Source organism: Simochromis diagramma, unplaced genomic scaffold, assembly GCF_900408965.1.
Source record: "Simochromis diagramma unplaced genomic scaffold, fSimDia1.1 OVJJ01000321.1, whole genome shotgun sequence".
In the NCBI taxonomy this organism is placed as follows: Eukaryota; Metazoa; Chordata; class Actinopteri; order Cichliformes; family Cichlidae; genus Simochromis; species Simochromis diagramma.
Genome location: NW_024386772.1, coordinates 12,111,564 through 12,183,652, shown reverse-complemented (window position 1 = coordinate 12,183,652; position 72,089 = coordinate 12,111,564). Strand labels below are relative to the sequence as shown.

General features: G+C 40.0%; 1 protein-coding gene across 1 annotated transcript; it reads right to left on the bottom strand.

Annotated features, from left to right (window-relative positions):
- Positions 1-18,677: 18,677 nt before the first annotated feature.
- Positions 18,678-22,611, bottom strand: LOC120744938 (transcription factor Sox-9-like). The gene is made up of 3 exons (XM_040049522.1): positions 21,821-22,611; positions 21,223-21,470; positions 18,678-20,902 (listed from the first exon to the last, which is right to left on the bottom strand). The coding sequence occupies exons 1-3, from the start codon at positions 22,246-22,248 to the stop codon at positions 20,133-20,135; spliced, it is 1,446 nt and encodes a 481-aa protein (XP_039905456.1). The 5' UTR covers positions 22,249-22,611; the 3' UTR covers positions 18,678-20,132.
- Between the last annotated feature and the right edge of the window lie 49,478 nt (positions 22,612-72,089).

The following is a 72,089-nucleotide window of genomic DNA, read 5'->3' as shown; positions in this document are numbered from 1 at the left end:
TGCATGCACTGAACTGGTACTGGAAGGAAAGGGAGATTAGATAGGTAGTAAAAATGTTCACTATCCTCAGTTGCAGCATTGATTTTCTATATTATCATGCATGCATCAACTTAGGTATATATGACTTTAGATATACCATGTGGTCTGAGGTTTACCATTTCTTTTGCCCTGCCTGTAATGCAAAACAGGTGGAGGCAGTGCCACTGAGGCACAGCATAGGTGGCTCCCCAGTTTGAAAGGTGCAGCTCTTGCCCATATATCATTTGCTAATCTATTGGCTATCACCCTGCCTGCAATGTCCCTGCCCTCACCCCTTTTTAGCCAGACCTGGTCTATTAATGACATCCATTTTAGGAGGCAGTGAGCTAGATCCTTTTATGTAGAAGCGATAAAATTGCTTTTTGCCTGTGCTTAGCAATGGTGCTGATCTGACCAGTAGACCATTATGTGAAAGTAAACCTAATTATTTTCTGAGCTGCTGTACTGTGGCCCCCAATCCCCAGCTGCAAACTTAGACTCGTGCTCTGGCCTCAGCTCCGGGGCCTAATGAAGCTCAGCCTTCCCCAGCTCTGTAAAACTAACCCAAAAAAGAAAGAGTGATTCGCTTAGCCAATAACTGTACCAATGCGCTTAACTCTCAAATCATAACCATGATCAGATTCTGTCTACTATAATAATATGTGAAGTGTCCTCTTTCAGTGTATTGACTCCAATCTGATGCAAGATGTTTGTCAAAAAAAGAAAATCAGAGAGAATCTCGTAAATCTTAATCTAATAATTCTCATTTGGGCATGAATGCATATGCAAATGAGCCTGAAGGGGTTGTACAGAAAGGGAAAAATGGTGTAAGTCCTACATGCTACAAACATGAACCACATGTGTTTCTCTCTTTGTCTGTAAATGTAGTCAGATGGCTTTGTTCTTGCAGTACCCCCTAGGAGAGAGTTCTGCTCAGCCCGGGTCCCTTCAAGCAGCCACAAACCTCTCTTGCTTGCTTGAGCCTTGTTTCCCAGAAGATCCTCCTCCCAGTGTCCCCAGCCAGATGAGGATAGTGTGGGTAGTGGCGGTGTTGCAAGAATAATCCTGTGAAATATCTGTGACCAAGCCCAAAAAAACTACATTATAAAAGGGAGGTGGACCGGAGGAGCCAGAAGCCATGAGAAGCCACAGTTAGAGAAGAAAATAGATAGGAAATAGATGTAAATCCACTGCAAGATATTTGCATCTACTCCCAGAAGCTGAAGGTTGGCCGGGTGGTCTGCTGCACCGGCCCAACCATGGAGGAAGTTTCCTTCCCAGTGGGAAATAGGGCTCATTGCTTGGCAGCTCATGTGTACTGCTGGGAATGTGACAATGACCAAAAAGGGCATTGCTTATAAGTCTTAATAATGACAATAATAATCGCTTTGCACTCTGTCTAGACGAGGAACGGTTAAATTGGGTGTGTGAGGGTGTTCGGGCCCTGGAAAGTGGGGGTGTAGCGGAGGGGGGCAGCCACTGCTGGAATGGGTGAGTAAAGTGAGCATTCTATTGAGGTCTTAGTTTGGCTAATCTCCCCCATGTGACAGCACAGCCAGATTTGCTGCCATGGAATGCCACAGGCTGTTGTGCTGAGGACAAAAAGAGACAGAGGCTTAAGCTGCAGGGGTGCAACACTTCGTGGTCCTGGAGAGCAGCACAGCTATGCCAAGAGAGAAAAAAAACGTTCTCAGGGTTTCCTCACACACCCCTTCCTATCCCGCCCTCAACCACCTCCAAATATTCACCTTCAACAGTCATGAGCAGCAGCAGCGCTCACTCACCACCAATCATGATGCATACGCACAGTTTTCACCCACCATCTGAGGTGTTTTGGGAGACTTCTTGCACCCATTTGACCCACCGCTCTGTTTCTGTCTCCCTCCCTCTGTCTCCAGTGCCTACAGTTGTTCCTGTCATGCTATGCAGTCACTTTAGGACCACATCTGGTCTACAGCCTTAGAGACTTCCCATGAATACCAGAACCGTGGCAAGGACAAACAGTACAGATCCTTAGGGTGGATGGCTCCTCTACACAACAGTGAATGTTTTTCTACCTTCTTCCTTTGTAATGCACATTATCTGAATGGGTATAAGCCATCAGCAAATGTCTCTTAATTTCCAACCGCACAAGCATTGCAACAATCAGTTGTTTTTATTTATTTGTTTTCATGAACAGCTCCAGTTCAGCTCAAAGCAATCCCCCTTTGGAAATGCATAGAGTGGTATTAATAAAAATAATATACACACACGTGTACAGACAGGATATGAAACATAATAAGTAAGATATTACCTCACCCGTAAATGCTCAATAGGCATTGTCAGTGCAGGTTATGCATTCTACGTATTGTTGGATGTGTAGTTAGTCAGCTTTTCTTGTAACTGAGTCAAAGATCTTGTTTGAGGTTCAGAAAAATGTATGCCTTCAGGCATTATAAATATATATGAAAACCCTGGGTCACAGACTGAAAGACTCAGCCTCAATCCCCAGCACTTCACACACCAGCTAAACCCCGCCGCCCCCCAAGCCCCAGATATCCAGTCTGGGCCGGACGTGAGAATTCTTGTCTAGTAGGGGTAAGTACATGCAGTTCTATCAGTGTCAACTCCACCCCTTCTCCCCTCTTGCCCCCCTCCAGTGCTTTAATTAAAGAAATAATCAGCATTTGCATCACAATGGTACCCACAGCTCTTACCATTAGTGGCCTGTTTGCCATCTAGTCTAATGAAAATATAACATCACCTAAGCCCTCCTTCACAGATTCTCAGATTAGCCATTGCAGACTGGAAGAGAAAGCTTGGACCTTGAGTTGGTTTAATTCTTTTGTATGATAAGCACCCCCCCCCTCCAAATCCGGCCCAGCCAAATCCTCTCAAGAGGGTCTAAGTGGCAAGGATGAGTGAAGAGAGAAGAGGAAAGAAGAGAAGAGGAGTGGGGAGCACAGGGGAGCAAAGAGGAGAGAGAACAGGAGAGGACAGGAGAGGAGAGAGCATGGAAGCAGAGAGGATAGTTGAGGAGGGCAGGAGTGTAGATGGGAGGAGAGAAAAGGTGGGCCGGTAACCAAAACATCTATACCATGCTCAGGTCTGGCTAGACCTCTCTTCCCTCGCCTGCCTTCGCTCCATTGGCCTCCCCCCTCCCTCAGCTGTCCCGGGCCACAATAGGCTGAGCATCTTTTGTGGCATTAACGGTTTGTAGGAACGGGAGAACAATGTATGAGAAGTGAGGAGCGCAGGGTTCCCACACACAGGGCCGACATGTCCACACACCCCCACCCAGCCACAGCTCAAAGACGGCAACCTGCACACAGCTGATCGCGGTCCCCTGCTGCGACACCCCCCCATCCCCACTCACAACACTTGCACAAAAAAATTTTCCTCCACATGCATGTGTCAACACACACACACGCTTACAAACCCAATGCTCACATGCACTCTACATACATTGCTGGTGGGACACAGATATTTGCTCATGTGTAAGTTTTGTAGTTTTATCATCTTAGTGTACAATGGTTTTATGTAATTGAGTCTTTTGTGAATGTAAAGCCCAACAAGGGACAGCAAGAGCTGAAAATTAGCAACAGCTATAAACTCTGCGTGCAGCGCATCAGTTTCATGCTTCATATTGGATCCATATTAAATTGCGTTGTTCCTTTTAAATAAATGAAATGAAACATTTAATGCATGAATAAAAATTTATGACATGCGATGCCGTTGTTGAATGTTTCATTCATATGTGCACGTACACTCCCACGTGTAATTTATTGCCTGGAGGGGGCCATACAGTGCCAGGGAAAATCTTTTGTTGCATGATGGGTGAGGGTTTGTCTGGGATCGTGATTAATTTGTACTGTCATATGTGGGAGGGGTCCTTCGCCAGGGGTTACGAGGGTGGGAATGCCACTCACCCAACTCACCCAAGTTCTTTTATGTCAAGTTTAAGTTTGCCAGTGCATCAGACTCGTTAAAGAATCACCATTCATCAAAATCAAATAGAAATTTATATACTTGAAAATATTTCGCCTTGTGATTTTTAAGCTGAAGAAGGGAAAGTTCAATTCAAATAGATACTACTCTATTACTCTATGTTACACAATGAGTTTTAATATTGGAGTAATTCAATCATTCAGTAAAAGCTGTTTAAACCACTGGAAAAATAATGGGATGTTTTACAGGGTAAACTTCAATGCACCAGTGTACATTGCACTGTACACTTACTGGTAATAAATAACATGAACCTCTAGCTTGACTAAATTAAATGTTCTAAAACAGCTTATAATGTGTTAGTAACATTAATTAAGCTTTGAAAACTGTTAAGGTAAGGTTACAAACTTAGTTTAAACCTTTTCTGACAGTGGAAAAATGTTTCCCATTGGGGATGAAGTTTATTAAGTTCTTCAAGTTGCTGAAATGACTCAGTCACATCATTTTTGATAATTCTGTGATTATAAGATAATGTATTTTATGTCTGCTTATGATAGATAATGTTTATTTGTAGTTTTTAAAGACTTGTTGCTGTTGCATCTCTTCTTTCACTGACCTGCATCTCTCTTGGCCTGCAGATCCATCTGGTCACATGATTATGCCAAGCAGCAGTGAAGTGGTCAACGTGACACAGTTTTTCATGCACTCAGCTTTGAGTGAAATTTGTGGAATGCCCAACAAGAGTTTGTTTGACAGAAAGTCATTAAGGTTTTGTATGTATGAATACACGAATCCTTGTTATTTGCACTGAACCGGAACATATGCTCAACATATCAGCAGCTGCATTGTTAACTTGAGCAGTGTGATTACTTTGGGAGTGTAATTTATTTACATAAGCTATAGAAATATGCAAAACTTGAATTGCCCAAATGCCAACTGCATCCTTCTTTATTAAGTATACCTTATCGCCCTGTCAGAATGTAATCTATTTAACAAATGAGGGATTCTCTGTTTGAGTGTATGTGCGACAAGGTCTCTCTTTTCTATGGTTCACTGTTTGCTTCAGACTTGGCAAGTGGATAACAGGAACTTGCTGAAGTGGACTGTCAGTCATAAAGTTGTTTGAAAATGCTGTCCTCATATTTTGGTTAAAGGTTATTTTCCATTATAATTTCATAACAGTCAGACTCGCAGCCAAAGAGGTAAATTTGTGACTTGTTAGTAGACCATGAGGGCTGACAAATTTTACTCCAGGTTTCAAAATTTACTACTGTGACCACAACCATCTCCATCCCATTCAGCCAACACACAAATTTGCACCTCGGCAGGAAACCTTCGGAGCTCATTTACTCACTAAAGTTTATTTTAAAGTGAGATTGAATGTAGGAAAAGGTATTAGCGCTTGACGTGTGATGTTCTTTAATAACAATCATCCATCCCACCAAGTATTTATCACCTCAAAGGTTATGTCAGAGAAAAGGAGTTTCCTTTAGTTTGTCATGGGGTGATACAGTAGCTGGCACTGTTGCCTCACAGTTAGAAAGTTCCTGATTTGGACCTCCTGGGTGAAGTTGAGTGACATATTTGTCCTACATTAGTTAATCACGTTAGGGTAAATGGCAATTCAAAGTTGGCTGTAGAATGTATGCATGCGGTTTTGTGCCTTCTGTGATGGACTGGTGAGCAGTACTTTGCCTCTTGTCCCACAACAGCTAGACTCTGTGGTTGCATAAGCTTCTTAGAAAATGGGTGGCTTGCTTGGTTAGCATTAGCTCTGCTCCAAATGCAACAGACACATGCATTCAACCCCATGAGAGTAACTGTGTCCTCAAAGCTGTCTTTTTCAGAACAGCAATGCCGTGCACATGTGTGTGTGTTAGCTCTGCTCTATAGGCTCACTTCAGCCATTGTTGTTAAATGCTATCCTATGTGTGTGATATCAATCTTGATGATGTCATATATCTGGATTGCAGTTCAAGGCTGATGCTGCTGAATCATTTCATTGAAATGCATCATTGAAATGCTGTCATTCCAAATCAGTTGTGTATTTTGCTGACATAACCCATTCTCCCTGCTGCTAATGACTTCAATCATTCACTCATGCTGCAAGACACAGTTTGGAACGAGTATGTTTTAAATGGGACTGCCCTAGTTGCAATAATGTGGAATAATGTTTCTTTTCCCCTCCCTCTCCCCTTGGCTCTTCTTTGCTCTCTTTCCCTCCATCATCCAAATCTGCTGTGTGTGGTACTCAGTGGATTCCCACACTCCACTGCTCTTGTGCTGTCATGCCCAATCAGTGGCCGGATCTGTATTGATTTTCAGCCACCTGTGCCAGGCGCCCTGCTGCTGCGAGGGCTCCCTGCTCCTTTCCTCCTCTGCACTTCTTCGCTACCCTGAGTCTGCCACTGTCTCCTGGGGCAACTGACGCGCAGTGTGCAGTGCAGTCCATTTGTCACCAATTGTCAGCGTTTAGTGGGGCAATGATGTGTGGCAAGATGGGAGGGAGGGGAGGAAGCAGAATAGGAGCTTAGGATGTGGGGGTAGGTTGAAGGGGTGAAAGAGCTCCCTCCTATGGAATGAGAATCACATCCCACCGTGCAGCCCCTTGCACTGAGGCAAATATTTGTGAGGTTGCACATGGTGTCTCCTTCTGGGGTAGCAAACTGCAAAGCCTCCATGTGAAATAGACACATTTCATTTACTCCAAATATTATTTGGCATCAAATTCACATTCCTTCATAGACTAAATGGTGGTCACCATTTCTGAACACTAAAAATTATCATAGCTTCACTTGATTTTTGTGATTAACCCAGGGCAGTATCACACAGAGAGGTGTGTGTCTGATGTCCTTGTTTGTTTTCCTTAATAACCAAAGACTTTTTAAGAATGTCAAGGGTTGGATGTCTGAAGTGAGGTGCGGCTGGTCCCTAGTGAGACTTGGTCTGAGTTCAGCTTACTCATTTCCAGCTCTGAGTCAACAGGGAATGGGCAGTTTTCTGCCATGACATCCCATCCTGTCTAGCCTCTGAAAACAGAAAGGATGGGACACTAACAGAGGTGCCCCAGTAGAAAAGGAGATATCAGTGTAGTCGATCCTCCAGTGGATCTCTTTTCATTACTGAAGAAGTGGTTATTTAAGTAGACTATAGGGAGAGCCCACATTCTCGAAACATCCACGGAGGGGTTTTTAAGCTGATCGTGAAATGATGTATTTCACTAGCTGGGCCCACGTCCTCATTTTAGGCTTGACAGCATTTTAGTAGGTAAAGGTGAATGCTTGGACATTAACTGAGCTGCGGTTTGGGGAAGGCCTCAAAGGGGACTGGCGACAGCTCCTGGGCCTGGCAGATCCCCATGTACTAAATAGGAGCGAAAGAGTTTAAGAATTGGGAACAAGGAGGGAGTGAGGGTGGAGCACGTAAACGAGAATGAACAGCTTGCAGAACTGGGGGAACCTATATAGATGACAACCGGAAGGAGCATGTTTGGAGGCGTGGTCCTGCTCCTGAAATTCAGATACATAATCTCCAATAAATTAAGGCACCGCTATCAGGAAGACAGAGGAGGAAGGCGTGATAACTGTAGGTTGTCCAAATTGCAGATTTTTTCTGTGACTGTGAGATCCCTCAAGTAGTTTTAATATAAATCCTTCAAGCAGTTTAATGTACCTTATTTTGTGTCCAACACTAAATTCCCCAAAAGTACTTACTGCTCAAAGTTTACTCATTTTTTTTAACAGGAAGTTGTAAGTAATTCAGTCAGTCGTACCAGGTCTAATTTCCACACTAGAATTTAGTTTGGCAGCAGAACTTAGGAGACTTTATGGTTACACCTTGTTAACGTGAACTGACACTTTCTTCAGTCCAAGGTTGACAAAGACGCTCATATTCTACCACCTCAATGTGACACCTTCATATTTTCTTCAGTGTTATAAAGCAAACACTGAAGAAAAATTTTTTGATACACTTCTCCACACAAATGGCTCTCTTCATACGTTGCCAGGTAAAATTTGCTGACTTGGCTTTGACTTAAGTAGCCTCCAACAATTATGAAAATATGAAGCGGGGAATCTTTCATAGTGCTTTGCGTGTTTAAGTGCATGGATCAAAGTGCATGGGTGTTTCTTGGTCTGCTTGGTGTCACTGTGAAGACGGCCTTAATGGATCTCCATTAGGGTGCCCTGATTTGCCAGTTGCCTTTGCCAGTTGCAGTGCCAAGTCTCTGGACACATTTTGGGGATCAGCTCATGTAAACACAGACACACTATTCCTGGATCCACATGGAGGAAATCACCCAATAGACAGTAATGTTATGCCTTTTGCAGTGGAACTGTGGGATCACATGCTTTCCATCCCCATTATTTCCCCTAAATATCTACATGGTCCTTTTTCTTGAATAGCTCTTTCAATATGTCAACATGACTTGCAAACTGACAAGAGTACTTCTACATCCCTGAATGAACATCTATCCTCCCTAGATTATATGTTAGATGCAATTAAACTGACTCAAATATACTCAAGATCAAGTACAAAAGGCTGTATACTTGTCCAAATGCTTACAGGTTGGACTGCAAAAAAAGATTACCAAAAGACATCCTCCTCTCTCATGTCCTGAAGCATAGAGGTTAATGACCATCCGTGTAATTACTGTGCAAGGGACCTGTTTCTTCTCATCATGGATGACTGGCTTGGGATTAACTCATTACCCCCTATCCTGACCATGCAATTAGGCCTCGCACCACAATTAAGTCTCTATGTTACGCCTCACTGGTCACTAGACACAGCGATCATTGCCAGGGCACCATTGCTGCTACCTTTTATCTGCGTTCTGTGCATGATTACTGAGTTATGGCTTGTAATTGTAATGACACTTATTGTTTCTACATGTCCTATCTGGTGCATGTTATCGATTAGGGTGGTGTAAGCCACAACTTTTGAAGGTTGTTGACAGACAGGCGCAGTTGCCGGTGTTGTGGGTTGTCTGTGGCTGCTGTCAACAACATTTTGGCTCTCGCCGGGTCCTTCAAATGTCTGTCAGGGTGGCCCAGGAACAATGATGCCCATCTGGAAACAGACCTTCCCAACTCTGGATGATCTGATGGATGGGGAAATTTCTTCAGGATGTCCAGCTGAGCCCACAAACAGAAACTCAATCAATCACCCCACTCTTCTGTCCCTACTGACGAGCACCCACCCAAACCGAGACCCACAGGTCAAGGGTTCTGTCAAGACATCTCCAGTTCCTTACACTCATCCCTTGACCAGAGGCAAATTAATCTGATCACTTTAAGTGTGTCTTCATACACCAAGTGTTCATTGTTCATTTTCTTACTGCCGTCTTATTTAGATACTCAAGTCTTACTTACTGATGTATCACTCTTTGTTTCTGATGTGGTTCATTTTCCTAAACCAACTGATTCAGAGTCGCATGTGGAAAATCCAGGAAACGACTATGTACTCGGATAAATGTGGCATTCTTCAGCCTACAAAGTTGACAATTTCCACTACTCTAATGAAAGCCATAAAAGAGATTTTCTCTTAATAGCAGCATTTACAGTAGCTGCAGTCTGGAAAATCTTAGGCTTGCAATCAATATGTGTCCTCAGTCAAGTATTTGTGACAACTTCACAATGTATTATCATGTCAGGATCTTAAAGTAGTTGATGAAAAGCACTTTTTTCATCCAATCTCCTTTTCTGTGATTGATGAGGTTTCAGGCAGATTTTCCATTGCTCCGGAGACTCCGTATGTCAAGAAGCTTCTCAGGTTCCTGGCAATAGTAATCCGGTGCAGTTTCAGAGATGTTTTCAGACCTAGTTTAAAATATGGGAATGCAAAGATTGAGAGATGATGACAATATTTGTCACATTTTTACATTTGACAGCATTGGTACTGATGCCAGGAAACAGTATTGGAGGCATTTTAGCTTTTTCATTTCTTCTGTCATTGTGCACTTAGGCATTGAGATGGGCAGTGAGGCAGATAAGTGATAGAACTTTGTATTGATAGGCGAAGCTAGTGACACAGCTAGGAGGTCAGAGGGAGACCCTTCCTCCTCCTGGCTGGCCCAGCTCGGCATTTATCAGTCATAATGACAAATGACAGCGTTTGATGAAACAGAGGGGTTACATCATCACTTCCCTAATGAGGGAGCTCACAGCAGGAGGGGGAAAGATGGAGCAAGACAAGCAGTATGGAGGGAGAGATGGATAAAAGGAAGATAGACCACTTTATAGTTGCCAAATACCGACGGTTGCCCAGAGATTGTCTATGTTTATCAAGGAATACATTTTAGGATTGCTCTGGAATACTAGACCTATAAAACTATAATCAGTTACATAAAGGAAGTTTTTCTTAAATGATTGCTTTTGCTTTTGTTTCCAGCTTAATTTGACATTTAAGTGTCCTTTTGATCTCATCGAATAGACGTCTTAGGACAGATACTTGAACCACGCCACTGTACTGAAAGGATTAGAGTTATTTGGAAAGCCATGTGGAAAGAAACAGAGACAGTGTACATTTAAACAGTAGCTCTTAGTTATGAGGCCAGTAGGGACGTAGCTAAAGGAGTTTGCTGAAATATATCCTTTTCATTCATGATATTATCTGTCATAGCATTTGGTGTGACAATAGAATAGCAGCTTCGGAGGCAGCCAGGCCAAAGGACATTCCCTGTATGCCCGTGTCTCTCTGTGTCTTTATGGTTGGCTTTGGACTTGGCGCTGGAGTCCGAGGGGGAGATTATCTGGCCTGTCTGCCTTCAGGAGCTCTCGGGGTTTGTGTCTTTGTGCAGCATTAGAGCAGGCTGGGAGTGCGCCCACCGCGAGAGGGGAAATGTGTTTGACATACGCTCAGCGCACACGGTCGGGGAGACTGGAACAGCAGGATACGATTAATGACCACAGAATCAGATTGTTACAATATGGCTTCCCTCACCCCCACCTTCTTCACCATGGGGCTGTCATATTTCACAGACTTGCCTGCCTGTGTGTGTCTGTGGCGTGCTTGTGTGTGTGCCTCAGTAAGGAAGGGGCCCTTTTCTCCTCTGTATTTTGTTGTCTCTCCCTCTGTCTTTCATTCTCCCTCCTGCACTCTCACTCTGTCTCTCTCTCTCGCTCTCTGTCTTTCTGTGTTGTTGTGGGTCATTTATATGCAACAGTGCATTCTTGGATCTTACAGGAGAGTCTGTTCTCATGGGTTTTGTGGTGTAGTTTGGCTGGTTAGACACATGGAAGCAGGTTCCTGGGTCCATGTTATCATATACATATAGCCTGCAGCAGACCCATCAATTTCTATTTGTAAAATTGGACACACTCATACAAATATTTATATAGCTTCTATATATATCTATCCATCTGTTCATTTTCTTAACCACATATCCACCACATATAATACATGCATATACATGTTATTTGTATTTTCATATAATTATTTCCAATCAAATTTGATTTAAAGTCGTAGAAAAACAAGTTTGTTTTCCACTTTTATAGTTTATGCTGATGAGGCTGCGTTTGATATGTATCGTTGTTAGGCTCATAGCTGTAAAAATATGTCCAGCAAAACCATTGTCAAACATAATAAAGAACAGTTTTAGATTAGGGTTCAGGGAAAAACAAAAAACAAAAAAAATCTGGAAGCCAAATGTTCCAAGATTGTTAGGAGGCTCCTTTAAGGGGACTTCAGGGCTTTGAGGTCAATGACCAAAGATCAAAAGGTCACACTGAGCATGGATGTGCAGAGGTAGAGAATGCGCGAGGAAGAAGAGGAAAACCTTGACAAGGTGTTAAACAGGCACGTTGGATCTGCGCACATAAGCACACGCATAACTAGACCTGCGCTGTGATGTTTGTTGACACGTCTGGGAGAGAAATTCGGAGTGTTCACAGGTATCATAAATCAGGAAGGGGCATGATTTTTCCCAGGGCTTCATGTCACTCTCTGCTGGTCAGTGACGCCGGGCTGCGTTACCACAGAAGCAAATTATGAGAGCGTCAGAAGAAACAGTGTTCTGTAGTATAGTTTCAATGCCAGGGGTTAAACAACAAGAAATTAAAATTATTCGTTCAATTCATGCATTTTTTTTTCTTTTCTGTTCTTGAAAAACAAATGTGTCCCTACTGATTCTTTACTTCCTGACGTCTACTTGGAATTTCACAGCAAGTTACAGAAAGTGAGAAGGGCAGAGAAAGAAAGAGAGAGCTGGATGTACTGTCTGGCACTTTTGGCTCTGTACCTGGGCACAGCACTCACCCATTTATTGAAATCCCACTCTGTGATCCTGCTATAAAGCGAGCGATTCAAATTTCTCCTTCATCTAGCCCACGTCAAAAGAAAAAAAGAAGCAGAAGAAAAAAAACACCCAGTCTCTTCTAGTTTTAATTCTTTTCCCACTGTCTGTTTTTTTCCAGATGTACTGGCTACTTTCTTCTACTCTTATAATCTGACAGAGACACAAAAACATGGCTCCCGTTGAGGTTAAGTTATATTTTTCTTTCTCTTTCACTATTGCACTGTTTAAGTTGCCTTTTTGTGTTTTATGCATCTAACTTGCTGCAGACCTCATTACCCTTCACCATGTGCTCACTACAAACACCTGTTCCCTGCAGCTGCTGCAGCTTCATTGCACTCTAGGACATCCAAATTGCATGTTTTCCAAACCTCTTGTGGGGAAAAAACACTAGAAATGGTTTTTAGAAACGTTTTCTTTTCTTGGAAATACATTTGACACCTAATGAAGAGTTTTAAATGACAGGGTGCGATTGTGCCGGACAATCACCAGCAAAGGGAGGGGGCCATCGAAGTATCTGTAAAACAAAAGAATCGGAGCTGCAGAACAGCTAACATCAGCGTGCTCTCCTGCACCTTGCTTTAAAGTATTCCCTTCTGCTCGCAATGACGCTAAAATTGCTGATCCTTCAGAGGTAGTTGGAAAGCATTAAACTACCTGTGGAGAAAATAATAGAGGCACACAGCTGAATCATACCAAGCCCTTTCCGATCGCCATCCCAGTACTGCTACCAATTAATGCTCTTAAGAGGCTGCCTGCATGGATACATTATTTTTCTTTGACAGACCTATAAAATTATATGATAAAATGTTATAATTACCAGAGCCCTGCTTTTGTCTGTAGACTTTGCTTACACCCTGTTGTCAGCCAGTTTTGTAAAAAGTCAGATTTCCTGCAGCTATAATCTGTTGGCAAACAATGAGCACCAAATCACAAGACACAAGTCAGAGACTAGCTTCTAAACTAAAACCAGGCTACTGATTATTTTGGTCGCAGTGAAATGATAATGATAAAAGTGATTTAAGCAAGTTCTGATGGTAAATATGCTGTTGGCTCTAGTTAGTAATACTCCTGGCCTTCTGCTGATATTCAAAAGCTCCACTCTCAAAGGAAAAGAGACAGCTCATATCTTAACACATGCAGGCCACTGGGTTCAGCAAAAGAAAGAGCTGTACAGAAGGAAAGGAGGAAAAAAGTAGGACACATATAAATGCTAAAAACAAATAAATACACATGAGCATGCAAAATTTCTTTCATTTCTTCCTTTAGTACAAACTGGCTGCTGGTTTGGTTGTCACTTTCTGTTGCTGTGACAAAGAGTCTCTCTGTGTTTGATTAATTGGTTTACTGCCAGGTTAGGTACTGGCTGTTTCTCTGGAATCTGCATTTGGCCATGAACTTTACTTTTACATGTTGGTTGAGGTATTAACTTATTTAGACTGGGGATTAAGGCTTACTGGTTGTCCTGTAGATGGAATGGACAAACATAAGGGAGGTATGTTTGAGATACCGGGGTCTGTCAGTAAAGAACAGGCTGCTGAACGGCTAATAATGCTCTGCAGCTTGTGTCACAGCAGTGGCTTTGCAGACAACCAACAAAGATATAAGAAACACAAACAGTGCACTCCCATTTCATGTAAAAATTCTCCCAGCCTGTGCCCCAGGAAGAGAATTAGATAACTCGATAGTTAAGAAGTCGTCGTTTTTATGCAATAACAGAAACGGACAATTATGATCTAAGAAAAAAAGCAACCTAATATTTCTCCTGTTTCTAATTTATGAGCTAAAAAGTCTTATTAAAAAGATGAATGCAATAGTAATTCCACTCTATTTATTTTATAAATAGGTGTGGTTTAACACTGAAACAAAACAGGAACTAGGTTTCATGCCTGACTTACATGCCACATAGTTTCTCCATGTACATGACAGCTTCGGCTTTGTCTCAAGGATCAGCTAGCAGAGCTTGGCTTATTTCAAGTCCTCATGCCCTGCGAGAATGGCATCAGTTTTACCGACATGTCAGTTTGACTTTTCTCAAACAATCTGTCCCAAATAAGCAAATATGGACAGTTAAATGATATGTTCTGTCAAGACTTGTCAGGTACAGAGTCGCAGTAAGAGACAAATTACTATATCTGTGGCTGGTTCGTCAACAAAACTTTAAGTGTCTTAACTGGAAACAAATGGAAACATGGATGGAAAATCTCATCTCTATTACTGGAGAGAATCCTTCTTTGAACAATGAGGGATAATAGAGATAAGGATGAGAAACCTTGATTAAATAAAGCTTATAGACAAACCCAGTTGATCCATGTTCTTGTTTAGGCCCCTGGATTCAATTATGGAAGACTGTCTTGCTAATACATGTTTTTTTTCTGTAATACACTGTTTTTTGTTTGTATTTTTGTATTTTTATTTTTTTTGCATTTTACGTACCACATACTCATATAAAACACATGCTTTAGGCATGTTTTTGACTGACACCAAGATTTTACTCATTTATTTATCTTTGACTGATCTTTGACTTCTTAAAAATAAAAAAAATAAAAAACATATATAAATGCCTAAACTGCCAGTCTCATCTTATTCATTGGCTGTGCACTTTAGCACAAACCACCCACTGCCAGACCTCACCTACCTTCCTCCCAGACTGAGCTGGGGCTCATGAGGCCTCAGACACACTTAATGGGATTATGGTAATATAATTTTGTGCCGCTGACCTCGGGCTGGTGCCAGGTTTCTTCCACATCCTCAGACAAAGGCACAAAACTCACCAAGGGTTCTAGCAGGCTGGCCCGGCTCGGCCTCTTGGCACAGGCCGCTCTCCTCCTAGGGCCTGTGGAAGATGGATGGCTTTGGGGCAAAGTCTTACTTCCTAAGTCTGCTCCAACAGTAACAAAGCAAAACTGAGCAGTGACGGTTGTGAAATTTTATTGTAAATATAATCTCACAATAGAAAGAAGACTATTGTTGCTCATGTAATCACATTGCGATTTCGGCTATACACCACCTAATGCAGTTCAGGACGGAGGAAATGTGCCCTTTATTTGCTCCCCATTTACTCCCACAGTAGTTCTTCAGCTGAGGGTGTAGCCTCCATGGAAACAGCCTTGTAGTCAGCTTGTCTTGCCATGTGATTTAGCGTAGTTCATCTGGATGTGTCTTAATAGTTTCAGAAGCAACTTTATGGACTGGATGAGCAATTTAAATTCTTTATACAGGACATTGAAACAATCCTGTCATCAATAAACTAAATATCATCCATAATTTTTGGTTTCATTGAACATCTGCAGTATTTGTTTTAACTGATGTTCCAAGCAAAAGAAAGCGCACTCACAAAGTCCATCAGCGTACGGTGTGCTTCCAGTATGTTGTTGAGATCGACTTTTGGTTTGTTTCGTTTTACTTTATTGTGTATCTTATTGTCGTCCACTCACCGTGGGTGTATCACCAGATTTTTTTCAGCTTTTCTTTTCTTTTCCTCTTCCTTTTGCCTTTAGAAAGACCACCCATAGGGTTCGGAGGGGGCAGACGTCTCTGCGGAATAATAATGGAGTCGTCCTGGGAAAATTGCCCATGGAAAGGCCTGTCTGAAAAAGAAAGAAAGAAAGAAAGAAAAATTTGGTCTTGTTTCCGATCCTTCTCGGAAACATTCATCAGGGCACTCCTGCTGTTTGGTGGGCAGCCCCATTTCAGCCCCAATCCACTCACTAGCTCGGCAGGCTGGGACGCTTGGTTTAGAAAGATGCTTTTCTTGTTTCTTTTTTCTTTTTTTTGCTGTGCCCAGATTTGTTTTTAATATAGATCCCCAGTAATGATAGGCTGTGACTGTATATGTCGTTTCCTGAATATCTGATGTTGTGCAGTTGCTTTGAATTGTTAACAGAAGTTATAATCAGGGAAAACGTTATTATCATTTCTTGTGGCAATTTTTTGGGATGAATTACATTAAATTTAACATTACTTTTGACTCGCCTCTGGCCAAGACCGCCTGTGCCTGCAGAAAAGCCTGAGAAATGAATCACTGTGGTCTCACACAGGGAAAACCTCAGTACTGATGTCATTTCCTGGCGTGGTGCTACCATTTGACAACACTACATGACACATCATTCTGATGAAATACGATGAAAGTCGCTATCATCATGTTCTCTATTATCCACGTTATCTGTTTTTTCTTTTTTCTACTGAAGTCAGAGAAATTCAAACATGTCCTATCCAGACTCTCTGTAAATAATAAAAGATAAACATTCAAACACCTTTCCTCGGTAACAGAGTGACTTAGACTCACTTGATTCACCCTGAATCAATCAAGTGAGTTTAACTCGCATAGAAGGAACAACAGAAACTATACTCAGAGAAAGGATCAATTAAAAGAAATGATCAAAAATATACTTTTTAGAAATATTAAAGCAAAAAAGGCAGGCTAATATTTTACCAGAAGTGTTAATATGATCACCTCATGTGTTCTGAATTGATCTGGATTGATTTCGGGGGGAGCTGGACTTGCAAGTGTAAACACTTAACATTTTCCCATGCACTAACACTGCCAACAACCTGAGAGTGAAACAATTTAGCAAAAATGTTTTGGTCATTTCCTATAACTAGCGAACCTGTGTTTACTAAAGTTGACTTTTTTTCTTTGTTTACTGAACAGAAATGTTGGCCCCAGTTTAACTTTCAGGCAGCAGTTTTCATGAGGAGCCAATCATGTCCTTAGCACTGAGTCACGCCTGCTGGAGCAAGCTCAGGCAGCATCAAGACATTTTAGGTCAGGTAACATTTTATTTTCATTAAGAACTCGTGCTTAACAACTCTTGATGGATTTTTTTCCCTGAGATTTTCTGACAATCAGTGCTTTTAATGATAAAAGGGGCGCTTTTCTTTAATGTTCTTCTGTCCTTTTCTCATGAACGCCCACATCACCGTTCTGCCCTGCTCTGAATCAGCGGTAACTGCCTTCCTTTTGCCCTGCTAAGCCCTGAGGCCCTGCTGCCCTGTTGCCTAGCTCCACGTTTGAGCCACTGGAGGTTCAGTGATGGATGTGCCTCAGGGGCTCTCTGTGGGAGGTAGGTTCAGGGCCTCACATGCCCCGCATGCTCCTCACCGTTAGAGGGGAAGTTTACTACCTTTGTATTTAACCAGAGACACCAAAGTCAAGCCTTAGGACAGTGTTGTGTCCTCAACACAATAAACCTTAAGTGACCGCATATCAGTTTCTGAACGCTTTACCAGAAGCCACAGAAAATCCCAGACCAGATGAACGAAGTAAAGCTGGCGTTATGATGTCACAAAGCATTACTTTTATATTTTTTTATTACTCTGATCATAAAACTAAATGTTAAACAGCCACTAGACATTTTTCTCTCAGAATAGCAAACAGTTTAGATTATCTAATAAATAAATTAGTCTGATGGACATATTTTTAGAGAAGCAATTTCTCTTTCCCCCTCTTTACATAAGAGTGCAAAATATGGTTAAAAAAGAAAAGAAAAGGAAGAAAAAAACTTTGGGAGAAAGTCACTCAGACCGATTCCAGTCTGCATTACAATGAGGTGTTGAAATGGTTGATGGGTCTAGTTAATATATCTGGCTCTCTATCCATAATACAGGTTTTGTGTACCTTAGTATGATGTCTAATAAGTAGCTACAGAACAAGGTAAAAAAATGTCCAGTCATCACAATGAAATGAAGTGCAGCAGTGGATGGCAGGAAAAAGAAAAAAAAAAGATTTTAGTCCAGTTGACGTGAGGAAAGAGACGTCATCTGTGAATGTGCCTCAAATTTCAACACAAACCTATAGTACCTGATTGTGTTTACACTGTCACTGATTTATTAAGGTCAGCCGTGCTCCAATGTTACGAGGCCAGTAATGACTAAAAAATATTCAGTGTTTAGTTTGTTTCTTTAAGCCGTTGAGTATACAGGCGAGGGGGGCTGGGGGTGGACATACATCTTGGCAGTAGTCCATGGTAATAATGGACCTGTGACCTCACGGTCTGAGAAGGGAGAAGTGTCGATGTGCAGTGTTACCAAACTACTGCTGTTGGTGGATGACAAGCTGGTTCCAAGGAATGCAGAAATTAAATTATCTGTGCAATCTATTATCCCCCCCCCCTTTTCTGTTCCAAGGTAATTCAGACTCATCCAGTGGCATTGCCAATCTGCTGATCTCATGTCAGCACCTTTTTGTAACTGGTTTGATGGGGATGTCTCTCCTCACATCAACTGAACTAAATCCTTTTTTTAAAAATACCACCTATTGTTGTTCTCCATCTCCAGTGATGACTAGATGCCTTTTTCCATAACTACTTATTGCACACCGTATTAAGGTACCCGTACTGCCAGAGTGCCCCCGAAACTCTCAGATGTGTTGGTGAGAAATAGTGACAGACGGAAACCACGAGCAGCGCTGCACAAAAACACAGGACGAGACAAGACGGCCACATATTTCTCTGTTTTGCTTTTATTGCAAACAAATATAATACAAAAGATAAGCTTTTAAGAAAATGCCATGTTTACCTAGGGAAACTGCATTAAGAAGATGACAAAATGGGAACTAATGAGACAGAATATAAAATGGGGAACACAATGTTTTTGATAAACAAACAAACAAAAAACATGTTGATTCCAGCAAATTCTTTACAAAACGGCTGCTTTTATATTCATTTAGACATTTGTTAGAAATAGAGTGACAAAAGGAAAGACTTCCAGTTTTTCTTTTTACTTACTCGTGTAATTATAAGTATTCTGTACATAACTAGATCAGGAATAAAAGAAACTTTTATAAGGAAAACATTTACAAATGATAAATAAACAAATTTGTACCACATATGACAGCAACCTATTTCTCCTCAGCTAGCTGCTGCAGAATTAAAACGACAATTGCAAATAGTTATTTTCAAATAAAATTAATGCTAAAGAATAAATTAAGACAAGGGTTAGGAAAAGAAAGTTGAGGCAGAAGGCTTGATAGAAACACACCGGACTCAGACTTGATGGTTGCTGAGAATAATGGGGTCAAAGGTCACTTCTTGTATCTCATCAAGCAGGAAGTCAGAACTATGCTGTAGTTTTCACACTGCAATTCAAAGTGGACGAAGCCTCACTGCCGTAGCTCTTGAGGCACCAATGGTTTCAAGGCAAAAAAAAAACAAAACAAAACCAAAACAAAGCAAGCATTGCTGTTACAGCTAGCAACACAGTAAGGCCCTTAGGAGAGTTACATGGCACCTGCTATAGCGTTTCCAACACAATAAACTTGAGCTAAAGCAAACAAGAAGTAGAATATTTGACTAATTCACTGATGACACGGTCATATCATGGCCAAAAATTCTAATCTATTTCAAACGTGCGTCGCTCAATCCTTGCATCTCATTGGAATTACATTAAAATATGTACAGTACAAAAGTTCAAAGCAGAATATAGGCTATTATGAGACGGCAGTGTCAGTAAACGGTTTCTTACTTCCTGTACAAAAATACATTAGTCAGAAGTAAGGCCACTGAAGGGTGTTTTTACCCGGCATTCCTGCTCTGTTACGTTTGTTAAACCTTCAAATCGTGACGACGAGGGTGCTGATGACACTGAATATGATAGTAATGACAAGAGCAGAACACATACACAGTACATACTAATATATTTATAGCCAGTATGTCCTCACAGAGGATTTAACTTTTTTTAAAACATTATATCTAAAAAAATATAATCACAATTCAAACCAATACAAAAGGCACTGTTGTGAGCCAATCCAAAGATGTGTTTTTTCAGAACCTTAAAAAAAAAGTTCTTGTCATGTTTTTCTGTTGGCAATGAAAGGTGTGTGACGTAACGGTGCAAAGGCCACCGAGCAGAAAGAAGTCTGGGATATATGTGTTATATAGTCAGTGCTCAGACTGCCTCCTCAGGGCCTGGAAAGTTGTGTGTAAATGGGCTGCTCCCAGTGCTGCGGACTGTGGGTCTGCGGCACAGAGGGCACCCCGGTGGTGTCAGCAATTGGGGTGTACATCGGCCTCTGGCTGGGGCTCATGTAGCTAAAGGTGGAGTACAAGCTTGAGCCTTGGCCAGCTGCGTGACTGTAGTAGGAGTTGGCACCACTTTGGTGGTCTGAATAGTCATATTGTGATCTGGTGATGGAGGGGTAAGAATTGGTGCTGTAGTGCTGGAGGTTGAAGGACCCATAGGTGACATGCTGTGGGGAGCCCTGCTGCTCACTGTAGTGGCTGGGGCTCAGCTGCTCCGTCTTAATCTGGGTGGTTCTCTGTTGACCCTGCTGGCTTTGCTCTCCTCCTCCACCCAGAGTGGTCAGAGAGAGCTGCTGTTGCTGCTGCTGCTGCTGCTTGGACATCCAGGCGTGGGCTCCAACACTGGCTGGCTGGCCGACAGAGGAGCTGTTGATAGGGTAGCCGCTGCTGTAGCCAGCCTGCGCTGCACCATTCACCCCAGCATGGCTGTGTGGTGGCAGGTACTGATCAAACTCATCAACATCGAAGCTTCCTATATTGGAGATGACATCAGTGCTCAGCTCACCGATGTCCACAGCTCCAAAATCAATGTTGAGCTGGCGGCTAGTGCCCTCCTGCATGGGCCGCCCCTCACGTTTCAGATCAGCTTTGCTGGAGGGAAGGTCTGTCTTCGGGGTGGTTGGGGGTGTTGGTGGACCCTGTGACTGACCTAGTGAGACAAAGGCAAAGTTAGACATTTGTTTAGCATAACATTTTTATTAAAAAAGTTTGAATTTAAGAACATGTTTCCCACATGAGATATAAAAGCTTAACTGTACATGCCTCCAGGAGAGGTTTATTGTAACTACAGGCAGGTGTATTTGCATGATGGCTTGTAAAACCTAATAATCATTAACTACTAATCATTAACAGTTCCCCAGTTAAGGCCCTGAGGGCTTCTAAAAATATATTTTTAATCCAAACCGGAACTTTTGAAAAAACATAAACATTACAGAAAATATATTTGCTTTTTATTTCTTGTTCCCTCACCTGAGTGCTCTCCCGGAGAGTGCACCTCGCCCATACTTGAAGCCGGAGAGTCGGCCTGCTGCAACGCCTTGAAAATGGCATTTGGAGAGATATGAGTTTGGTCGTTGTCCTCCGGTTCGCTTTGCCCGTTCTTGACAGACTTTCTCCGCCTTGGCTGATATTTGTAGTCGGGGTGATCCTTCTTATGTTGCACTCGCAAACGCTCAGCCTCCTCCACAAACGGGCGCTTCTCTACCTCATTGAGCAATCTGAAAATAGCACACGGAATTGTACAAACTTGTTAAACTGCGCTTGGTAAACAGTTGCAGAAGCTAAGCACACTGATTCAATCTGTGCAGTTGGTAATTAGCATTGATCATTACAAAAAAAGAAGAAAAAAAAGTTAGCATCGTAATTCTTTAGAAGTCATTGTATGCATAACAATGAACTTAAAATACTCATAAAATCAAAAGCATAGGTGAGTAAAAGCATTCAAACCAAAATACTGCAAAGCTAAACTTGAAAGAGCAGGAATCTATACGTTAATAAATAATGTGCCGCGCACAGCGGCGCGTAAAAGTGCATTGTAAAAGTGAACGATAAACTAAAGCGAGCCTACCTCCAAAGTTTGCCCAGGGTTTTGCTGAGTTCTGCGTTGTGCAGGTGTGGGTATTGATCGGCCAACTTTCTCCGTGCAGCTTGAGCCCACACCATGAACGCGTTCATGGGTCTTTTGACGTGGGGTTTGCTTTTACTCGAGCCGTTGACGCGCACCGGCATAGGCACGAGCGTCCAGTCGTAACCCTTCAACACCTGAGACACCGCGTCTCTGATACACACGGGAAACTTTTCCTCTTCGGTTTCCTTCTTATAGTCTTGACCCATGAGGAGGTGGTTGTCGGACGGACGAGTGTTTTCAGTGTCCGAACCCGACCCGGACGGACAAGGCGAGCCCGCGGAATCCTCAGACATGCTTGGGCTGGGAGCGTCAGAGTGACACTTCTCCTGTTCTTCTGTCATCTTCAGGTAAGGGTCGAGGAGATTCATGCGAAAAAATTAAAGAACAGCTTCTCGCAGTTAAAAAAAAATAATTAAAAAAATAGGAGGAAAAATCCTTCTTTCTATATCCAGGTGATATGCCCCAAAGCTGCAGTGTCAGCTTGCCGGGGGCAAACTTTAAAATGAAAAAATAAAAATAAACAAAAAAATAAGAAAAAATAAGTAAATATGGAAATATTTCTGTTCCGCTGAATGCTCACAATTTCGCAGAGAAGAAAACCATCTGTAAGTGGTCGCTTTCGAATACTTAGCTTCGAAACTGTGACTTTGAAGACAAACGTGAGAGAACTGCTGTTGCAGGATTGCTGAAGAGTCTATAGACACGGGAGGCGATGCCTGGATTTATGTTTTAACGGCAAGGAAATGATTGGGGGAAACTTTTTAGTAGGCGGGGACGTAATTTGACTCTGCTCCAGAGAAGTCTTGCAGTCAACAACTGAAAACTCAGCTCAAGTTAGGAAAACGTGTTTTTCCCCTCTTATTGTCTTTCATTTCATTTCAACTTTGTAACTTTGTAACTTTTAAAAGAGCATGCTTATGATATAAACTGATTTAGTTACTCGTACATTAAAATCAGATATGATGAACTTCCTTTTTATGGTAACAGGCACAAAACCCGCCCCATCTTTAATATAGGTATGATTGTCATTAAAACTCTTGTATTTTTCTTTTTTTAAAACTTGATTATAAAATCAAGTTTGTTTTTGTTTCCTTACTGAAGTCATACTTACTAATCTTCAACTTTTCTTTAACTTCTTCTTCTTAGATTTATTTTAATACATATGTTGGTGGAATGTAGATTTGGGATGTTGCAGTTTTAATCCTTTGCTTTACCAACCAAGTTTATCCTTGTGTTTCTGCTATTTTTCTATGATAAATATTCAGCGGTGTGAGTAATTTACAGGAAATAAGTAAAACATTTTATTTATTTATATTTTATAAATACAGGGTCAGTTACGTTAAATCAGAGCTGAGGAACCGATGAAGAGTAGAGCTGATGTTTATGGGTCTTTGAATACAGGGAGGCTGTTATTGTCAAAAACTAGTGCTGCACAGAGACAGCTCTGCCAGTGAGTCCCTGCAGAGCTGCTCCGGAGCGGCAGCCTTCAGTCATCTCAGCTCCCTGCACAGTGCACATTGACCAACAGGGGGAGACAGCAGTCCAGAAACTTGAGAGGAAGCCGTGGATTTGTGGCGGTGCTGCAATGATTAAAACAAATCAGGAGGGTATTTAATTTTTCTTTTCTTTTAATAATTTAAATGTAATCGCCAGTTAAAAATTGTAGCTTCCTATCTTTGGACAATTAGTGGTCCAAACAGGTTGACCGCTCACCCTCATGTTTTCCCCTAAACAAACTCAACAAGTGACATCACTGGTGGTTATTTCTAACGTCATTTAGACAGACTTTCAGTATTATTTGAGTGAGGTAGGTTAGCTTTGGATTTAGAATTGGACGGGTGATTTGTCTTAAGAACTTACACACAGGTTATATTTAAAAAAAGGTTTTGTCACTCTCTACATATTTAGACTCTAACTTCTACTAATAGTAGATGTACTGTCTTTAAAAAAATAATCAGAATGCATAAAACATTCATTGATTTTGTTTATACATTTCACAGATTCAAAGTGAGGGCAACTTATTTTTTATAAAAAGAGTGCATGAAAAACATGTCACAATGGCAAAATCTACTTTTCTGGATTTCCTCCAACACTTGTTTTCCTGTGGACAAAGGACACTTTGTTCAGAGTTCAGTCCCTCTAATCCATGTATTCAATTTTAGAAATGAAATCCAACTGTAAGTTATGAGATCACATGGAGCCACAGAAAGGGACTGAAAGCTTCCCATTTTTATCAAAACTTTATGATTTGGATTTCTATTAGTGAACATTTACAAATGCCACTGTGAGAAGTCTCAAAATCTTTGCTGTTAATACATGTTGATATAGCTTTAATGTTGCTTAAATAGAGAATATTTGTCATGGTATGGTGTAGTCAAAATATGTGTTTTAAACATGTACATAAACTATTTTACACATGTTGATTAATCTCTAAATATTTTAAAGAACTCCTTTTCCCCCATTTAAGTGTTCTCTTTTAAAGGTAAAGGTCTATTGTTTCCTGTCTTGTTCCCATGATTTTCATTACATTTATTTTAATTCCCTTCTCATTGTGCTCCTTGCCTTTTTGGTCGACCAGATGTTGTGGCAGACGGCCCTTACAGCTTCCCTTCATATAACTAGATGACATAGATTCAAATGTAAAAAAGGCTGTTGGAGAGAAATACAAGCAGTAGAGGAACATAGTAGAGGTTTGTTGTTTTTCCTTTAATACATAATCTCATTAGAAACTGAATATTTGATCTAATTTACAGAATTTTCAGCTTTTAAACAGACATGGGAAGTGCAAAGAGAGCTGCTGCCTTTTCAGTTTGCGAGGCAGCTCGTCTCGACACACTGAGGAGTAAACCCTGTGATGGCTAACACAGAGGCATCAGAGGAGTGGGACATGTTCGCACCCTCACAGTGCTGACTGCTAAGAGTTTGAGGTGCCCTACACAGTGGCGTACGCTCGATCAAGGGGACACACATCCTCAGGGGCCGGGCTCAGCGCTTTCGCAGAACACCCACCTGCAGGCTGAGCAGGTCTTGGGAAACTTCTCAGCTTGACTTCGAGCCATGGCGTCAAAATGTTGAGGCAAACACTGGGGGTAAACTGCCAAATCATGTCTTCCACCTCTCCTAGCACTCTCAGATTCCACTGCAACCGTCTGAACAGACCGCCCCTCATTTTTTTTCCTTCTTTTTTTCCCCCCTTTCATTTGTGTGTGGATGTGTTAGTTTAGTGGGTGTGCAAATCTTTGTGGTGTTCCCATTGAAGTGTGTGAAAGAAATAGAAATTATAGTTTTTATGAGGAGAATTGGTATTGGCATTGATCTTTTGTTTTCCATATTCTTGTTCTTTAAAAAAAAAGATTTTATCCAAATATCTAAAATAAAATAAATAAATAAAAACAAAAAATCCCCCCAGAAGTGGCTTCAAGTACTCACAACTGACATCACATCTGTTTGAGACGTACCACAACTAGCACATAATTCACTAGAAATGCAAAAGACCACAAGAGGGAAAACTAACAAAATCCTTTTTGGCAAAACAAATCAAGTGTCCTTCCGGGTACTTCCTCAGTTTCTCTGTAACTGATTCTTAAACAAGTTATGTCTGAAACAGACCACACTGGTTGCGGTACCCACTGTCAATGGCATTCTCATACAGATGGGCTTCCTCAGTGTTTGCCATTCCAGGTCAGAGTGCTTCGGCACTGCTTTGGCATTTTGCGGTGAGTAAAATTTAAGAGGGACTTTTTAAGAATTTGCCAGCCTTTTACTCCCTGCTCTGACTCTCTTGCACCTCCCTGATATCCCATTCAGAACCACAACAGCTCCACTTCATCAGAAAGACAGAGGAGACAAAAACAGAGCCTAACGGCTTTCCGCCCAAAACACTGCAGATACATTTAGAGGTCAATATTTCAGGAAAATTCTGATTTATAATTAACATAATTTTTGAAAAGCTGATTTAAAATGATACTAAAGTGCACCATGCAGTCACCTCACTCATGAGGTCAAATCAGATTATAGCTTATCTATGTCACTAAGGAAATACCTTCCAACTGAGAAGCAGATGTATTCTGGCCTTCACCCCTGTACAGGTTCAGCTGTGTGTACTAGTCACTGCTGTGCACTTTCTTGCATATTTTCTTCTTGCTTTGACCTCCCCTGGAGATAGTGCAGCAGTAATCTCAGTCTTATCTGCTCTTGGCTTCTAGGAAACTGAAACATTGAAGGTACCTATTGATAGTGTATCTGTAAGGAAGGAAACACACTCTGATTTGGGAAGACAGTGGAACCAATGGTACTTGGTAAACATAAGCTGTTTGGATAGGTGAAACTGCCAAGCATCAGTTTTTAAACAATATTTTAAATTATTTTTTTCCTGGAAGCACACCTGAAAAGAAAATCCAATATTGAACTCAGCTGAGTGACTTTCAGGTACCTTTCATGCCTGCAGGTGAAGTGGCCTCAGACTCAGTTTGAATGACAATGAAATGCTAATGAAAGCTGAGTGTGATATCTGTAGGTCACTGGCCTCCATTTCCAATGACAGGCCTTGACCTATAATTATGTCTGAATGACAATAGCTCATTCGGAAGGTGTTGACAAAATGTTATGACATTACCCGAGTCTTTGCAGAGGTCGCTAAGGTGATTGCACTCTCAACAGGGGACCTCTGGAACGAGAGCAGGTGACAGTCACAAAGCATTACTTGAACAACATTAATGAGCTGCTGCTTTTCTTTTGACGTCTAGAGTTTTATTTTTTAAAGAAACACAGTAGATAAGTTTTGAAAGGCTACATAAAGAAAGTAGAAAGTTGAAAATCATACTCAATAAGCTGTACTCTTGTTCAGTGTAATATACAGTCAAACAACCATAAAAAACCTCATCGCCAAGATAAAAATGTCACAGTGACAATTTGCATAACAAACACTAATAAATTGCAGTTTTTCTTTTTTGTTGCCAGTGAAATACTTTGCCCCCCAAGCGCCGGGCCTTCTTGTTTAGGTTATTTTGAGCAGAATGCAGGCAGAGTTGTGAAACTCGTCTCTGTCATGGATTTTTGCACGTTTGTGTCTAGAGTGTAGCGCTGACTCAGACTGGCTGACAGTGCTAGCAGCTTCCTGGCACCACTACACATAAAAGCTCCCATCCACGACTCCGGGTGATGTCAGACCAGCGCCTACCCACAGAGACGCTTTTCACGTTGAACCTGTATGCGCCTGGGTCTGGTCTACGAAATGGAATATCATACTCCCTCCCTCCACCTGTTTCAGCGATCAGGTGAAATGGAGACTTTTGTTGTCGCCCGTACTGTCGCAACCTAAAAATAAACTTTAATGTGTTTCCCCTACTTCCCCTTCTTGTCTACGTCACCTGCGCCTGTTTAGATCCCCATTTGTTTATTTCTCAGTACAGCGTTTGTTTATGTGCTGGCTGATATTTGCTTATTCTCAGTGACATTAGAGTGTTTACACTGTTATACACGTGGGTTTAAATACTAAGTAGAAATTACCCACACTGCACCTATTTACTCCTCTGTCAGCTTTCTCCCCCCTTTTCTCTTGTTTCATTATCCTCCCAACTTAACCTGGCTCTTTCAGCACGGCTCATTTTCTGGGAGCACCGATGAAAAGGGGCCATTCTTTCCACACGGTCATGGAGATACTAGAAATACCAAGTTAATGAAGGAGTGATGATATCTAATCACCTTCCAGAGCATAGCACCTGCATCAGAGCCAGTGCCCCAACCTTTGCAGAAATCTCGCAAACGGATGCTCTACAGATGCACTTCCTCTTAGCTGCTCACCATGTGCCTTTGATACCGCTTGTTGCAGGAGAAGCAGGAATATCTTGTGTGGTCAGAAAAAAACTAGTCTTCTTAGGTGTTCAGGGATTTCAGCATTAGACCGTGGCAATAAGATTATTACATTCAGAAAGGGCAGAGGTGAAATGAACAATGACATACTTCAAGGGCTTTAAAACAGTGTCTTATTACAGTGGGGTGGGGTGGGTGTGTGTGTGTGGGGGGGGGGGAAGCCAAGTCTATTCTTGTTAAAACTTATTTCAGAGAAAAGGAAAAAGAGAAGGTGAACAAATTGCTTTTAGTGACTGTAACCTGTGGAGACGGGGTTAAATTTGAATTTTGACAACTGACAGCGAGATTCTGGCTCCAGACAGTTTGGATTTTATTTCCACAAAATATGATGCTTTTACTGTTATCATTTATGTGCAGTGGAAAAGAAAGACCTTTTAAAACATAGTTAAAACTTGTTTTACATAGTGGGTTAAGTGTAATAATACAACGTTTTAAAACTCAGTAAATTACAAATTACCTAATTGGGTTTAAAAAAAGGAGCAATCAATATCACCTTTACTATTTTCTTTACTGTTCCTACACCATGCAGTCCAATAATTTCATACACAGAAAGCATGAAAACTGTTCTTAAATATGAGAGGCTTTCTCCTCACATTAGTCTTTTGAGTTTTCATCTTTTTATTTTGCTAAACTTTTTGGAGTTGTCTAATGATCACTTTGCAGCATGACACGCAGCGTATGTAGCCTGTGAGAGACATAAGGTGATACGTGCCAAACATAACACAGCTCTCACGCCTGTGTGTATGTATGTCTCCCTTCTCTCATTCCTCTATTTCTTCCTTCCAGCTCCCTTTGGGTGCTTCTGTGTTCTGGCTGGGTCAGACACAGCAGGGAAGCTCCATCTAATTGGAGCAGCCCAGCGGTGCTGGCCCTGAACCTCCGGGAGCCAGGCTCATGCATTCTAATGTTACTCTGAAAGGAAATTGTTCTCCACTATTTCCTGATATCCAATATTTGAGCAGTTTGGTTACCTTTCTTAGTAGGAGTAAGAAAACTCTAACTGATTTACTGGATTTGCTGCACAGTTGAGTACCATCTTGTTTGCTGTAGCTTGCTGTGTCCGGGCATCAGTTTCTGGGCTATCTGATTATTGGCCCTATATTTTAAAGAGGAGTTTACACTATTAGAAAGAACTACTGGAACTACTGGAGCACAAAGCAAAGCACTGCTCCTGCTCACGAATAATTAACTATAGCAGAATTGGATCATTTAGCTTTAACCTTTAAATGAGTGTCTGAACGTGTCAGTTTGGGAAACTGCAAGCATGCATGTAAAAGTGAAAACAAGGAGGCAATAGTCAAATGCATAAATATGTTCTCTATATTAGCTGAAGTAAAAAATAAAGCAACAGGTAAATATAATCCACTGTGGTAAAGCTTCAAAGAAACTCTTGCAAACAAGAGATGGTGAAGTGAGGCGGGTGCAGCAGAGGAGCAGATCAGATGACTTTAATGATGGGACATGCAGGCAAGAAAACATCATTAAATTTAGCCACAAACAAGCTTTTTTTTTTTTATTACTGAATGACTGAATGAATGAAACCCAAAACAAGAGAAGCAAGCAGATGGTGACTCTTGCTTTGATTTTAGAAGAAGTTGAGAGATAACTCCATCTGGACAGAGAAGAGGAACATTTGAATCATGAAAAAGAGTATTAGGAAGCTATGACCCTCTTATTTCACTGCCACGGACACACTGTAATTAACCATCTAGAGTTACACAGCACCTACACCTCAGCGCACTCCTGTGACCTGAAACTGTGGCTCCAGCGCACTTTGGTTTGGTTGAAGTTGCTCACTGAAGCTTAACTCTTTTTTTTTTTAACAATAGTATCTATGTAGAAGAACATGCAGGTGGCAGACCCTGAGAAGGAGCTGATGAAAACCAGTGGATGTATACAGTGTTGATGAGCATGTGGGGAGTGGAAGGTCTGGATGGTAAACCCAATCCACGTCTCTTGGGATGGTGCTTAAAGTAGTGCACGGAGCAGGGAGAAAATGGAATACCTCCGCATGTTTCCCACCAGCCCAAAGATCACAAGTGCAAGGGAGGGAGAGCTTGCAACAGAGACTGCGTGCAGTCCCACAGGGGGTAAAATGGGCAGTAGTGCTGGCTAACAGCAAGTAAAAAACAACAACATAAGGAAAAAAGGAGAATATGAGGTGAATGGGAAAGAACGCAATGTTACTTGGCAGTTTTAGTTTAGTTTATATAAGAATTTTGTTTATGAATTTTGCCATCTGGCTTTGACTTAAAGATATAAGAGAGAAAACAGAAAGCATATACATATACAACTATTTGTTTATTTTAAGAAACAGCTGTGAAATCCTTCATTCATATTGCATGGCACACATTTGGCCACTTTCATATTAGTATGAACCAAAAGCCAAATGTGAAAATGGAGATGTAAATCCTCTTTTTAGGCGTGACTAGGAAGAGTTTTGTCCATGGCGGTGACAGGACATACTGTACTCGGGCGCCTCCTCAGCAGGCGCCAGCTGATTTTTATCTGTGTTGAAAACTGTCTCCGCTTCCCCAACTTCTCCGCTCTCTGGGGTTCTGCATACATTTCTCACTGGCATGATTGAAATCAGGTATTTCTTTATCAGACCGGTCCAAAATCTACCATCTTTTGGCTTGATCATGAAGCAGTTATTACTTCTACTTACTCTACTACTTAACCCATCATTAAGCAAATCTAGCAGAGTAAAATGGATTTTCCAGTCTGTTGATACTATTCTGTTTTGTTTTTGTTTGCATAGCTTGTTTTGCTTTCATCCTCGCATTAAGGCAATCCATTTTTGAACTGTGCCGTGCATCAGCGTTTATGTAAGATACATAGGTCTTTGGTGACTGAATGTTGCTGATATATTTGTTATGGATACTGTTTTGCTTATGAATATTTAGCAGCTGAAGGTTAAAGTAATCCCTTTGTTGCATCTGGGTGAGTGCTGAGTGAAACCTGGATTCCTGTGTATGGAATTAAAGAAAATCCTCTGGGTTTCTTCTTTTTCTTCTTTTGTTTTTGGAGGACTTCTGGTCTTAATTAGCCAGTGAGGTGCTCTTTGCCTGAAGGTTGGCAGGGTGGCTGTCTCAAATACGGTGGATCTCAGTGCTCTGCATTACCATTACAGTTTCAGTGAAACTATAATGGTGGAGCCAATTGCATAAATAATGTTCTCATCCATCTGTAGTGGAGACTAGAGAGGATTAGCATCCCTCTAATGTAAATTGCTTAATGGGTAGACACAATGCTAACAGAGTTTTGCCTCCATCTGTATTATTTGGATCAGTTTTTTACTATGAACAGCAGAATTATTAATTTATCTTTTTCAGTAAAACATTCTGTGACATCAATGTTATCATCATTATCATCACCACTATCTATAAAATCCACAGTTTGATTACTGAGGCAGCCTGAAAAGTCACATTACTTGGGGAAAAAAGCATCAGCATTGCTGGATTCATCACTTCACTTCGATGCTCAGTGGTATTAAGTTTTTTTTTCTACTCAGGCAGTTTACTATGCAATTGATGAAGCGTCACTCCCAAATCAAAACCATAAAGGAATGTCCTTGCCTGCAATTCCCTAAACCGTCTCTTCCCTGTTCTTCCTCTACTCCTCTCCCAAAAAAACAAAAAATAAAAAATCTCCCTGCTTTACCCTTCAATGAAAATCCAGATTACTAAACCTCACAGCCATTCACTCAGACAGACTAATGGAGGCCAGATACGCCTTACAGTCTGTCATAAGATTTCTGCAACACTCAGAGCCTGATCACCGTTTAACAGTTGTCTCACCAATTATTGCTTATGCTCTGCAAAATGTTACCTATTGCATATGAAAAGGTAGAATACGGTGAAACCAACAACAGATGTGTGATCACCGCCTGCCTGAAAGAAAAAGGCCAACAAAGTTACCACAGGACACATGAGCAGGACCGCTGCCAAAAAAGCATGCATTTAGGTTTGAAAGAAATGCATCAATAAGCTGATTAGCCACTCGGTGGCATTAGGAGTTCCAGCTTTAGCGATTAACCTGCATTTTCAGATGTAGCTCTGTTGCCGTATTAATATTGCACATGACAATTATGATATGCATACAAAAATTTTACAGCAAGAAACCAATGTTGATAGTTAGGGTCCAACAACAGTTTATCACTTTTTTTTTCTGTGCAGTTTGCAACATTAGTTTTTGTGGTTATAACATCATTGGACAGGAAACACGAGTTGTCTGATGATAAAGTTTTTAATTATGAAACCATTAGCAGATTAGATAACACCAGTATTTGAAGTCAAAACATCAGCATTGCTTTAATGTTTCTATTGCAATTCGTACTCTTGTAGGGAATTGATGAGTGAATTATAGAAACCAAGTAACAACTGCAACTTTTTTTCAGAGGGAGGTTTGTGATCAAAAACCGCTTGTTTTTGCTGATGTTGTTGAGTTGTGAGAGTTTACCCTTGAATTTGGTATAAAGTGGGAGGATAGCCAACGTCCTCTCTGCCTTACTTCCTGAAGGGCACGAGGTGTTCCACCCCGAATCTTTAAATCCTAGGGGCTGGCTATAGCACCTCCATTTTCATTACTGTAGCACAATTTGTGATTTGCCTCAAGCAAATAATGTTATGGTTTTTAATTGTATGGCATATTTACAATCATTAGTAATAATTTATTTTACAGAAGACAAGAAAAGGAAATGCTTGTAGCCTTGTATTTAAGTACATGTCAAAATTGTCACGTTAGCTACTATTAATATTTAAAGGCAAATGTTCCTGAGATCATTTCATTTGGAGAAGATTTTTATGATATTTCCATAGCCATTCCAAAGCTGTTCTATCTGTTACATCTTCTTCCACTTTTAACCTTTCCTCAGCTACTAATCGTAACTATATTTTGTCATTACCACAAACGTTAGCCATGCTTGAATCCTTGAAAACACAGACACACCAAAAAAGAAAACACCACTCTGTAAGGGGTACATCGATTTGGTCGTAAAAGCCACTTGTAAAATAAATGTATCCCTTAAAAGTAGTGAAATGAATATTTATTAGATCTTTGTGTATTCGATGACTTTATTTTAAAGGGGGTTTTTTTACGCTTCCTCGGGGTGACTATAACCTTTACCTTTATTTTAGGGTAGTTTTTATTTGTATTTGTGGAGGCTTTCTCGAAAATCATCTAACAGTCATATACTTTAAAAACCATTTGCCATATTGTTTTCAACTCCTTTTTCGAATGTATTTTGCAGAATCAGCACGGAAAGAGAGACAGAAAGACATTTCTGCTGTGCAGCCTTTACACTTTCTCAGCTAATTTTCAGCCTTGCAGGCATTCTCCTGCGCTGAGGTTTGAGCTGTAACGCATGTGCTTGGCAGTCATCTCATTTCTCTGTTTGAGTCCAGATGTTGCTTTGGCTGATGCACAGCACACTTGTCAAATGAAACCTAGTGATGTTTAAGTGGCAATTAGTCTCTTTGTGCTCAAGTGTATCTACACACTTGAATGTGCACAGACACACATACTCAAGCAGAAATCTGCCAACAAATCTGCATTTGCCAGGAGGTAATCATTTCCATGTTGCGCTATAAGAACTCAGCAGCTTTTTCTTTGCAAGTGTCTGCAAACATATGCAAATTGAAGCAATATTGCAAAGGTTGCAATTTAAAAGACCTGTAGTAGGACTGTTTGGTATAAAACCCTATCTTGGAATCTTGGAAGGAAACACAGCAGACTTTGCACCTGGTATGTGGTTAAATTACTTGTGCTATAAGTCCAATTTTTATTTCATCTCATAACATTTGATCAGTCGATCAATAGTTTTGCTTTTCTTTTAAAAATAATGCCAGCAGTTGCTAAAACTTGAATTTTGTTGGCAATCCTGTGGAAAAGTTTGGGAGGGAAAGGAGTGGCAAAAGGAAAAGGGTGGAAACACTGGGTAGGAGGGGTGGTGCAGTGGCTGGGAGGGGCTGCTGGAGCTGACATTCCAAGTCCTCAGCCCTATTTAGGCTTGTAATATTTTCTTCATGTCCACACGGACACTGGTCATAAAATTGTCTTTTGACTTATTGCTTTATTACTGGGATATTTTTCATACTCAGATCAGGTAACTGCAGATCAGGCGAGCTTGATTCTGACCCTCACTAGTGAATAATCACTGCTTTTCCTGCTTATACTGGAAATTACTCACGTTGAAACAAAGCATCCACTGTGGTTATTTTTCTCCATCTGTGGTCTGACCTCTGATCTTCAGCAAATAAATCAGCTCTTATTAATCCCCAATTGAAAGAATCATGTCCAAAATATTGCCACAGCATGTTTATGTATGAATTGTCTATTTGTCACAACACTGAGAACACGTGGAGAAAAAAAGAGTGATCCCTGGGGCACTTTTATGGCTCCTGGTTTTATAAGACAAGGGTGGAATGGTAGAGGTGAGGGGGAGTCAATGAGCTTTAACAGGCACTTGGGGTTTGATAGCTGCTGAGGAGCTACTTGAGGAGTTGTGTCATTTTACAGCTTGTGTTATAGAGGCGCACGGCTAAGTTGCGTCCAAGACCTCAGCTGTGTAACAGAATGGCTGGGCTGTGAGTCACGCAAGTGATGCTTTTCTCCTGTTATATGGGGAAAAGTGGGAGCTGGGTGGTGGATATAGTGTGAGTGTGAAAACCTAAATGAACCCACTGTAGGTTTCAGGAAGGGAAATACTACAAACACCTGTGTGAAGTGCCAAAAACCAATTAGATAGAAATTAGGAAATGGGAATTTGAGTATTCCCCTGTAAACTCTGGGAATCATCTTTTTATAGAGGGAAAAAAATCTATGAATGTAATCTTTGGAAAGCTATGAGCTATGAGTGACCATAACTGATAAAGGAAGCAAATCTTTCTCTGTCGTTACATCAAAGGGTGAAAAAGAGTAAAAAAAAAACACTTGATGTGAGAGAAGCTTAAAGGTTTGATGATTACTCTCTTGATTACCTAACAAAATGCAACACTTTCACTTAGCACTTACTTGTCTGAGTAGTAAATCTGTTTGTTTGTTCCGAGTACACGTCTGAGGCTTGAAAACAAATCTTCCCCTCATTTGATTTCATCTATTTGGAGAAGCTCTTTTAGTCTTGTTAGCCTTGTTAATATGAGTGCATTAAGATTGTATGACAGGTGAATGATCGCTGATCCCAGTACACAAACCAGATGTCCTAAATGTAAGTTTAAGGTCAGAGGTTAATGTACTGCTAGAGGCAATACAAGACAGCGTTCTATATGTGGGATTTTATAGGATTGCCACTGGATCCCAGGAACAGAAATTTATCAGATGATTTGTCTCAGTTTCCTGACAGAGAACAGTGGATTTATATCCTCAAAATGTTATTTAGATCTAATAATTAAGATGCCACATGGATCAACAGCTTATTCATACATCAATTATGATGTTTATCTAAAAGTTTGCTAGGAAACTATTCCAGCGGTAAAAAAAAAATCCTTTTAAAATCTCAGTTATTAGATTGATTGTGTTTGACTAACGCCTCATATTAAAATAAAAATAAAGACATATACAAATAAAGGGCAAGCATCTGTTGGTAATTACTGACCATGTAGCAGTGGCCTTGATGAGAAAGAACACTTTTCTCACTGCCTCTAAAGAAAAGTCAACGTATGCCAGAGAAAATTATCAGTGGCTGTGTCCCTTGAGTTCTGCAGCTCTACATGCAGACCACCTGAATAGCTGTGAAATGCTGACCTGATCAGGCCTTCCTGTTTCCCTTTGTGTGAGCATGCATGGCTCAGTGCAAAGCAAGCACAGAGATGCTACGTGTTGGGCTTGCTTCAAGTCCTGCAGTCAACCAACTGTGTTGAGACAGATTGGACTTTTGTTTGGAACTGACATGTCGGGCCGTCTGCGTCTTGCCAAGTAGCCTTCAGAGACGAGGAGGGAAAGGAACTGCTCAGTAAGCCTGTCTCATCTCAGCATCCACCCGCTCAGCCCCACTTTCCGGCCGGGGCTTTTAATTGTGTCTCTAGGTGAAGTGGTAGCGGCCCAGCAGTGGGGAGCTGACACCTATGTGTGATGTGAATAGGACCACACACCGCAATTACATGCTTTCAAACACACACACACATTCACACAAATACTAATATGTATGCAGTACAATCACAGTTATAGGGATTAGACATGACTAATTTGGGATATTTAATGTCCACAGAAGTCCCTGGCACATACTAAGCTTCACCTAATCATGACACTTACACGGAGGCAGATACCGCTCCAATCCAAAATGATGTCATTGCTCAGATATTTTGAGACTACTTCAACGTTTCATGTTTAGGATAGTGTGTATATAAGCAGAGCCAGAAATACTCAAGTTGCCTCCACCTTCAGAAGGCTATCCCATAACAGTGATGTCACCAAGTCTTCCTCACACCAATCTGAAAATTGTCTCTTTTTTTCCAGTACTGACTCAGGCTGACCACAGTCTGGCCAGCTTCCTGTCTGACCATCAGCAAACACAGAGAGACGGGTAGTAAACATAGGGGCATCCACCTGTTAACAGTGCCAAATCACACAGCCAAAAACAGCAGGGGAGACAGGATCAGCTCCTAATGGAGATATGTGCATGTTATAGGGTTCAGGCTGAACTGTATTTTTACACCATGATAGAAAACCTTTGTTCCAGTTTCACGCTTCTCTTTCTGTAATGTCAATGACAACCATTTAACCATGGAATACAGTTGTGGTGAATAAAATTACTAATAGTAGCCTCTCCAAAACACACAAAGATTGGCACAGCTCGCAGTTTTTTTTAGCATTAGGCTCAAACTCACGATCTTTGAGCCCGTCTCCAGTTGTCAGCTGTGTTACGTGACGTTCGACCACCTAGGTAAATTTATCTTATGCGTGTGCATGCAGCCGACCGGCCATCGTGTTTATGTAGCAGTAATTTGTAGACAGGTGGGATGAAGGCCTGTTGTTTTGCTTAACCTCCTCTGTGGTAATTCAGAACCCAGCTAACTAGACCTTACTTAACCCCCTGACTTTAGCCCCAATCAACACATGGATATTAGCCGCCATGTACCCCTACTTTTGTGTATCTGAGAACTGGTTTGTAGTAAAAACCTGTCAAAATATCCCACTGTCATTTCTCTTCAGCAACAGCAACAAGAGCTCTACAGTAATTTCCAGAAATCTGTCGAAATTGCTTAAGTCTTAAATTATGTATAATTGGTCCCTGCATTAGGTTACTGGGGGTAGCCCCCAATCATGTGGTTGTAAGCAAAAAGGGCTCTAGTCACTTCCAGCTGGTTAATAGCCAAGTGACTGCTTACTAGCATCTCGCCAGTTGCTGAAGGTTAGCATAGATGAGTATTAGCTTGATGTAAAGTAAATTTACCTAAATGGCAGTGGCCCTTAAACCCAGCTCTGGTGAGTGGCTCTCGTCGACTGTGAACAATTTCAGTCATTGTATAATCCTGACTTGTGCTACTTCTCAGTTTCTCTTCTGTGACAGCTTCCTCCTTCATCTTTCCTCGGCGAATTAACTTGCTTGAATTTCTTCTTTGCTAGAGAACGTTTTGTGGATGTTCTTACTACTTCCTCCTAACTGAACCCCCCCCTGCCCACATAAGCAGCATACGCTATGTCAGTATTATCTTTTTAGTACCTGGCTCACCTGTAACCTGAACTCACTAAAAAGCAGTGATAACAGGCTTCTCTGCATGGGGTCACACCGCATTAGGGTGAAACAGACTCTTTCTTTGTGCTTTACCAGTGAAGTTTAGGACCACGGCTAATCATGGGGGTGAAAGCGTACACCGTGCCAAATCAGCTCCAGCCAGGCCAGCTAAATTTATCTCAAACTTATTAACTTTGCTCAAGGCACAAATTGAAACCAGCTCGGGTGCTCACGCTCCAGAGGTGCCGAGTGTGAGAAGTGACAGTATGATTTACAGGGGGAGCCCTGCCACAGATGCTGCAGAAAGGGGGAAGGAGGGGTGAAGTGAGGCGTTTTATATCAGAAAACTCTGGAGTGATCACTGATCAGGGAAAACCCAAAGCTGAATTAAACTCATTTTGATGGCATCATTGTGAACACCAAGAGGTGATGCCGCCATATGAATATTACTACTTAAATCTGCATTAGCAGGAAACCACCGGGCATCATCACATGAAATGAAATGCCAATTAAAATGACACCTATATCTTTTGAAGCCCTTTAATCAATTTTCTAATTTACTTTTCAATTTATCAAATTATCAAATTATCATGGCTGTTCTCCTTTCGCTTTATTCAGAATTCAGAGTGTTTTCATGGTGAAGTTGTATTGGCAATGATGATGACAATAATTAATATACATACATGTAAAAGTTGTGATTATCATAAATGCTCTTATTGTCCTCTTATTTTTAGTATTACTTCTACTGAGACTTCACGCTATATGTCTGATGGCGTCAATAGGAAATCCTTTTAAATCCCCTCTTGTTCAAATGATTTAGTTGAAGTCAGATAGCGTCTGTGAGTGTGTGGTTCTGTGGATGCATGCCTGCCTGCATGCTCATCCCTCCCCTTTTTCTGGGCTTTGTTAGGCCAGGTGTGCCTGTTCTCAGTGCAGTGCCCGGGGAGCCGTGAGAACGCAATCGCTGGGCCTTCTCTCCCTCCTCTATCTGATTTATTTCAGCCTCTATGGCATTTCAGCAAACAAAAGTCCCGCTCAGTATTGATCTGGATCTTTCCCATTTCCCCACTCTGCTCCCTTTGTTTTGCTCAGGTCTAGGATGGCTGCTTTAAATCAGACCCTCTTGACGTTTGCTTAATGTCTAATTAGCCATGGGTGGGCATGGCCTTTGATTATAGGAAGTGCCTGGGGGTGGGGCTGCAAAGACGGCTGAATTTTGACAAAACACTACAGACTGATCAATCATGCCCTGACACATTGTTTTGTCTTTAATTTTAGAGTGCTTGGTTTAGGGATATGTCCTCCTGGTCACCCTCTCCTGATTTCCTCTCACCAGCCCATGTGCCACTTTTCTTGGACCATGATGCGTGTCTCAAGATCCACTTACACTGACTCCAGGCTGTGCTGTGACTGACTCATCAATCTAAAATTCACTCAGTTGATACTGATAACTAAACCTCATTATTAGTATCACAGTTGTTTATATCTGATCTTAGGCAAATATGTCCCCCATCATAAATGCTACTGAAGGACATTATTTCTGTAGCTGGTGTATTGTGATAAGGACAAAAGCAAGTTTAATTTATTCAATACAGCACCAAATCACAACAGACCTACCATGCATTTTGTTTTGCTAAGAGGTTTGGATTGGGAGTATTAAAAATACAGCTTTCTCACTCAGGCTCCACAAGCCTTCAAGGCTTTCCCCTCTATCCCAAACACTGGCCAGATGGCCGGAAAGTTGACTTTATTTAAATCTGGTAATTCCGGCTCCTTCCCTACCCCTCCCCACCCCCCACAACACTCCACTCCCACCGCTCCTCCACTCCTTTGCCTTTCTATCTTCTCTCTGAAGATCACAGCAGTGGTGTGTCAGTGGGTAGCAGCTTCAGCTTAGCGTGGACATGCGAGAATGACACGGCGATGATATGGATTACGGTTTAATTCACACACAGAGAGAGCGCTGAAAGGAGCGCAACAATAAAATTAAAGTCAGTTTAACAGAGAAATGTACTAAAATAATTATCTCAGGATGCACAAATGTTTAATTTGACCTATTTTGCTCATTATGCTGTGGATACTGAAGAGATAAAAAACAGCATTTTTTTTAAAAAAGTGGGCAAAACATTGTAAACGGTGTCAAATTTGCATCTATTATAATGTGCATACTGTACATAGCAAATACTTTTTGGCATGGACACCTCCCACTTTGGCAACTGTCACACTTTGTCTGTTAGATATCATTACTGCACCTGCCTCTCATTGTCTGTTTAAACTGTCATCCCACCTGCAGTCCTCACTACAGTGGCTACCTGTCATCTAGCTTTTCACCTTTGACCGAGATGCCACGCTGACAGAGTAATGGCACTTATTACAGCCTTCATTAAACTGAAGGTCATAGGTCAACAAGCAGGCCACGGGACATCAGGCTGTCATTAAGGCTAATTGCTTGCTTGTGATCGTCCTCTGTCCCACAAAAGATTCTGTTTGGTCTTCATGACTATATTGTTTCATTACATTTCCATCAGAATCAAATTATAAATGACTGCTACAGAAATATTTGAAAAGATCAGATCTGTGGAACATAAAGTAATCATAAAGATCTATGTCACTCTTTCATTACTCCCTACCAAAGCAGGTCTGCCTTTAAGCAGCCCATTTTCTGAAAAGAGAGTACTCCACTCCACCAGTCCTCTACTGTGTGTCCATCTGAGAAGGAAACTGAATATAAATCCCCAACAATGGGCAGAGTGCCGGGGGAATAGGTCGAAACGGCCATTTAACAGGTGCACCTTCGTGGCCTCCGAACAGTTCCCACACATATCACCGAGACTGGTGGCCTGCCCTAGAGAGTACCCCTGAATCACCATCCAAGATCAAGTAGCGATCAATTAATGGGAGAACAAGGTATCCGCTGGGGGGATGTCCAGTGTCCCACCCACCCCTGCTTTGACTCATAGAAGTGCCCATTTGCAACCCTATCTGTGTGGTTGCTCCATGTCAATGAGTGTGTGGCTGGAAGGACGGAGATATTATCGGGGTGACTGTGAGAACCGACACTGGCATTTTCACCGGGCTGACCTTTGTTTGCGTGAGCGAGGGCTGATTGGCGAAACTGTGATGAGGTCACCTGGCACAGCAGCTGGGGGTCCCATATCTATTGTTTACCTGAAACACAGGGATGAGAACTAGGGAGGGGTGACAAATAGACTCCCTGGCTTTGTGAGCACACATTAGACAGGCGACTTCACAAAGGTTTGTGGCCATTGTAGCCAGACTACATGGGAAATTGTATTTTTCTCTTACATAACATCAGTTGAACACTTGCAGTCAACTATTTGGAGTTTTAATTGTATTTGACATTCCTTTCCTATCTGTTTAAAGTAAAAAAAAAAACTGTGTTTGCTCATGAGCTGTTACCGATAGGCCAGCATTGATCAGTGAATGTGACTGTGCTAATTGCATTCTTGTTCCTGAGCAAATATACTTAATCCCAGTCGCTGATAAAGTCATGAAAGCAAGTCTTACGCTGAAAACACAAAATGAAGGCAGTGACAATACACGAGGAAGCCTATAACTCCTATTGAAGACTCGATAACCTTGATAATACACGACGGGTACAGAGCACCTCCTTATTCCTAGAATCTTCTTGTTATGTAAACATATACCTGTGTTCATACCTGTAGATTTTTCAGTTCACTCCCAGAATCCAAGTTTATATCCATATTGTGGCTTTTCTTTTTAAGGCTGGGAATGTGGTAAAAAAGTTATTCATAGCTTTTCCAACCTTAGCAGCTCCCAGGTGGCAGCACAGCCACCTCTGAAAGCCCAGGCAGTGAATAAAGCTGTAAGTTATAAACAGCCTTATATAACTTCACACCCTCAAATATCACTGGAACATTTTTCTTTTTTTAACTTTTGGGTAACCAGTGAGCCTCATTAATGCAATGATTGATGGCTAAACTGTTCTCTCAAATAACCTTTAAAAAAGGGAGTAAAATCACAGTATTTATGCTAACACTGTTATATATAAGGACGCACAGTAAATATATCGCCTGTTCTGTATAAAATATCCTATATGATATTTATAAGATGCATCAGTCCTGTTTCAATATTGTAGTTATTTGAATTCACATCATTGTGAAGAGTCCCCATGCAATATGAGTCTGCTTTCCCCCTCTGATTAAATGGATCCTATACTTCCCAGCACTCTGCATTTTCCTTTCTTTTCACCACCAACAGACCACGGAGTGACTGACAACTAACCTGCAATTACTGTAACCAGACAACCTCAGCAAACTAGCTTATAATCACTAGTATCAGGCAAAGTAGGAAGATGGAACAGCCGACAGAGGAACACCCCCTAACACACACACACACACACATATCTGATTTGTCCATTGCCCTATAAGACCAAAGGAGAATTGCACAAGGTATTAGTAAACAAGGGAGGTCTCCAGATTCTTAGGGGTTTCCTTTTGTGTTCCCTAGACAAATTAATTTAGCACCTCTGTTACAAAGCCGTTACTATGGCAGTTATCATAACTGCTACGTTATCACAACTGGAGGATGTCCAAAAAACCCCAAGAGTTACATGTTAGGCTCTGCAGGCCACAGCTAGAAAGTTACATATTAAAGTTCATGGCAGCAGTTTGAAAAAAAAAAAGAAGAAGACTGAACAACTGAACAACCCTTTTTGGTTAGAAGGGTTGCAACAAACAAATTCCGGAATAATGTACTTTGAATAGACAGGAACAAAGTGGAGATGTTTAGCCATAACACATAGTGACACATTTGGCGAAAACCAGACGCAGCATATCAACACAAACAGCTCATATCAGCTGTCAAGTACGGCGGTGGAGGCGTGGTGATTTGGGCTTGTTTTACAGCCACAGATCATGGACTAAATTTGGTTGTGCAAGAGGACTAAGACACTCGTAAATCTATAACAAATGGCTGAAAAAAATAACCAAGGTGTTAGTGTTAGGCTCAATCAAGGTCCAGAGCTCAAATAAAATGATTTGGGGAGGACCTTAAGAAGGCCGTGCAAAAATGAATCCCTGCAACCCTCAATGAACTGAAGCAACATTGTTAAGAACAGTGGGCTAAGATTCCTCTATTGAGGGAGAGACTGATCAGTATACATAAAACAGTTACTTCAGGTTAGTGCTGCTAAGAGTGTTTCTACATGACTCTAAATCATGGAGTTTTGTATACATATATATATATATGTGTGTGTGTGTGTGTGTGTGTGTGTGTGTGTGTGTGTGTGTGTGTGTGTGTGTGTGTGTGTGTGTGTGTGTGTGTGAAACAGAATCAGTATTCTCAACAGTTCAGCCCAGGTTTGATGCAAACGCCTGTGGAACCTTTTATGCAACCAGGCGTCCAGGACTTATAAAAATATTTTGCTTTCCACCCTTTTGAGCCTTTTAGCCCTTGCTAGAGGAAAAGTCTTAGCTCCAAAATACCCACACCGAAGAATCAAAAATCCACAGGGTCAAATGTCCTGAGTAGGCCATTTACCAAGTTTGTTCCACAAGCAGGATGCTCACACACAGACTGGCTCCATCCTCCCAGTCCTGCAGAAACATATGAAAACAGGAACAAATCCCAGCACGAAGGCTAGCACCAGTGGTCCGGAATATAAGAGGGTGTTTTAGTGTAGGGACACTGTAGATCACCCAAGTAGATTAGCGTCAGTGCTACAGGGCCTTGTGAAAATCTCTCTTTAATTGGCAAGGGAATTTAATGTGACTCATGCACTGTGAGAGACCAGTGCTCATTATTGCTGCCCAGTTAAAGCATAAACAGAGGTCTCAGCTGGTCTGCACTAAGTGGTACCAATGATCAGATAGCAGCCCCTTGGTTTGAGAGGCTGTATTAGGCTAAATAAGTCACAATAATGCACATTCATTTGAAAGCTGCCATTGTAAAATGTGATGAAAGTGAGAGCAAGTATAAGTTTAAATGTAAATAATTTCAAATATAGAGTTTGACTGAATCATTAATGATCAGATATAAATGTAAAAAAACATCCTGAGTGGCTTCCTCCCAGTTTTAACCTGAAAGAATGTTATCAGCAGGATGAGGGGGAGTGCATTTGTTTCTGTCTGTCCACCTGCAGTGGGAAAAACCGATCCCTCAGTGCTCCCAGTGTGACTTTAAGTACTTTCAATGAACAAGAGTTAAGATTGGTTACTAATTTGACAAAATTGAGGCCAGTGAGCAGCATGACACAGCAGGCTCTGACCCTGTGGTTAGTAGCAATCATGCTGAGTTTGCCCACAGGCAGATGAAAGGGTCACAAGGGAAGATGTAGGTTGCTTCTGGAGACTGTGGCGGAGCCAGCCACCCACCCTTGGGCCCCGTAGGGGTGGAGGAATGAAGGCCCAATAATCCAGGATCCATTAAAGTGTGACTGATGCCATTCTTTTTGGATCTTATGACTGGATATCTTGCCTGTGGCAGGCTTGACATGGGACAGACAGACCCACAGCAGGCTGCGAGCAATCCAGATTATAGCTGTCAGACACTGACTTCACTGTGGAATCTACTTCGCAGCCAAATTAATTTTTCCATTTCACTAATGGGTGATCTCAGTTTATACCAGTAACATATTTAATATGACAGCTTGTAAGAACTGCAAATGAAAGTCAAACTTGGAAGCTCAAACTAAATATCGACACACCCTGCTATGAGCTAAAAGGCATTTTTTGTATGATTTTGTTCTGTGTGTGTGTCTGGGTGTGCGTATATTACATTCCTACATTCCTATATTACATTTATTTGGAATAGCCGTCGAATGAAACAATGTGCAATACATTTTAAAAGCGTAAAACATTCTTGAGCTTTTGCTTGTGATATGATTAAAGCTGTAACAGTGGGCCAGGTGACCTCAGGTTTGGCCTAAATTAAGAAATGACGGACTCATATTAAAGTTAATCACAAGTTTGTACAAGAACTGGAATGAAGCCACTTAAAGTGGATGAAAATGAAGGCCTATTATTGCTTTTTTCTTTCTGTAGCTTGAGTTAATTTTTGTCTGTTTGTGAAATGAAATAAGAGATTCAATATATTCATGGGTCCACAGTGATATTTTTCAATTATTATTCAGCACGACTGCAAATCTTTGTTTCTACTTGGTAGTTTGACCCACATAATCACATAACAGACTATTATTTTATTATGTCTCCACTTTTAAGAGAGCACAGAACTTGGGGATCTCTTTAAGTAGCTCTACAGTTTCATCCTTGTAAGCCATGATAAAGGGGTTTTCACTCCCCAAATCCTGTTTAAGCCAAACTGTGCTAACTTGCCCTGAAGATCACTTCAAGCAGTGAGGCCGCAGGGTCCACTTTATCCCCAGACACTCAGTAGACATGTCTTCTTAATGGTTAATGTCTCCACCTGTGGTGCTCCTGACTGTTGCTCAGATCCTGGTTATATTGATTGGTGGCAACTGGGGAGAGCTCCTCCAGGCTATGGCATTTACTTGGGGTTGTGACACCTTTTACCAGAGGTGTGGTAACCCACTGCTCTGAGGTTAACCCACTGTGAACTGCAAAGCGTAGACTCTAATTTGCTGACTATAGAATACAGTCAGCCACATTAGTATTTTAAGCAAGCGTATTGTGACGACATACATAATGAGTACAACAGGCTATGACATACAAGAGAAAAGTCTCTTAGATAGTTTTAACACTTGAAGGCAAAACTCTTGTATTCTGATCACGACATTAGGTGGTGACCCCTGTGACCCCAGACCCTGGGAGATCTAGCTGTAACCAAGGGAACTGACGAAATGATGAGAACCTTAGAGAAACCCAGTCTGAGAGTTGAAGCCAGTGGTGTAGATAATGCTAATTAACAGTCATGCAGTGAAACAAAATGGCTTAATTGTACTGGATTCATCTCGTGCTGAGCCACAAAGGCTAGGGGGAGGTTACGCTTCTAAACGTAGATTATTGTAATCCCCCAGTAATTACTGAGCCACATCTTCTCATGGGAGCAGTGGGGCACACAAGGGGAGTGGACTTTGCATTTTTATTCATTATGGCAGCCAATGATGATGACAAACTGATACAAGTAAAAGTTTCCCAAGAAGCTGCACAAAATTCATTGCATGTCACTAAAATCATGCATATTTATGTGGTCCATACAGAGCTGCCTGAGGCGGCAGACAACTATGAAAGTCCATGTCAACAGAGCTGAAAGCTTTGACTGGTTTATGAGACCTTGTTGTATCTCAGAAAGAGCTATAATGTGTTTTATAAGGCTTCCCCATGCCACAATGGCCTTCGTTTTTTAGCCTTTTCAGAGCCTTGAAAATGTTACGCTTCTATTCTCCCTCTGAAGCCACAGAAAGCACACTTGGCCAAGCTGGCCCTTTCTGGCTTTTGACAGGAAGCTCATGATTTTAAATGTACGGCTCATGCATAATGAATAAGCCTAAACAGGATGTGAGGGCAGTGCATCGAGAGAGCACCTGGGCCAAACAAAGATGCCCTTTCTGCCATGGGATTTGTGCCCTGGTACCCGCTGTCACCAGCACCCTGCTCACACCCAGCTGCGAAGCATTCAAGCTCACCATGCACATTCATCTCGTCAAAGTTGACTCCAAAAAGTGACACTGTCCACTCAGACATAAAGACCTCTTTATGGGGTTATTAATGATAGGCTGAAAGCTGCAGACAAATGTTTTGGAAACAAGTTTGCTACTGTGTGTGGGTTTTGCTTTGTTTTAATGCACGATGCCCTGGTAAGGATGCATTTTAGTGGTATGGAGGAGCAATATTGTGGGTGTTGAATTTTTAAACGGTTAGGCGGCACATCAAATTGTCATACTGTGTCTAAAGTCCGGGATCTGCCTCGATACAGAAGTATTCACCCAACCTTACATCAACAACTGCAGGGATATCTTGCAATTATTCCAGACCTTTACTGACAAGAGATTGACAAAATTAATCTTGGACTTGACCCCTGCACATGACACAATCTTGTCTGGTCTTGTTCTGTAGACAATGCAAATGAGGCTGAAAGGAATAATTAGCATCGTCTGGGATTTCATTTACCCTCAGTCTGAACAGATGATAAATGCTTAATATATTCCATCTAAAAGACAAAAAAAAAGTCCTGGTAGCTATAAACATGACCACACAACAACAAATTATCTGTGAGCATGTGTGCGTCTGTGTGCATTTGTGTGTGTATGTGCAGGGCCAGCCGACTTGGCATAGAATGACTCAGTGGCATTGTTGCAGTGTGTGCAGCCTCAAGCATGGCAAGATTTATGCCGACGGGGGTGTGTTGGAATCCAGGCTCTCTCATCCAGCCCAGCTGCATAGAGAACAAAACCAAAGGCCCAGCTGCAGATATTAGCATGGGCAGCCTCTCTCTCCCTGCCTTTGTCTCCCTCTCTCTCTCTTTCTCTCTCTCTCTCTGTCTCTCTCTCTGTCTCTCTCTTGCTTTTGCAGTCCATGTGTCCCCGTCCCACAAGTCTGTCACATGCCCACAGGGCTTTTGTGCCTGACTGTTGTTATGGTAATGTTTCAGCCCACAAGGGATGAAGAAAAAGGAGAGATGTTAAAAGTTGATTGCAGACAAAATTGAAAGAGAGAAAACCAATAGGAAACAAAGAGAGGACAAAATATAAAAGAATTCTTAATTAATTATTGAGTTCCTCTCAGAAAGTCAAGTCAGTCTTTCCAAACAAAAGAGCTAGCACACTAGCATTAATGCTCACATGCACGCACATACACACAGCCACAGTCCCATATGGAATGCAAACAACCCTGTCTTGTTTAACTTACATGAGGACTGGCTGGGCTTGTTTAAGGGTAAATATAATTTAATTTGAATACATTATGTAGTTGTCCAGAGTTCCCTGATCTTTTATGTTGCAAGCCTCCTGTGTGGTTTATATATGCAGAGTTTAATTACAAAAGAAAATTATTAATTGAAAATAATCACAATAATAATAATTTATTCAGTGTTTCCCTTTGACTTGGAGACAGGAGTACCCGGCAGAATCATGCTCATGGAGAGTGGCTATCTCCCTTAACCTGGTAAAAAATAAGAGAAAGTGATAACGGAAAAGAAGCGCATGGAGAAAGTTTAAACAAAATCACGATGAACATTTGACAGATTACTGGATTCAGTAACTGGAGATGAGCAACAAGTGGCTCAGGTGGACATATTGAGAAAGGTACATGGAAAGAGAGTAAAGGAAAGAGGGTAGAGCAGATATTTGTATAAGGAATGCAACAGTGGCATACGTATCAGATAGCACTAGCTAAGAGATCTAGAGAAAAGTTGTCTAAATACAAACCAAGTAGCAAAGATACATGACAGGCTGTGATGACCTTTTCCCTACTGAAACCTAAACATTACCAGTAGAAAAAAAAAGAGGAGAATGGAAACATAACTGTATTTTATTTTCTTACATTTCATAGCTTTGTGACAGAGTCCAGCATGTGCGATTAAAGCACAGAAATTGTAAAAAGGCCTGAAAAGGTTAGCGTCAGCCAGAATTGTACAAAGTAAAGAAATGCACAGCAGCTATTATTATCATTCCCACCTTTCCAGGGTGTTTTCATATAGCGTCAAATACCATGATTGCAGTGGAACTTCACACGATATGTGTGTGCGTGCATATTTGAGGGTCTCCTTCAGGTCTGGAAGCTCTCATTGCAGTTCCCCAAAGTCTGTAGCCTAACCGTTGCGTTCAGCAATGCTGAAGAGCAAGAGAATCTTAGATAGACAAGCTATCTAGCAGTTAAAGCAATACAGTTCAAACAGAATAACTGCTACTGTTATAGAGCTGTAGGTTTGACAGCTCAGTTGTCTACCTTGCAAAGATTAGACAGATGGTTGAGCATGTCCCCTAAAAAATAAATAAATACATAAACTAACCAAATAACCAACACTATATAAAATGCTGAATTATTTATATTTAGTTTAAAAACTTCAATTATAGAACATGAAACAAGCAGCTTACCATCAACTCCAGCACTTCTGTCAACACCAGTGTGCAAAAGTATGTGGTGCAATAAACACGCTCAAGCTGAGATATGTTCTTTTTTTGTTTTTCAAACAGAAAAGAATTGATTCAGACTGTTCTACATTAATTAATACTTCTGTGGATGCATATATTCTGACTGTTTTTTTTCTAGCTAACCACTTTGCCCTAGTGTACAGTAGTCAGATATTTAAACCTGAGGAAGACAATTAGATTAAGTAATTGTGTGTGTCACTCACTGGCTGTTTATTGACCTTAGATAAGCCACAGGGACAGCGTGAAATTCATGTTTTAAAAGCATACATTTGCTGAAATCCATCTCCTAATTCAGAGGTATTTATCTGTTGGCGTCAGCGAGGGACACTTAAGTCTTGTGGGGCAACGTTTGTCAAAATAAATTTTTCCACGCTTGGCTAGTGGAGAGTGACAAGTGTGTATTTAATAAACTCTGATTTGTTTACCAGCTGAGCACTTACACTGACAGGCTCACAGAGCAATGACAACTTGAACAGTGAAATGCATGTTGAGATGCATCGTTACTCTCAGTGTTTACCCAGGATGTCCATTATAGTCTGTGGCGTGGGCCGAATTTTGACTTTCACGGTATAGCATGTGCCGTGTTTTCGTTGTTACAAAAAAAAATAATGAATTGAAATTAATTAATTTTACTTTTTACTTTTCTTAAAAGTATCAAAGTACATTACATAATTGCTCATCTGAGAGCGCGACTTTTCTTTAGTTTTTAAATATTAACACAAAAACCAGGCCAAACAGACTGTGCTGTAGGAACATGTACAGGTAGAATTGGAGGCAACAATGGCAAAAGCCTGACAGCTCATCACTGCCTTTGTTTCACGTTGAAGATCAGCTGGAGCGGCATGAACTCCGGGTTCTTCTCTGTTGTCTGTGCAAATGTTTACAAAGAGTCGATATTGTGTTAGCTGTATGATGTAGTTGTTTCTGTCCTGGATGCAGTTTTTGCACTTTACCATCGCCCTGTTGTTCTTTGGGTCAATAAAAATAAAAGTAATGCCCATGTCTCAGCTATTCACAAACTGCAAGTGCGTCTAAAACGACACGTTTAATGCTTCTTTTTTTTTTTTTTTGCTCTATCGGCCGATCATGCAGATAACTTAAGAACCTTTGTAACGCAAGATTTAATGACATAATTGTAACTGCAAAGTGATTACTAAATTTAGAACAACTAGATTTAGGACAATAAAACATCAGATTACTGTGTTACAGAAAAATGTAATGTGATTATAGTAAACTATTACACTCAACACTGCTCACCTCATCAGTCAAGCAAGCTGCATGAAACTAATGCAATACCTAGCTTATCTGACATAGTGCTGGAAGTTGGTTTTATATTAATAGTATCCTCCCTTCTCCTTTGGTGCTCGGTGATATAATCCTGATGTTGGACTTTGCTCTTACTGCTGGTCTTTAGACTCTTAGCCCATAACAGGAATCTCTTTAAGTGGTGCACAGAACTGATAAGAAATCAGGCAATAGTGGTCTCCCATCACTAATGACTCTGTGGAATAACACCTGAAACTTTGAGGGCAAACCATTTTTGGTGTCTATGATAAGCCACCATGATATAGGCAATATATATATATCAATGTAGATATATCATACATATTGCAATGCAAGTTGTAATTCTTTTAAATCTTTGATTTAATTGGTCTATTTTCTCCTCTTTGCCACTGAAGTGAGTCCAGTAGTTGCCGGAGAAAGTGGGGAAATGTTCCTCCAGCCTCTTCCCAGTACTGCTCATCAATGGTTTTTGTTTTGTATATACCTAATGAAGAAACAGTTTAACCTTATATGCAAAGAGAAGGGGATTTTTTACATCCACGTGTAGGAAGCCATTGTGTATGTTTTGGTGTTGATTTTGTTGCTTGGTAACAATTGTGAAGGAACCTGTATTACATTAGATAGCACAGTCTCACTGTGTAAAAGGTCATTTTTGTCAAAGCCATCAAAAGTAGTTTCAGTGAATATGCATAGCTTTGTGGTGCATACGACAATAAATTAGGAATCAGGATTATAGGGATTCAAACTTGAACTAAATTCTTTTTTTATCAACAAAGGTAGATTAAATGAAAATAAAAATAACATCTCAATGATGACAAATGCAAGTTTGACCTACAAAGCATAGCTCAAAACAAATAAAATCCAAAACCATATGGAGGAGTGACCATTAAAATGCCCTTTCACTCAGGAGGACAGTCAAACAGGAGGAGATTTACTGCTCTAATCAAAGCCCTGCCGGCTGCTGGAAATCGACCGTGAATGACGTCATCAACCTGTCCTCACACTGATGGTTTGATTTATAAAGTATGTGGGATGCTTGGGCATGGAAAAAAAGAAAAGCGCTTTCACAGTCATAAACAGAATGTGCAGCGTGAAATCTTTGGCCCTTTGTCTTTGTGTTTGTCCTGCTTTCCATCAGTCTTTGTGAGTTTCAGACAAAGTTAGAAGCTCCTTCAGCGATTACTTCTCTCAGATAAAGACCATTCATAAAGTTGTTTTGTGTATTGCGAACAGGGAACACAGATGTAGGTCAACTTCACTGAACCTCATTAAATTGCTCTTGTTAATTAGAGCTAGAGCCAAAGTCTTTGCAATAAAGCACAACTTAAGAAGTCCTGCCTTTGAAAAAAGTCACATTGGCTACAGGGCTTTTGGTTCCACATGGTCCCTTCTTGTACCACAACACGAAGCATTAAGTTTCCATGTTGGTAAGTATCACATTTGACAAAAGGCCTCAGTATGTAATAACCAGTGTTATCTTTACTGTGATCATCAGGAAAGGAGTTTATGTTGAGATGTGTTGCTAACAATTATATGTCAAAGCATTTCAGCTGATTTTGTGGAGTAACTTAAAAGTAATGGGAAATATATTGACTCAAATATTCTTCTTCATGAAGTAAGTGAAGTGATGTATTAGATTTTACAAAAGTAATAAGAAGTATTGGATACATCCAGTAGCGACCGGAACACTGGTGACGATCGTGCCCGTGCATCATTAAACACAGTCTTAACACCTTTGTGTCATAATATATAGTGTGTGGTTAGTTTGCAAAAACAGTCAAGCTCTCAGTTTTAATAAACAGCTTCGTTCCTGGAGGATAGTCCTGACAAATTCTTGACCCTGCCTTTTTGCCAAATTACCTTTTGGAAATTCATTTTTCAGATGTCAAATAAAGCTAAGCCTCCCGTTTCAACTAATGAGAAAACTTGTGCGAGGCATATAATATCCTCAAATTTAAAGTGCTTTTTCAAACATTCGGCGCACAAATCTAACATGTCTGGAAATATCCTGATGCGATGTTGAATGGAATGTAAACAGATAACCTTTTTTATGGGATTGTGCACTGGATTGAGAACAAGCTAAACGTTAGCCAGTTTTTCCCTCATAGAAATATTTTCATTGCTATCCATGATATTTAGAAACTCTGAGCAGACATTATTTAGATTTTAGGCTGCTTAATGTGGCAATATGGAAAGGGTTCAAAACATGAAATCATGTCAAATCTAATCCAGTCAGTTTGAGCTGATGTCTTTGGCTCTGTGTGATACTGTGTAATAACAGTATCAAACAGAACATTAATAACAACAATAGGACAATAAATTAATGAATGAAACATATCATCACATAAAATTATATAGAGATGAATACTGAGATAAAATCTCTCGCTGCTTCTTGTAATTTTGTTGCAGGATGAGTCTAATTATGACAAATATGATATTATGAATCGCATTGTTTCATGTAAAAAGATACTTCAAATGTCTACAGAAGTGTAAAACACTGAGGCAAGAAAAACTTGCCTTGATGTGTGATTGGGTTCTCAACAATGATTGTGCTCTGAATGGCTTCACAAAGCCCAGAGCCGGTTTGTTTAAACCAAATTAATCCAAGCGTGGAGGCAGGACACTGAAATTGCAGGCCTCCTGAAAGGTGATCTGGCAGCAGAACCACAGTCTAAGTACTGAAGTTTACATAGAATAAATAAAAATAATGAAGAACAAAATAACAGTGCTGAGTGCCAAATAACCATGCATTTATCTTGTTCAGTCATGAGAGATTTTTTATTTCTTTTTCTTTTTTTTTCATTATAAATTTATCACATGTGTGCGTTACCATTTTTTTTAAAAATTTTAAGTAGAAAACTTTTCTAACATTTCTAAAATAAGCCTTGAAAGAAAGAAAGAAACAAGTAAATAATTCAACAGATCAAATATAAGTGCTGTAAACATAAAAAAAATAAGACAGAGTAAAATATATACTTGAAAACAAAAAAAGAAAAGAAAACGCAAGATTTTTTTTTATTATTGGTGTGACTTCACTCTTTGTTCATTAGACGATTAGGCATGACAACCTTGTCCTACACGTCTGCAACAGCGGTGTGGTAATCAGCAATGTCTGTGCACACCACAGTATGGATTTCAGACCTGGACTGCTGAGGACTTCCATGACTCACATGTGGTGCAGAACACCTCTGCCAGGCCTGTCAGATCCTGTTCCAGACAACTGCTGCTTAAATGAATCCTGATTGGCTATTTGGACAGGGAAGTGTGCAAAAGGTTGACGTGTGAGAGATTGAATCACTGTCGCGCCCCTATTTCACACTGTGAAGAGAAACACTAAGGGAAAAAAATACAATCCATAAGCTACATGAAATCCAATATTTCTGTGGTAATCTTTTTTTGATCAGCACATAAATTCAATATTAATCTTTGTTTCTATCAAGAATTATTATGACATTTTGATATGATCTATGCTACTGAAGGCCTGGAAATTGGCCTGGTATGAATGTTTTAACTATTAGGTCTGGTGCATGATTTATCACTTTTGACATAATGACTTCATCTCAGTTTTCCCAGAGTTTTTTGTCTACTAGGTGTCAGTCAACAAACCACATATATTCAGGAGCAGTTTGTGTAAATACATTCTGAAAATAACAACAATTTCTCAGTTTCAGAATCAGAAAGAATTTATTTATCCCCAAGAGGCAAATAAGATACAACAGAGCAGCATGACGTTGAAGATAAGGACGGGCATAAACAGGCAATAAGAATGAGATAATAAATACACAGAATACACAGTTTTAAAATTACACTATAAAACTGTAAGAGCAGTTTTATAGCATGGCAAATGTAGGGGATAAATGAATCTGACTTATTTAGCTTGAAGTTGAGGATAATAAACCTGAGCTGTTCTCTTTCAGATTGCTGTCAGTTCAACAGTTTTGCATAGTAGCCATAAGAAAAATGACCTTCTAGCCAGGTCTTGAAATTTGCTAAATAGGACCAGAGATAGACAACAACACATGACATTTTAAAATGTGTTCCTATTTAATTGTGAAACACAATGATTCAACACATAGCAGAACCACTTTTAGCTGCAATAACATTCTGTTCTGTTCTTTCGGTCTTACATTCTTGGACCAAGTGTAACCACATAATTTCCTCAGTGATTAATAAAGTATTCTGATTTATTTTGTTCTAGATTCCCTGGTGTTCTTGAAATCCTTGTCCTGTTGCATGAATGTAATTTCGACCAAGCTTTCACTGTTGGCCAGATTTGACCCCAGAAAATTTTGGTGTACACTTAAGTTCCGCAAAATGCCGCAGTCCCGTGGCAGCAGTCCAAACCCAAATCCCCCCACTGTGCTTGATAGTTGGTGTGAAGTGTTTGTGATGATTTCACCAAACGTGGCTCTTTTGCATTATTCTCACCAAAGAACATTCCTCTTGAAGTCTTGCAGTTTGTTCAGATGAAACTTGCTTTCAAACTTAGCCATACTTCCATGTTCCTTTTATATAGAAGAAGCTTCCTTCCGGCAAACTTTACAAACATAGTTGTTCAGTCTTTTAATGCAAATGTCAAAGTTCTAATGCATTTAACATGCTGAGGTTCATGGAGTCTGAGATGTACCACTTGGATTTTTTTTCTGAGTATTGCATGGTCTGACCTTTGCCTGAAATTTACCAAATCTGCTTGTGAATATCTTTTGTTGCTGTTGGGCACCAACAGTTACATCTGTAACATCATTGCATTTGCCTCTTTTCCTTGGCATTGTGTTAATCACCTAATTATGAGTTAACCTTACTGTCGTGTTCAGGTCAAGTGATTATCAGGAACTAGGTGCTCTAACTAACTTTTTCACACAGTGCTTCTGCATTCCAGCTTAATTCTTATTAAATAAATAATGACACAGTGTAATATGTCAGGTTTTGTTATTTGCGGTAGTTGTCAAATTCTAAGACCTGATAAGGAGTCGATTTTTTTTATTATGTCTTGACATTTAAAAACTACAATAAACCTTCATTAAATATAATCTACGGGATCTGAGGCTAACTAAATATGAATTGAATGGCATAACTCTTGGCATTTAGTTTCCCATGCCATGCCCATGCCTAGACTCTGGCTGGCTAAAAATCCTAAGATACTTCAACTAGGCAGTTGCCTAGTCACAGCAGGAAACAATAGTCCAGACCTTGATGACACAAAGAGAGAACAAAAATGTCCACACCCTGAGAGCCCTTGTTTTTTGCAGAGAGCATTATGTTTGACTCTGCAGAATTAGACAACGTAACTATGAGCTTGCTGAGTAAGAACTGTCTAATCTGTATGATGGAAACAATTACGCAGTTGCAGTCCCTCCTGAGTTTTTTCTCTGTTAGGAATGCTTGCCATTGTTCAACTTCATCCACATACTTAGGTTGTGTGCTTGGTCATGTTTGCATGAGCCACATGGAAGACAATAGTGCTGCAAAATCTCGACCTGAAAGGCTAGTTTTTCTTGTTGCAGCGGATGGAATGTAGAAATCTTTGTGAATGTGATCTTGTTACCAGGATATATTGAATTAGGATTTCCCAGGGTCAGTTCAGTTTTGTTCATAAAGCACCAACTCATAAAACACCAATAGGCACCGAACATATATTAGTAATGTCCAGATCTTTATAGAGAGAAATAAGGGAGTAAAAGTTAGTTTTAAGCTTTAGGCTTTTGTGCATGGGGTCCATAAGTGGATCGTCCAAATATGGTGTACAGCCAGGAGAAAGGGTTGGATGGTAAAGCGTTCTGAGTATAAAGTGTAAATAATGTAAGAACGATAATCAGTTTCTCCCAAATGGATGTCATTCTCAGTATTTTCTTTCAGTTTAACTAGACACCAGCTCCAGGGCAGATGGTATGCCACCTACCGTGGACGTGACTCAGTTGTTAGGGAAAATGTCAGAGCTCAGTTCTCTAATCACAAGGAAGAACCAGTTCAACACTATTAACTTTTGTTTTGTGGATTGCACAGTCTTTTTCATCAGTGACATTTACTCCATGGAACTCTGTTCTTTTACAAACCTTTAAATCAGTAGCAAGTTTTTCTGCTCTTTCTATTTTTAACTGTCATAAGCAGGGTTCTTGAACTTGAGCAGCTTTTTTGAAATTAAAAGTAGCATCCTTGCTGTTACCATTTGGAAGGTCAAGGCAGTGACACAGAATCATCAGGAAAGTGAAACAATATTTCCATGACGTCAAAAAAACGAAATAGAGAAAAGCCTGAATACTGCAAATGTTTCTGTCAATTTGACTCATTTCAAGAATGCTTGTCCATAATTACTGTTCCAAATGTCTATTATCAGTATTTAATTTTTCATGTTTCGTAAAGTGTTTTTTCCAAGTCTTTGCACAGTATCTGTACAGAAAGTGGTTTCTGGGATAACTCCACATTAATCAGGACACATGTTAATTCATTTGTGTATTTACATTAAGCAAACCATTAAGGTGCCCCATGTTAATTAGCCACTTACAACAACATGGGTTTTTAATGAAGCATGCATCCACCAGTCTTCTTCAGACTGCCGTTGATCTTATTTGTCACTGTGATGTTTACACCAGCCAAAGCCAGAAAATGGGTTTTTGATTTGTTTCAACAGCGCTCACTGTAAAGTAAACAATATTTTTCCAGCCATTGGTTTCACTGGGTCATTATTACTTTTTCCTGTAATTATAGTGAAAAAAAATGCTCATTTATGCCATTTACTCTTACTGTCACTGTGCTGCTGATGAAGAAATTAGTGTGACCTAATGCAGTCAGAGGAAATATGTAGATTAATACTAAATCGAAATTAAACTGGGGAAGTGGATATTGAATGTTTTTCATATTGTGCTAGGATTTAGATGTTAACTAGTGTGATTACTTGTTCTATCTTTCTAAGCTGGTTCAATGCGACCTCTCAGACTTCCTGACACCAACCATGGTTGGGTTACACCAAAGGGTGTATGAAGATTGTTATCATCCGGTGATCAATCAGGGTAAATAAGACGTCTTCTATGCACAGGAAATGCATACATTCTGCATGAACTGAATGGTTAAAAAGCCCAGGACAGCTGAGGATAAGTGGTTCTTTCTCTGAATGGAAAAATGAGGGAAAGTTAACAAGTATTGTTTGGACTGCAATCTGTCTTTGAGAGAGACAATGCCTCTTTGATTGTAGCCCCAAGATTCAAGTTCAATGCCACGGAATCAATAGTCTGTGGTACAGGGGGCCCCAGTTGTCAGAGGTCAAATGAGTAGGAGGGTACTTTGTGTGTGTGAGGCCAAAAGGGAAGTAGATGCGTTTCAAGGTTAGATAGAAAAAATGCCCCCCCCTCTGAGAAAAGCAATAAAATAAGGTTGTTATAAGTTATAATGTTGGTACCACAGTTGCTGCAATCATTAGTTAATGGAGAAATGAATTAGTAGCTTATTTTAGATTGTAAGAATATGGACATTTACAAGTTTGGCTCTGTACAGTCTTAAACTGCATTTACATCAAGCAGTCAAGATGTGAATGAAATATAGACTTTCAGATATAGTTCAGGAGGTTTAAGTTAAAAAAAAATACAGACATTTTTATACAGAATGCCCAAGTTTCAGGTGCTTAAATGACATTGGACAGGCTAAGATAAGTGTTTTTAATAAGTGGATGTGCATTTTTTGTAAGCAACAGACCACCCCCACATACTGCGATTCCTCTTTTCCTTTTTTTACTCTGTTAGGCCTTGCAGCCCCCTCATTTACTGCATGTTGTATTTAAGTGAAAACATGCTGACCTGGGTTTTGATCAGGTGACTGACTTAACTATTGAAAAAGAAACCCTTGGGTTGTATTTGCTTTTTGCTTTGGGTCTATTTGCACTTTGAAGCACTGTCAGTTTTGCAGCATTTGGTTATATCTGAATAGACTATAGTCCTGTACACTTCAGAATTCATCCCACACTTGTAGCAGCAGCCACACCATTAATAAACACTGGTGACCTAATTCCATCAGCTGCTGTACAAAAGCAAAAATGTAAAAAACAATAATGTGTGGTTGTGCACCAACTGGATCTAACCGTATATTGCAATGCAGAGCATAATTCTACTTAATCTGCTGTGTCATTTTTTATCCATTAGAGTATCAATATAGTACATACTAATGGATACAAAGATAAAGGACCGAATTTTGTATTAATGTTATCAGTTGTTTTGGCCTCCGTACACTGATTAGATTGTGCAGCAAGTACCTTCTGATACTATGTACCCAGTTTGTTTGTCTGGCCAGGTGTCTTTCAGTTGGCCTATCTGCCATGCTTTGTGGCAAATAGTGTAACCTTCCTGACAAGTTGTACGATTTTAAAATTTCTCATTATCTTTGGAAATGATTTTATACATGATACATGTTTTTAAGGCCTGGTTCACTGTAGGTTTGTGCATTGACTATGCATGAATCTGATCCATAGACTAAAGGGTGCAGCGCCATAATGAATCACTCATGGCCGTCTGGAAAATGTATTAGCTGAGACAGCACCCTACTGTCTGTCTGAGATTGTTGGCCCTGTTCCCACTGAACTAGAAGCATCAAGAAAATGCATCAGGAAACAACAAAAGATCAATATTTGATGACTCCGTATCCATACGTAATCTTCAAAACCTTTATTTTTTTAAATTTACATTTTAATTTCCATAAAAAGAAAAAACATATCTCCAGCTTCCATATCTCCTGTTTTTTACAAACCAATCCTCAATGTGACTGGTCAGGGATCTAATCTCACATACTTACTTTCAAGATGAAACCGAGTTTAATTATAGCGTCTGCGTAACAGTATCACTATTCAGACTGGTCTATGGGAAAATTAACAGGTTTTTGACATGAAGTTTGATGTGTGACAGGAAGAATTTGTGGCAGGAAACTGTCAGTGGACTAATAAGGTGAATTTTATTTTTCCCTCAAACATGGGTCCAAACCAGACATGTTGCCACAGAGGAAGCCACAGTATATCCTCAGCACACCCATGTTATAGCCAATGTTATAGTTCTGCATACAAAGCTGACTGAGTTATGAGAGTCATGGTGTATCACCTATCTATCAGCTGAAAATGTCAAATATTTAAATTATCAGCATTTTTGTTTCTTTTTTGTGAGGTGTTTCAGTGACATGAACTGGCTGGGCTTAAGAGTTTTTAATCCTGAGACCCATCTCCTTGTTTTTTCTATTTCCTAAAGAATACATACTCATAGAGTCCACACTTGGATAAACTTTGCGGGACTTGTGGAGGAATGCTTCATTGCACTGTCATTTAAAAGGGGAAATGTAAAACACATGAAGACGAAAAGGCTGTAATTATTGTCTTTAAGCTGTGGTGGGGTCAAAGAAGGTATACTTTGTGTTGGGAGTACTCTACAATTTACAGTTTTCACTGAACTGAATATTTCACAGATTTAGTGTTTTACTATGATTTGATTTGATTTTATTGATTAGCATTCAAATATCTCAGTGAAGACAGAACAAAGATCTACCACAAAGCAAGAAAGCATGAGACAAGGCTAATCAAAAGGTATTGGCTGAAGCATTTGCTTATTACGCCAACCCTTTTAACAAAAGATCTTTTTGCATGCAGCTCCTGTACACAGGGCTCGAAGCAAATAATAAAACAAAGCAAAAACAAAACAAACAAACAAACAAACAAGACAAAAACCAAAAACAAACAAAAACTATTTTTAAACATATTTTTAAACAAGGAAAATAAACTACACCTTTTTAAATCACTGTCATAACTATTCCATAGGTTAACTCCTCTAACAGAAACACATCTCTGCTTTATATTTGTCCTTATCTTGTTTTTTTTAAAGAAATCTGTTCCCCTTAAGTCATATTGACTCTCTCTGACTTTGAACAGCTCTGAGTACTGGGGCAAAGCAAGTTATTTTGTGCTTTATACATTATCTGTGCCATTTTATATTCAACTAAATCTTAAAATTTCAGGGTATTCAGATTAATAAACAAAATATTAGTTGGTTCTATATAGTTTGATTGGTTTATATATATCTTATAGGTGATAACATAAGTAAGTAGCTTGAAAAATGTTAGTTTTTAATCTAAAAGATAATTTATAATTTGTATAATTCCCTTTTTTTCTGGAACTTAGTTATCAGTTCCATAAACATTTACATTTACAATCACAACTTTTCCATTTAATGAATATATATTTATATACATCGCATTGTAAATTATTTTCGTACAGTTAATGCCCTAAGAGAGTAGATTTATTGCTTAGCCCTTGTGCTGACATGTTAATTATACTGAAAGGAAAACAAAACTTGTGTTGGCACCAAATGTGGAGAGAGCCTGAGTGACGCTCAGCAGGAAAGTCGATTCACAGACTTCCAAGTCAACATTTATTTCTACTAAGAGACATGAGGCATGTCAGCAGTGAAATGAATAAATCTGCACATTTTCTTTGACTTATTGAATGGTAAAAGGTCTGATTTTTAGGTAATTTGATAATGTGCTGCATTTATATTACCTTGAGCTTGACAACAGATCTCCATGTTATTGAAAATCTATGAATGCCAGGGCTTTTAAAAAGTTTATATAACAAAAAGAAGTATCACAGAGATTAAATGTGATTTCACGCAAATGCCCAGGTCTGCAAAAGAATAGAGCACCAAAGTAAAAAGTGTTTAGAAGACTAATGTAGAGTGGCAAAAAGAAAAATATGTAGTTGGTCAGCTGACAGCACTGTTTCTAGGAAATGTGCAGTTTTTATTAAATAGTACATAACACACAAGAAAGCATATATCACTGCATAGCTCATTGAAAAAAAATCCTGATCAAATAAAACAGATTAGAAATTCCCAGACTTAGATTGGTATGTCTCCCTATAAGCAGCCACTGCAGCCGGCATATGTACATGACTTTATGACTGAAGAATCTAAATAGCGTTCCGTCCTGTTTTTTGTGGGGGTTTTTATGTGACACGCCAAATCCAGGAATGCAAGAGCCATTTCATCTGTGACAGCTGGGACTGAACAGTGTTTGAAGTTCATGCAAGACGTGGTTTATCAGAATCAGTGCACCAAAGGATGTCTGATGCAACCTAACATTTTCCCACACGTAGTAATATGTATGACATGAATGACAAAACAACATATACAATTGTTAGTCGTCTGCTTTCATGACAATTTTTACCAGCAGTTTCCTTGATGCATGATATAACATTGGCTTAACTTCCAGGTGCATCAAGATGCAAATATTTACATGCAAATAACTCAAATATGATTCAGCAATAACTGCATTCTATCTGAGTTAGGAGTCCATGTTTTTCTGATCTGATATAGATAAAAGCTTAACAGAAGCTTGACGACACTGACAGTGCAACCCTCTTTCTTCTTGCTAAGAGGGATAATCACTCTTTCATCACATGTTGTAACTGAAATGCATGATAGCACGATCTTACATGAGGTTTCTGTAAAGTGGAACTAATGGATCTGAGTCAGCTATTTATTAATGATAGGTATCAGTGGCAGATCTAATAAATTTTACATGGGGTGGCAAAGTAGGGGTAAGAGGTCTATGTGGGGTGGCATGTGAAAATCCCCTATATGTAAAAGGAGTCAACAAAATACCCACAAAAACACTTTCAAACTATTTGTTGTATCATCATTTCTTCTGAGAAACAAAAAAAAGACAAGGTGATTTTTTTCAAGGTTTAAGGCAGAAGAACTTTGCTCACACCCTGCAGTAGTCTATAGCTAAACTAAAGCAATCTTGCACAGGCAAAAACGTTTTTTAAGAACATAAAACTTGGGGGGAGCGGCAAGGGTCTACAGCAGGGGGGCAGTTGCCCCTTCTTGCCCCCCTGTAGATTCACCACTGATGGGTACCTTCAGTGCAGAGTTCACAGCAGGGTTGTTGCACACGTTTTCTTTTTGACGTCAACAGACTGAAAGAAAGAAATAAGGCTCATAAAAAGCATCAAAGACTGCTTAGTTTTGCCACATAATTTCCTGATTTTGCCACAAGATGCAGCACTTTGCAGCAGCGATTGTTCAGTAAAATGCTGTTAGGCTTTTTTATACTAGAAATTCTATTATAAGGTTAGTTTTAGAGATGAAATATGTGCTGGATTTTAAATGATATTCTATTAAAAATTATGACCTTCAGCAGAAATTAGTTTTGTACTTGTTTCAGCTATTCAAAGCTAAAGAATTTGTCAGTCAAACTCAAGATACATCACAAATTTAGTTCTTCACCGATTCAGTGAAGAACTAAAACCCCCTATGAAAGGACAAAGACCAAATGTTGTTTGTGTTCAGTTTGGAAAGCTGTTTGCAAAGGATTTAGGCTAAATATCATTCAGAGTTAGTACAGGATTATGAATTTGGGTTTGTTTGGGGATCCGTGCAGATTATATTATTTGATCATCCTGACAGGCAGGTTAGACCTATATATCAATAAGATCTGAGAGGCCCCTTGGATGAGAGAAGAGCGGATCAGCCCAACCCAACAGATCAAACCAAAATCTAGGGATCAAAGAGACACATTCCTGGTTAAACAGACTTGTCTACAGACACGCTCTCTGACCACTCACCTGCCTCTGGAGTTCATCCACCTGCTTGTCCCACATATTCCCAGCTTTTATGTTAAAAATACACAAAATAAAGACCTCAACTGGAATGGGACACAAAACTCAACATAATATCCAGAAGACGGGCAAAAAAGGGGGGGTGCTCCCCGTGACCCTGGAAAGGATAAGGGGAAGCAAATGGATAGATGGATGGCAAAAAAAGGAAGAAATTTCCACTTATATGTCACATAAGAAAATGTGGCATACAAGAAAGAAAAAAAAACAGATAATCCACTCAATATTTGATAAAAGTGTCTTTAATGTATAAATATAAAGCTCACAGATTGACTTATTTTCTATAGGGAAAACAAAAAGTTCATACCTATACCTTATACCAGGGTTTCTCCACCATGCTGTCTACACTGAATCATCCTATATCTTCATGATACAGCCACTATACACACGATACAGGCTTGTGTGTGTATTTCAAAAACCTTTCTGTCTGATCTTTAGAGATATCTACCATCTTTAGCTGAATTTTGAACCACTTTTAACAAAGTCGCACTTTAAAAGTCCCTCATACAAAGTCTGGGCCATAACAAAGGTTTTATGACACCACTGAAATTAGCTGCAGCATAGTTTCAAGTAAAAGACGCGGAGAGACTTGTGATCTGCTTTAATTACTGTGGTTGTTCATGTGCGTACGTGTTGAGGTTGTTTTCGAGTGAATGGTTTTTGTTGTTGCGAACTTGTGCTCATGAATTTCCTTCTCAGACCTTGATTGTAATGTGATGCTTTTTAAAAAATAAGTGGAGCCTATTTAACCACTGTTTGCATCCTTCTTGTGCTTAACTGGAAATAATTTTATGCTCACGTGTTTTGGCGACTTGTGCTCCATATCTTGACTTCCTGTGCTAATCACACACAAAAAAAAAAAGTTCAGTATATTTAAACAGCACAGTAATCAAACCACATGTGCACAGACTTGCCTATTGACCGTCCACGGTGTCTGTTAGTGTCTGTTTTGTTAAACTATAAGCTCTAAATCAACATATTCATCTCCTGAACTGAAAGTCAGAGTTAACCACTGTAATATATTTGCTTAGCTATAAATTAAATAGGGATGTTATCTGTGTTTACACTGGCTCTTTTCACATCATGTTTTTCCTTGTCTCAAACACTGAAAAGCGATCTCTGAAAAAAAAAAAAGTCATTTATGACATTTGTAAATGAATATTCATATAAAGTAAGTCATACAAAAATGAGTTTTGCTCATTTCAAATTTAAAGAAGAAAGAAAATAATTAATTCTTTGATAAACACCAATGAATGATTAGACGTAAAGGTTTAAAGATTAACAGTCTCCACGATTTTCCTTGTTGATGGAAAAAGAGGAGAAAACGTACATGGCGCGCCAAGCAGACCTTTATTTACATAAATAAACATGGGTGATAAGCAAGTTATGCACCTGTTTTCACCATATAGTCTCGCTGACACACTGAAGAGATCAGGGAAAACAAGTTTTGACACTTGCATTTGTTCACACTTTAACGTATTATCTGCACGCACCTGGCTGCTGCATTAGCTCTCAAAGCTGATATTCCCTCACAGAGTTCATCAGTCATTTTTCTTGTACATGATAAGTAGGCCCAAGAGAGCAGGAAACAGGCTCTGAGGGGAATGTCAACATTAAAAACAGTTCCAGGAAAAGAAACCTGATACCTATCTGGCACTGAAGGGGAGTAAACCTCCTCATTCATCCTTAAAACCATGCAACCTTCACCTGGGACAATGAAAGCCTCAAGGTTTTGCAACCTCTGGTCTCTGATATCATTGTGGATTTTTTAAATATGCATTTTTTTCTAACATTGTCTTGTTTTTTTTTCGTTTGTTTTTTTTTTAACCTTCATCACTGCATGATTGATTGGACTTGATTTCTCTTTGCTTTCTATGGTGCTTAAGCACTTGTCGTTGGCAGATGGCCTTTGTTTTGGTCTCAACCCCAATAGACTTTAACAGGCACAAAGTCTCAGAGACTGAGTCATTCAATTCAAATAAAAAGTCTGAAGTTAAATTATTTAAATAAGGAAAATGCTTTTAATGTAAAATAATAATCAAAATGTCCTAAAAGGTTTGTTCCTCAGGTTATATGGAGTTTAAATCATTTTTTTAAGATCGATACCGCTCGAATGTAGCCACATTTTCTTATTCATAATTATATTTATCAATTATATTCATTGTCTGACAATAATTATTTGTTTATTTATTTGTATGCTGCGTTTGTGTTGCAGATTTCCTCAAAAATTATCTCTTTTTCTCATAAAAATAAATAAACATTTAAAAAAAACATATATCAATGATTTAAATAACCAAATGTTTGATATGATTTAGACGTGTCAAGTTAAGTCAGCAGAAGGACACTGTAGTTAAAATAAAATTAAAGATTAAAATAATGAGATAGAAGGATTTAAACCTCATGCTGGAATTCATCTTTTGACCTTAATGACACGAAGATGTAGGTTTGCACCACCTCCCACCTGAGCCCAGGTAAGCTTCAGGAAATCAGGAATGCCGTCGCTTCATCCAGCATTTCACGTGTTTCATCTTTTACACAAAGGGCTATTTTTCAGCACATGCAAAATTATTAACATGGTGTGTTCACAGCTGTTATGCCATGATGATATTTGCAATATAACCGCTTTATTCTTATTCATATACTTTTAGCATGTACTCATCTCACTTGCTCCCAGTGTCAACAGATCATGCAGATAGCGGTTAACTTGTTGCTTTGATCTCATTGGAGTAGTTTTGTATTAATGTTGATCTATATGTCACTCTGTGGTTAATTAAGTAAATGTTGCTTTGACAGATGAGGGGAAGATCACTCTGGATCAACAACAAGACCTTAAACAGAAAAAAGACTTCATTACTGTATTTAAGTACAATTTGCAGGTATCTGTACTTTACTTGACGACTTTACTTACATATTCAAAACAGGCTTGTTACTTTAGTTTTAATGCCTTCAAGCAACAAACAGATTTGAGGCTACATGGTGAAAACAAGGCAACAAAAAAACGCAGTCCTAATAGTCTATGAGTCACCAGTTTTTATCACATACAAGGAGATGAAAGTGCCAAAGCCAAATAATTTATGCATCATTTATGAGGCGCTAAAGTGAGCCAGAATGCTCCAGAATGGTGTTTTTGGTCCAAAGTGTTACAGACAAGGTGAAAGGGTGCATAAAGGGAACGGCTTTTTAAATGACAGGTAATTTCAAATGCAAAGTTTCTAACAGCTCAGTAAATATTAGCAACCACAAATTATTTCTGTTGGGTTTGTCACACAGTGTGTCTGCTATCTAAAGCTAAATCTGCCGTATTTTGCAGGGAGAGAAAAATGTAAGAAGGACAGGAGAGGAGAGGAAGAAAAGAGGTGATAACTGAAGCTAAAGGACTGCTCAGTGACATTTGATAAACTGGAAATTTAAAGCTTACATGTAATACTATTATTTTTTTAAATCAGATATGGGATCTGTATACGATGTGAAGTTTGTTTGGGGTTTTTTTTCATATTGTGAACATCGTAAAAAACAAACCGAAGTGTATTAAGTTATGTATTATTTACAGCCTGCATGAAAATAATCTGCAGTTTAGTGCACGATAAACAGATTAACAGAATTTACAGTAAAGCACTACGATGAACTGTTGGAGACCAGCTGTGTTTGTGGTCAGTGTTATGTTACATCAAGGATAACAGAATCTGAATTTAACCTGAATTCCACCTTTTTACCGAGCATATACTGTCTGGTATAAAGACAGTATAAACTGTGTAGCCAGTGAAGGGTACAGGAATCAGCCACGACAGCTTATGAAACATCTGCTTCTAATTTGTTGAATTCAGTTATGTAAATCCATAAAGAGTAGTAAACCTCAAAGCATCAGCAGCAGGTCAGCTGATCACAACCACAAATAAAATCTACTGCAGTTCACAATAGAAATTATTGTGAGTAGCTACTGCAAACAATCTTAGGATTCTCCCACCTGCCAAATCTCACTTTAAGCCCCGACTACATTCATTTTTCTGTTTAGGTGTGGAGCCAAAGTCACCCACCTACAATGTAGCCAACGGAAAATAGAGCCAATTTTTAAATTCTCTTTCTTTTCCTTTGCTTGATTCTACATACAGTCTGTGTTCAAACTGAGCGCATTCATTAAAATTGGAATTTGTGTTGAAATACAATTTTCCTTCTATGTACCAACATTATTTTATTATTACGTGAATATAACACGACGACCTTTGCACAAAAAAGGTGTTAGGCATGTCCTTCAAAGGCATACTTTTTAAATGTTTACTTTGAGTACATTTCAGAGCCTGTGCTTTTCACTTTTGCTTGAGTAATAAGTTGAATCAGTACTTCAACTCCTAATTGAGTATTTTTTAACACAGTACAAGTATCTGTACTTCTTCTTAACTAACAATGTTTTTAGTTCTATTGTAAATGTCTTATGCTATCCTCAGTCGAGTGTTTATAATGTGGCATTGGCTCTTAATTTCCGTCATCAGCCTACTTTTCCTGTTCATCAAATTTCGAACTGGGCTTTTTTGTTTAAAACTGATGAGAAAACACACACAGCCTGGCAAATCCCTCTGAGCCATGGAGGCAAAAAGAGGTTCAGCTCATGTGATAGGCCTTTTTGAGCCACGACCTTGTTGTATTGGAGACTGCTACTTTCTCGTTTCTTCTCCAGTCTCGAGAAGGGCTGATGAATCTTTTTACTGTATGCTCCATGTATGACTTTTCTGCCAAGGACACTGCATCAGCCACAAGAGTAAAACCAATCCAATCACTGACAATGCAGAATAAATTAGTAGAGTCATCCGGAGGTCACGATGACAGCTGTTGGCCCACTGAATGTCAGCTGACAAGATTACTTAAGCAGAGTTCTGTTTTTTTAGATTCGTTATCCTCGCCCCTCAAATTAAGAACAGGGAGGAAATTACAGGGGATTTTTTTCAGTAGTATCCACTACTGACAGTAAAAACATGCAGAAATGTTTGTTATTAAATAATTTATTTTCAAGATCTCCTGTGTAGAATGGTATCGTCCTCTCCAGAGGCTGTCTTCACCCACTACATTTTACAGTTACTTCTGTCTTGATTTTATTCGACTTTACGTTGCTGTGCATATAAAATGTGCACTGTTGCTGCGCAGGTTATTTGAAAAAACTGAAATATCTAAGTTATTAAAGTCATTAACCTTAACCAAGCAAAGGGAGGATACAGTTAGTGGCCTCCTGAAACCTTCTGAAACTACCAGACTTTCCCCCTAATTTGAAATATTTTCTTCTTTTAAAGTAGATGGTCATGCAAGGACATCTTCAGTTGGTTGTTTCAAACAGTGGAAACTCGTATCTGCCAGCATTACCTGAAGTTACAGATCTCTCAAGGTTACAGCATCTGCTTCAATGAACAGCTACATGACTTTTAAGTTTGCAAAGCGAGACTGTTTCAGTGGCATATTAGTGCCTTCAACCTTCAGCTAACTAGGTGCTTCAAACACTTGATGAGGTGACTAAAAAAAGAGTAGTATACTTTATGTTTTGCTTGTCAAAAGATTTGTTTTCATAGTTTGACAGAAGCTGCCAAACACCTTTTTTTTTTACTGTAATCTCACTGAAAGTTCAAACTGAACTGAAACGTTTGTTTCAATTTGTATAAAAGTTCATGAAAAATCAGGCTGTAACCGCTGGGTGTCCAAATGTAAAAGGTGTAGTGGCCCCGTCTGTCAACTGGCATCTATCATCAAGTGGTCAGCAACTCTACAACGTGGCCAAAATATACATACAAACTCCAACCCGCAGAGACTCACAAAGTACACATTGTTGTGCAGTACAAACAAACCTCTTCCTACAGCTCACCTCGCCCGGTGCTGTTTAGGATGTTATGTAACTGAATCTGGACACATGCAAGTCTTTGTTTATCTGTTTGGTTTTATTTGTCTGTTTGTTCATTTGTCCATTCAATTTCTATGATTTATTATGATTTTTGATTTTCTGGTTGATAAACTTTATTTTAAAATGACGTCATACACTTGGTTTCCCTGCTTTCACTAAAATACTTGAAGTAATTGGTCAGAAACCTGAAAAATTACTAATCTGTCCTTTGAAGTATTCCTTTGTTGCTCACTAAGCAGCTCTCTTAGAATTTTGAAGTGTGTGTGGTCCGGTTGGCTTGTGTTTACAGTCTCTGATTTGAGTGGAGGATGCCAGTGGTGAAGAGTGCGCAGCGTGGTACTGGTTGGATGCCAGTGTCACCGGCCAGAATCTGTGACCAGAGACAATGTTGCACCCTAGGTAGTGAAATCTTATTCACACCATCTAATCATGTAGAAAGCAGCATAGAAAGCTGTCAAGTTGTTTCGCTGTGCTTCTTGTCATCATGTGCAAGGATACGGGAGGATAAAAAGAACGGGATTTCTCTTAAACATGTACTTACTTAAAAGTGACGCACATCCAACTTTACAGAGGTACATCACATTAAGAGAAGGGAGTTGGGAGTTTCTGGCCAAGGTTCTTTGTTTGTGTCCTGAGCCAGGGCTGTGCTGTCTACATGTCTACTGCTGCATGAGGGCGGGGTACCACGTTACCTGGCAACGACAATAGCGGTCCCTTTCAAGCTGTAAACCTGCTGAAATCTTCAGCTGCTTGTTTGCGTGTAGAGACTGCAAACGGTACACACACCCCACCCCAAAACTAACTGCAATGGTGTTGGGTGCAGGAGGATGTGGTGCTCAAATAATCCCTATTAACTCCTGGAGTTCCTGTAAGTCTGACTTGTGTACTTAGAACTCTTTAAATTTAAAACAGCACATGCAGACTGGTTTGCAGGGCCAGTATGTTTCTTACCAGACACAACACCTGTGTTTGAACAGTGAGGAGAACATGCTCTCTCAATCAAAAGAACATTTGTGTTCAAATGAGGTTGTACGCGTCCCCGTGTTGTCGCCGCTCGCTCAAAAGCAGATGAGTATAATAAGACATAAAAAAGCCCAGGGTAGATCATATATGTAAAAGAGGCTCAGCTTGCAAAACAGGGAACTGCAAACTCTCTTTAGCAGTTATTCAAATGATTTACAGTAGCAAACTGATGTGACAGGTATCATAAACAGAAGCATTTTTGAAAGGTTGCGCTACAGCGTAATATACTTCTTACCAGCGTAAGCATATTAAAGATAAATTCACTATTTTAGGATGGGATTATTTTGAATTCGGATCATATATAATGTGACAGAAGCATTAAACTTCTTTAATTGTTAGCAGATCCTTTTTGCAGCTCTGAAACTGTGGTGCGTTTTGTTGTAAAACCAATCCGAGCTACAATGTGCCAGTTCGAGTTTGGTCTGTTTCATAACTCTCCGCCTCTGGTGTGTTTAATAAGTCAAGTCACCTAGGGAAAGACACAGGTTTTGCCACCTCCATAAAATTGGTGGGGGGATTTTGGCCTGTTTTTCCAAGACTTTGGCCCGTTCAATACATTGGGGAAACCTAAGCCACTATTACCACCACTTTTACACATTTTGCCTCACAAGTGTTGTGGGTTGAATTAAATTGCAACATTATATCTTCAACTCAAGGCTTAGCTTTTATACTGGGAGCCCATTGCTGGCATTTTCAGTCCTCGATCAGAGTAATAAATTGGGTCTGATGGTTAATTTTAGATGAAATCCAATCCCTGACAATAACTTACAAGCCTTGTGGGACCTTTTAGTCAAACTGTGTCTGGCACTGCCACAGTTGAAAAGAGCCTTTTAAATAAATGTGTTTCCCAAAAGTTGCATATTTTCAAAGCGCCTCTCATTCCAGATACAGGGGTCGCACAAATAAAGTGAAGTTTACCGTGTCCAACACCTATGTTGATTTGTGCCTTTGGGGTCACGTCATCCGCAAGTCCGAAAATCGCTACGCCTCGCCACACCACTCTTAATGAATTTTATCATAGCGCGGCTCGTGAAGGTCACTCTGTCTGTGCTGACCACCTCCTCCTCAGGAGCGTCTAGCACAGTGTGATTTCACTGTGTGGCTCTCAGTCAGTGCATTAGCAGTGACGTGATCGTGATTAATGCTAATCATGCTGGATTTACTGTGTGTTTATTTTATGGCGCAGTTGGCAGAGTCAAGCTTGGCCCATCTATGAGCACTCCTGCTGAAAGCACGGGGAGGTGGACGGGGGGATTTGGACCATGTTTGCCTTGATATTCAGCTCGTAATGCTGGCGTGTCTGAAGGCCTCATGGCTGAACAGAGGTTGTGTTGTCAGTCATGAGTGATTGCAATTATTTCCTTCTTGCCTAAAAGTCTGATTTCTATAACTAAGCTGTCTCTTCTGATAAGGAAAAAAGCGCTTAGATCTCACATGCTTTAACATTTTCACTACGGCTGATTTTGAGCTAACATGTACACTATACATGGCAACATGCTGAAATCAACTTGTTGAGGCACATCGCTGCTGCATAATCCACAGTGTTGTCTCTAACATCTATGCAGTTTGTAGCACAGAGGGCTTCAGTTGTCCCGAAGACAGTGCAACACTGCCACCATGTTGACCACATGTATTTACAGTGTCACAACATGCATCATAATACATTTGTTTCACCACAGCATTACACGCAAAGAAAAAAACACACACAATTGGCTGTTTAAATATAAAATCATGTAATTTTAATGCTACGATTTAAGGAAAGAGCTGTAACTATAAATCCAGTATTTCCAGAGATCTGATACCTGAAGCTGATTTGGAGAAAAACAGGTCTCTATGGGTTGAAGTCTTCGTGTCACATCCCCTGTGCTTCATTTCACCAATTTCACTTTAACATACTCTCCAATATTTGCTCCGGCCCTGCCCTCAAGAAACACAGAAAAACAGAAAAGGCTCAGATAAAATCCCTGTGTGTATTGTATCTCCCTTGTTTACACTGACGGATTCACTTACCACTTGTGTTAAATGTAGCCCCCTGTGTTATTCTACCAAGCAAGAAAGAAAACAATTACTGAAAATGAGGCTGAGTTGAGAGGAGGCCTGTGTGTAAAATAACAAAGACGTGCGACTGTTTGGATCTGATAAGCCCCGTCGAGTGTTTCCTCTAATGCCTCTGAAAATAAACAGCGAGGCCGATGAGTTGAATGGAGGCTTGGTTTGGGTCCTAACCGCTGCTGTGGCACAGAAGCTTGTTTTAGGGGCCGGACCAACCGGGATCAGTACAGGGCCCCCATCAGTGGCATAGGCGCCAAGTGAGTTAAACGGGTTAGTGTGTGGCCATCTGAACCTGCCGTGACACACGCGCTTTCACAGAAATCGAAGGCAGGTGGGACGCAGACGCACACATACATGCACGCAGCTATACGGGACGATTCAGCCCGACAAACAGTCGAGCAGCATCTTTTTATTTGTTCTACATCTCACGCCTGTATTGCTTACCTATATATTTTAGAACTGCTAATATTTGTACTTGTTTTTACTGTCCAAAATATTTTGTATTTGAGTTTCCTCCTGTATTTGAAATATGCTTTAATGCTGCTTTTTACTGCTAATCTATCATTGTACTGTAAAAAGAAATAAATCTGTAATCAAACCAATTTTTCTACTAATTTAACACAGTTTTCCTGTTATTTTTAAATATGTGAAATGTCAATAAAATCACAAAAATAGAGATGTAATATTTTATTCCAGAAAATGTAAATGGTAAAAATGGTTAATGGCCTGTATTTGTAT

Excerpts from the sequence above, each read along its gene's own strand:
- LOC120744938 (XM_040049522.1), bottom strand. The coding sequence starts at position 22,248 with ATGAATCTCCTCGACCCTTACCTGAAGATGACAGAAGAACAGGAGAAG. Across the intron at positions 21,471-21,820 it reads ACCCTGGGCAAACTTTGGAG|ATTGCTCAATGAGGTAGAGA; the intron begins GTAGGCTCGCTT and ends TGCTATTTTCAG. Across the intron at positions 20,903-21,222 it reads CTCTCCGGGAGAGCACTCAG|GTCAGTCACAGGGTCCACCA; the intron begins GTGAGGGAACAA and ends TTGTCTCACTAG.